Source organism: Idiotropiscis lumnitzeri, chromosome 21 (genome assembly GCF_059441095.1).
Source record: "Idiotropiscis lumnitzeri isolate Australia: NSW breed Sydney's pygmy pipehorse chromosome 21, RoL_Ilum_1.0, whole genome shotgun sequence".
In the NCBI taxonomy this organism is placed as follows: domain Eukaryota; kingdom Metazoa; phylum Chordata; class Actinopteri; order Syngnathiformes; family Syngnathidae; genus Idiotropiscis; species Idiotropiscis lumnitzeri.
In genome coordinates this window covers 11,228,689-11,299,816 of record NC_142411.1, presented here as the reverse complement: position 1 = coordinate 11,299,816, position 71,128 = coordinate 11,228,689, and the positions used below count along the sequence as shown (strand labels likewise).

The following is a 71,128-nucleotide window of genomic DNA, read 5'->3' as shown; positions in this document are numbered from 1 at the left end:
TTATTTCATAAAGCTGTAAGCGTATAGGCTTTGGTTGTCACTGCTTATTTATCAAATTATATTTATTGCTGATCTTAAGCATTTTTACATTGTATTTATCTGTTAATGAAATAATAGTATATATATTTTTTCTTTTGTTAAATTATGATCTTCCATAATCGCAAGATTGGGAAAACGATTTTTTTTTACAGTAAAATACTATACTGCAATTACATTTCTGTTAACACGTTTTTTTCCCCCTTTGTTTTGAAACGTAATCTCAATTTAAAGCAAAGTGCACAAAGGTGTAGCATTTTATTTATCTCTTGCTCCTCCCACATCTTGGACTGCAGCTGTGGGAGGGTGTGTTGCAGTCTGAGGCCACAAACACATTGCCAGCTTGGCGTAGTCGTGCACACAGGGTGCAGGTGGTGTTCATGCTCATTTATTGCAGTTGGAGTTTTGCACTAAATATTTGGGAAACATAATTATCGTACCTCTTCACATAGACATAAGAGAACAATATTCTATACATTTGCTAACAAAGGTTGTATAGATGAAGTGACCAATGCTCGTAGTTTTTTTTTTTTTTTTTTTTGGTAACACACATGAGCCCAGTTTACTTAACCACCAGCACCATGCATTGACAAATGCTGCTTACAGTGTGTTTTAGGCCTCTAGAATGTAGACTGGTTCTAGAACAGTCCTGTCCTCAGATCAGTAACTTTGAAGTGGGATTCATGTCATATGATGCATCACGGAGTCAGTCAGGTGATTAGAGAACGATCGCTCAGCTAAATTTTAGAGTAAAACAAGATTGCCTTTTTTTCCTCTATCACGCACACACGTACTAGCACTTTTTGTCATGATGATGATGATGTAAAGGTTATTTTTGACCACTCTTTCCCATGAAGTGCCTAAAAAAAAAAAGAACATTCCAGGTTTCCCAATGGTCGTGCCTTCTTATTTTTTTATGGTATGAGTGCTAAAAGCCTAAAATGTATTCCCGTTAGGTAAGGGGTTAACAGCATTGGAATGTTGTTGTTCACTACAGTAGTGTCTTTGTTAATGGTTTATTTTGTGATGACAGATTGCAGTTAAAACCAATAAAACATGTTTATATTGGATGTATGAGTTTCTGCTTGTGAACAACATGGCAAAGGATCAACGGTTGTCCTCATATAAACATTGGCGCTCAAGACCATCCTGTTGTTTCCCTTTGAATGAGGTGTCACTTGTCATTCAGGTGGCTCACTAGCCACCTCATTAAGCACATCTATGCAACTAATAATGACAAGTTTTGATTGAAGTAATTGTCTGGATAGAGAGAAAGGTGATTTAATATCTAAAAGACACTTTAAAAAGAAATCAATAAGCCCTGTGTCATTGGGAGACAGGGCAATGAAGCATGTAAAGACTGAAAACTAAAGGGCCTAAAATTGAACCTTGGGCAACCCCACATTTCATGTCATGGATTTTGGAGGCACATGTATCGATTAGTGCTGACAAGTGATTCATTTTTTTTAACTAATCAATCACAAAAAATTCCATGATTAATCACAGTTGTCAACTACTATTTTTTGCGTAGCTTATAACAGATATTTACTTGAATAATATCTTGGAATTGATGCAAAATCACCAAATATGAAGTATATTTAATTCAAAGATTGTTCTAGTAGCTTTCTTGGATTCTTGAATACGATCTAAATGGAGACATCTTTGCAGACATTTATTTTCGAAACATTTCTCAAAACTGCCCACAAGCGCCACACTCCAGCAGTGTTGGTTTGCAAGGCCCAGCGGTAACTTAAACACAGTGTTTTGTTCTGAGACGTGCTAAAGACCGCTAATATGGCACAATATTTGCAAAGTATGCAAATTATTTTTTAAGTAAATCAAACAGAGTTAACTGAGTTAAAATATTTAACTGGGTTAAAATGTTTTGGATTAATCACCTGAGTTAATGCTTTAATTTTGGCAGCCCTAGTATCTATACTTAAAAAGAAATGGTCTGTGTGTTGGGACTAAAACCAGTTAAATGCAGTACCAGAGATGCCCACCAGGTTTCTAAGTATTTAAAAAATGTGATTTACTGTATCGAAACCAACGCTTAGATCTAATAGCTCTAAGACTGAGTTTCTTTACAAGTCTGCTCTACACCTGATTTTATCATTTTAAAACTTCAAAAGGCTTTTTCTCTGTACTATGGTTAATACGAATGCCAGATAGAAATTTCTCTATGATATTATTTTGTATTTTGAAAAAATTGGCGAAAAAACTTTTTCTAATTCTTACTTGAAAACACTAAGTTAAAAACAGGTGTTTAGTTATTAAAAATGCTGGGGTCCAAACTGATCTTTCTTCAGAAGGTGCTTCACATAACAGATCACATGATTACCCGGCCACGCCGTCTGCAACGTTCAGGAACATCAACATCAGCTGATAAGACTCAGCTGACATCTTTTGAAGAAGGCAGCACTGAACGTCAAAACTAATAAAGCTAAATCCATATCTTATTGTCTTTAAAAAGAGGGGAAAAAACGAATCGGTCTGTAATTATGTTTTGTCAAAAGACGGCTGTATTCATTGGAAATTACGGTTTATAGGAATTGGGTCCATTTAGAAATAAATGAAAAATCGCTGGACAATGTTGGACTGAAATTGGCCAGCCATTTTGGACTCGTCCTCAATTTCCAAATTGCCACCATTCCTGTGAAATTGTCAAAAAACGAGCCTTTGACTGATCCAAAAACCAGGATCCACCACTCTTTACGGCACTGCTATTAACCAACAAATGTTTAAATGGAGCCGAGAGCTTCTCAAAGCAAAGTACACAAATACTCAAATGTCAGTATTATTTTCGCCACAAGGTTCATCTTTCCACCATCTTTTTTTTATCCATGCACACTTTGCCCAAGTCTTCTTTGGAGGTGTAAACTATTACTGCCTTTAAACATCTTTTATAGAGAAGCGGAATATATGGAACATATCTTGTAATTTGATGTCGGAGTCATGTCCACTTTTATTCTATGTCTTCCGGTTCAAATCATATCGTTTTATTTATTTTTTTGGTGTGTGTTTCTGATGAACAGGCCGAAAAAGGAATGCTACTACTCTCATAACCACCAAAGGCTGATTACAAATTGATAAGATAATACTGTACATAGCCATGTGGAACCAGTATATCGGTAAATCATAAACTGTTACCTACATTTACTATCTACATTTGCTGTAATCTTTCCATAACACCGGTCAACAATATATATATTTTAAAAAAATATATTTTTTTTAATTAGAGAAGCAAGGGTTTTTTGGGGGGGTGGGAGGGCGCCGATTCAAATCTGCCCTCGTTCTTTCTAAAGCACATTAGGGTTTCATAATAATCATAATATAACAATAATATTATATGTAAAATAGTTGATCCATCATTATCCTAGTCACGTCTCCGCACAAGGGTAGCAGGCGTAATATAGTCATATTTAGTCATGTTTTTTGATTATTTATTATTGTTTATTATTTATAGTATTTCTGAATTAAGGGTTAAATTCCGCTACCGGTGGACTTTTCCCTGAAATTTCATGCGCAAGCTTTCCTAAATCAAACTTAAAAACTAAAAGTGAAAATATCTCATGAACCGGATGTGATAGAAAAAAAGACTTATTAAAATCTGTCAGAAAATACCTTTTGGGACACATAAAGAAATAAATTTTGCTATTGACTAGTTTAAGTATTGGCAAGCATCACAAACAACAACAACCGCGACCTTTTATTAAAATCGGAAGTGACTTTAAAGACATTAAATATTGCATAATTTAAAGCTATATCGTGAATAACGAGTACAACAAAACAAACTTGAGTGAAAATTGCCTGTTTGTGTGCCCACGAGTCAGACAAACAAGAAGGAAGTGCCACAAATGACACCATTGTTACCGAATTGAAAAACCCTGAAGGCTCCCCCCACCATGGGAACTGAAGTCATGGGAATGGTTGCTATGATTACAGCCCGTTAGAGCCTGTTAATGATCTGAGCGCGCTGAGTTATTGTTTTGTCCGGACCATTAGCAGCTGATCACCTTCATTTGTTCACAGCTCCCTTCCACGGAGTAAACACGATCATGTTTTATATTTTAGTCCCGTCTCCTTTATATCCCGATAGGGAACGAAACGGAAGTATTTACATGCTGAAATCCAAGATTTAATATTATACTATACAATACTATATAATGCAATTTCATTTTTATAATGCATTTCACAACAGATGGAGCAGTAACAAAGTGCTTTCCTTATGGTACTTTTACCCTTTCCACTTTGTACCGGACACATTTTCACTTTCTTTCAGGAGATATCAATAAATAGAAAGATTGATTGATTAGGGTCAAACTCTAAATATTTCTTTTTTCGGATTCTCATTTTATTCTTATTTTTTTTTCTGCCCATCGTTTTTAAAAGGTATCTACCACATTTAATTGATAAATCAAACATTTGATTAATTAATGACAATTTTAATTAAACATTTCATGGAGTATTTTTTTTTTAATTTAATTTTGGCACTTTCAGTCCTCCATACTAAGTACCCACTGAAGGCCCAGGTCCCAAACTCACGGCCCGCCACTTGCGTTTAGTGAATTTGCTGACAGTTGAATTTAAGTGTTAGAATTTAAACGGGGTCAAGGGTTGCCAATTTTTCTGAATAAGGGCAGAGAGTTGAGGCCGGATCAGCCCCGAGATAACGACCGGAGGAATAAAGGGACAAATGCCCAGCTCTGATATTTATAAATAAAATACGATGATCTACCACAGATGTCCGCAGAGCTCTGCCTGCGCCTCATTTAAACCCACCAAAATCACATTAGACCACTGCGCCACACCTTAGACATTGTTTTTGGAAGTCTAAAATTTAGCCTCTTTTGGCCACCAAATTGTCAGATGCGTCTGTCTACCAAATTCACAAAGCTGGACTAGCACGAAAATGAAGATGCGCCCATTTTTATGCCGATTGCACTCGACTTGTCAGGTGCGCCCAGGGCGCGTCAGCTACATCTGCCAGAACACCTAACGAGACAAGACGCAGTCCCAACCAAACATGGTAAACTAGACTCAAAAATGAACATGCGTCAATTTTTACGTTGAGTGCATGGATGCCTGTCTACGAAAATAGTCTGTAAATGTAAATTAATTTAACCTTTTTCATTCTTATTTTATTTTATTATTATTATTTTATTTTATTATATAATTATATCTTGCAATCATAACTAATAAAAAGGAAAAAATATAGAAAATAGGGCTAAACAAAGAGACAAACAATGAATGCACATTTTTTGCAACTAGCGAGTAGGCCTATGTACTTGTTATTGGATTTAAAGCATTTGTAACTGATTAAAACTGAAAAGTCTACACAGTGGTGTTTGTACAATACAACTTTATTTATATAGCGCATTTCACAACAGTTGTTCCCTTCCAGTTTCTACCGCGGGGAAAGATGGTAATTGGTGCCATCTGAGAAATTGGGGTGGGGGGGCTATTTACGTGGCATGTGGTCCATGTTCCTAAGAACATTCCTAAAAGGAGCCTGTTAAAGAGGTGGTACTGAGGGAGGGAGGGATTTGCAGCGATTTTCCCGGCTCGTTTCCTTAACCTAGATTCATACAGGTTACTAATTGACAGCTGCTGTTGTCCAGTTAGTCTCTCAGCTGTCCGCAAACCTCACGGTAATAGATTATAAGAGAAGACTTTTCACAGTGGCTCTGTAGAACCTGTATCAAATTGAGTTTCCACTTCAGAAAGAACATCCTACGGTGTGCTTTTTTGATGATTGAGGAATGTTTGGCTCCCATTTTCAGTCGCTTGTTATGAAAGTGCCGAGAAACTTGACCAACTCCAACTCTTTAACAAAGGTCTCTTTGATTGTGTAAGGTTGAGGGGAGGGACCGAGGGTAAAAAGTCTATGACCATTTCCACTGTCTTGTGCAAGTTGAGCTCCTATTTGTTTCCAGAGTACCATGCAGCTAAAAGTGACACTTCCTCTCCCTAAGCAGAGTCATCATTGTCCCTGATGTGAGCGACCAAGATTATGTCATCCGTAAACGTAATCGATTTAATGGTGGTGGTGTTGGAAAATCTCTGGAAAGTCAATGGTGCCAATTTGTAGCACCGTCTTTTTCTTGTTTTTGCTAATGTAGTGGCTAGTGATATTTGGCATTTTGCCGATTATCGATATTGACCTTTTTTTAACTTTCAAGGCCGATAAATTTATTTGGGCTTGCTGCAGCACACTTCTCTCTATCTCTTTCTGCTGTGCTAGCGGCCAATTTGTACCACCATCTTTTTCTTGTTTTTGCTAATGTAGTGGCTAGTGATATTTGGCATTTTGTCGATTATCGATATTGACCTTTTTTTAACTTTCAAGGACGATAAATTTATTTGGGCTTGCTGCAGCTCACTTCTCTCTCTTTTTTTCTGCTGTGCTAGTGGCTCTGCCTGCAGAAGCAGATTGGCACACCCACAGCACCATCTAATTGGTTCCTTGTGCAGTGGGTAGCAGCAAATCAGCAGTAAGCTGCTTGTTTGCTTTTTCACCTCGAGTCACATGCACCATGGGAGAGGAAGGTAACGCAACAGACTTTGCCGAAATTGTAATAAATCTCGGTCTACTACAACTCACAACTAATAGAAAACTATTTGTCACAGTAAACTTTAAAGAGATGTTTGTTTTCATTGAACTATAAGACTGAGCTGGGTGCACTTTTTATTAGACTTTTAAAACCAAGTCTACTTTCTAAGATGTAAAAAAGCTTTAACATGTAAATCACTAAAGCTGTTGAATAGAAATATGCTTAAAGGCACTTAAATTAAGTAAAGTTTTGGAGTTTTTATTTTTCCAAATTTTGACACCATTTTAACCCTTTTTTCAACAAATGAATATCAGCTTCAAATATTGGTTTTCGGCCTCGGTGACTACTAATAATCGGTATCTGCCCTGAAAAAAAAACATATCTGTCTCTCACAAGTAGTAGCGTTATTCAAATTTTGTTTGGCATTTGTCAATATTCATCGTTTTTGCCCCTTTTCTGTGGGCCTGATTCTTGACCATTCTTGTAGGCTGAGTAACTTTTGTGAACCAGTACTTGCTATTTTCTTTCTTCACCACGGTTTTGGTAGGAATCCAGGTTCGCACACACCGTTGATAGAGCCACAAGGCGCATGCAGGGATTTCCAGTCAGTGTTGGTGAGACTATCTCTATTTCTCTCTGTCGTCCATCGCTTAGAGACTGCCTTGGCTGTTTTCATTTTTTCTTTGTAGATGGGGTCCATCAGAATTAGACAACGGTCTGAATTTTCGAGGGTGGGACTAGAAAAAGAACAATATGATGCTTTATGGAGCGAATAAAAAACAATCTAATATACTGTGTTCCTTCCCGAGTGGGACACCTGACTAGTAGTTGATATTTAGGCAAATCATGCTTCAAATGGCACGAGTTGAAGTTTGCCCAGAGCGTAAAGCAATGAAAAGCATTGGTGCTTATTCTCAACGTTTGTCATCAGTTCTGTCAAGGCACGTTGCTCATCCCGTGTGGTTTGGACGACACTTCTTGTGCAGAATAGTTTCAACGCTGCCATATTGGAGGGTTTTCTAGCATGAACTGCCCGTTGAAAATCACACCACAGCATCTCAGTTGGATTTAAATCTGGATTTTAAAACATTAATTTCTTCTTTTGAGCCCTTCTGGGGTGGACTTGGTTGGCTGTTTTGGATCATTGTCCTGCTGCATAGTCCAAGAGTGCTTAAGTTCGGAAACACAAATTGATGGCAGGACGTTCTGCTTCAGGATCTTCTGGTAAACAGCTAAATTATTTTTTCCAACAATCACAGCAAGTTTTCAAGGTCCTGAGGAAGCAAAGCAGCCCCAGACCATCACACTGCCACCATCATGCTTTACTGTTTTTTTAAAATCAGATCCGGTGCCATTTTTATGCCAGATGCACGCCCTTCAAAAAGTTAATTTTTCGACTCAACAGTCCACAGAATATTTCTCCAAAAGGCTTGAAGCTTTATCGCAAATGTGAAAACCCTCCCAATGATGCGATTTTTGACCATTGTCTTTTTTGAAGTAGAGTCGTGAAAGCTGACCTTAACCGAGGCCAGTGAGGCCTGCAGTTCTTTGGATGGTTTTCCAGGTTGTTTTGTGACCTCCTGGATGAGTCGTCGTACCACTCTTCAGGTAATCTCCAGGGAAAATTTGCCACTGTTCCCAGTTTTCTCCATTTGCAACAGCTTTGGAAATGGCTTTGTAACCTTGATTTCAATCACTTTTTTTTCTTTTTTTTGGTTTCGTGGATGATGCATTAGTTGTTGAGATTTTGTATCCTACTTGTCTAACATATTCTATTCAAGTGATTTCTTCATTAAACAAAGGTGGTGGTTAGGTGTTGCCTGTGAAATTGAACTCAGCTTTCCCAAAACTGTGGCGAGTCACAGTTGCTTGGTGATTTAACAAAGGGGAGCAATTACTTTTCCACATAGGGCCAGATAGGTTTGTATCGCTATCCTGCCCCATGGTAAATAAAATCACCGTCTAGAAACTGCATTTTCTATATCCTTGTGTTGTTTCAGTGTGATATCAAAATTGGTTTGATAGATGAAACCTTTATGAGTGATAAATATGAAAAACACAGAAGAAGTTGCAATGTGTCTTTGTAGATCTGGAGAAAGCTTATGACGGAGTGCCCAGAGAGGAACTGTGGTTCTGTATGAGGAAGTCTGGAGTAGCAAAAAAGTATGTTCAAGTTGGTGCAGGACATGTATGAGGACTGTAAGACAGTGGTGAGGTGTGCTGTAGGTGTAGTTCAAGGTGGAGGTGGGACTACATCAGGGATCAGGTCTGAGTCCCTTCTTGTTCGCTATGGTAATGGACAGGATGACAGACGAGGTTAGACAGGAATCTTCATGGACCATGATGTTTGCAGATGACATTGTGATATGTAGTGAGAGCAGGGAACAGGTGGAGGGGAAGCTGGAGGCATTTAGGTTTGCCCTGGAAAGGAGGGGAATGAAGATTAGCTGTAGCAAGATGGAGTATCTATGTGTAAATGCGAGTGACCCAATTGGAAGAGTGAGCTTACCACTCACCAAGAAGGTGGAGGAGTTTAAATAGCTAGGGTCTACAGTCCAGAGCAATGGAGAGTGTGGAAAAGATGTGAAGAAGCGTGTGCCGGCTGGCTGGAACGGGTGGAGAAAAGTATCAGGTGTGATGTGCGATAGAAGAGTTCCAGCTAAAATGAAAGGAAAAATTATAGAACTGTGGTGAGACCAGAGATGTTGTTTGGTCTGGAGACAGTGCCACTGAAGAAAAGACAGTAGGCAGAGCTGGACATGACAGAGATGAAGATGCTGAGGTTCTCTTTGGGAGTGACCAAGATAGATAGGATCAGGAATGAGTACTTCAGAGGGACGGCACATGTGAGGTAAAGTCAGAGAGGCCAGACTGAGATGGTTTGAACATGTCGAGAGTAGAGATAATGGGTATATTGGCTGAAGAGTGCTGAGTTTCCAAGTGCCAGGCAAGAGGTCTAGAGGAAGACCAAAGAGGAGGTTTATGGATGTACTTAAAAAGGACATGAAAGTCATTGGGGTGGGAGCAGAGGATACAGAGGACAGGGTTAGATGGAGGCAACTGATTCGCTGTGGCGACCCCTGAAGGGAAAAGCCGAAAGGAAAAGAAGAAAATGTGCAAAAAACACCAAAATCAGAAAAGGGGCAAATATGTTTTCACAGCACTGTACATATAAATATAACACACTTCATAAAAATATTCCTGCCTACAACCACATTAGACTGTACTTGTGTATAATTAACATTTATACCACTAAATCACGAGGACAATGACACACTCAATCAATAATATGTTTAGAAGACGGTAAACCTCACTCCTAAAGGATTTTATACATTTGACTATTAAGGATTTTAAATGATTGACGACAAGTTACATGTATGCAGTTTAATGCAATAAAGATATTGACTGATTGTGATTTAATTCAATGTACAATAAAAGGTACGTCTGAGAACTGGGTGGGCTGACGCAGATAGTTCCAGACATCAAGGTGCTGTTGTGTGAGATGGTCAGACGGTCGACCGTGAAAACGGAATAACAGATCCAGTGGTTCATGGGCAGTGGAGCGCACAAACAACTGCCTTGGCGCGCGTCCATGGGAAGAGCCGACACGCTATCCTGCGGGGTGAAGATATCCAATAAGAGCAAGCTAAAGTTAGTTGCAGATGACACATAGCAAATAGGAGAGTAGTAGGATGTCTTTGCTTTGTTTTGTTGAAATGTATAAATCCTGGGCAACTCGGGGGGGGGGGGGGGTACAGAGGCGCGCAGAGCTGTAATCGGGCCCCAGGCTTTGTACTAGATCTCCTGTTAGGAATAAATCCGCTGCCGTGTGTAATCGCCGGCTTCCTGGTCATTTCTCTCTCAGAACGAGCGCGCATAATTGTTGGATGAATGTGAGTCGTGTTTGGTGAATGGAGTCAGAAAATAGATATAATTCCAACACTCCTCACTATCGTTCAATATAAGCTAGCTGGCAGTGTAACACAATCGGACGTTTATCATGTCCTGTCCTGCTTATCATCGTCTGAAGATGACCCCGTCGGCATTTCTGGCTTATAAAAATATTGGGTTTTCGGCATCTTTTTCATTGCATTGTTTTTTACCAAATTGGAATCTTAGTACATGTACTTGTACTACTCCTTAAAAAAACCTTTATGGTATTTTTTCACCATGTCCCTTACACTTTAAACTCAAACAGAAGAACGCATTTTTTGGGGGGGGGGTAACCAAATTATTGTTCATCCACACCACCAAACATAGCCACAAGATTACACTCCGGCAGTAATTAACGTCATTTGAATTCATAAGGTGTATCAGTTCTGTAAGTCAATCACAGTTGTACAAAGAGAAACACCTGCAATGTTTTAAACCTGTTTTTCAAAGTGGTTATTGATTGCATGTAAAGGGGCAGAACATTTTATTCAGCATGTACTTTGATTGTTCAAACCAGATTGGTGAGAAATGCATTGAAGTGGCACATTGTATACTCGCAGCGACTCTTGACCTTTGCTTAGATGTCGAGTTATTGTCGGGAAACTAAAGAGGAAATTTAACACGAGCTGGAAAGACAGAATGACGAGAAGGATGAAGAATTTCAACGTTTTCTGTGTGGCAACTGAACTGTGAGTTGGCACGGTCTTGCTGAAATCAGCAGGGACATCCTTGAAAGAGACGTTGCTCTGATTTATTTTATTTTTTTCTTTTGCCAAGATGGCGGCGCGCATAGACGCAGCGGCTAACGGCTCTCCCTCCCAGTGCTCTTTATTACTTATTATTTACGTTTGCTCGGTCTTATTCACACCAACTGCGGCACAGTATCGATATACTCATCAGGACATCGTGGACGTTGGATATCGATACAAAATGACCATCTCAGAGGAATTTTGCTATGATCGCAAAATTCCCGACGAACTAGTGAGGCCGCCCGGCTCACTGTGAATTGTCATCGGGACCGGGAGGCGACGCAGACGACGGAGATAGAGGAAGCAGAAGCGGGGCTGCAGGTCCGGTGTCCTACTAAAGCTACAACAGCAGCCCCACAAGCAACCACTGCCAAGTCTCTATCTCACCAACGCCAGATCCGTCGTCCATAAAACCGACGATCTGGAATTACAAATTCCCTGGGAAACCGCTATGTGCGAGACAGCTGTGTGATCATCATCACGGAATCCTGGCTGCACGCCAACGTTACCGACGGTAGCATCCAGCTAGCTGGGCGCTCGCTACATCGCGCAGATTGAACGAGAGACACCGGTAAGAGCAGGGGTGGGGGGCTCTGTGTTTACGTGCATGAGAACCGGTGCAATAATAGCGTGATCGTTGAGAAGCACTCTTCCCCCGACATCGAGTACATGTCCGTTAAATGCCGGCCTTAATTCCTCCTGAGGGAGCTAACAGTAGTGCTCCTCACCGCTGTTTACATCCCTCCTGATGCTAACACTAGCACGGCGCTCTCGCTACTCGCGTGCGTCATCAATAAACAACAGCGGGCCCACCCTGATGGCGTTCACTTAGTAGTGGGTGACTTTAAGAAGGCCAATTTAAAGACTGTACTCCCAAAGTTCCACCAGCATGTCAAGTGTCCAACGAGGGGAGACAACACTCTTGACCTTGTGTACTCAAACATCAAGCACGGATACAGAGCCTTCCCACTCGCCCCCCTCGGCCAGTCACACCACCTGTCCTTGCTGCTTACACCTGCGTACACCCCTCTCAGACGCAGATTCAGGCCCACCACAAAGACTGTGGAAACCTGGCGGGAGACCACCATTAGTGAATGACAGGACTGCTTTCAAGACACCAACTGGGACCTCTTTGATCATCAGGACCTTGATGTTTACACACAATGTGTACTGGAATACATCAAGTTCTGCATGGAAACTGTGTCCCTGAACAAGACCATACGGACCTTCCCAAACCCGAAACCCAGGATGTCAAGCCAGGTTCGCTCTTTCCTCAAGGCCCGCGACACTGACTTCAGGTCAAGTGACAGAGCCCTGTACCGTGTGGCTCGTGCTGACCTGAAAAAAGGCATTAAACTAGCCAAGACGGACTACAAGAGGAGGCTGGAGTCCCACCTTGCCAGCAGCAGACCACGGGAGGTGTGGAAGGGTCGACAGAGCATCACCAACTACCGAGGCGGCAGCATGACATCTGTAGACCCAAGTGCGGCGCTAGCAGAGGAGCTAAACTGCTTCTTTGCTCGCTTTGACTCACCACAACCGTCACACCCCCGCACTCCATGCCTCAACTCCCCCTCACTCACCATAGAGGAACACGTTGTGAGGCACGTGCTCCTGGCTATTAATCCCAGGAAAGCTACTGGACCTGACGGAATGCCAGGCAAGGTCCTCAGAGCATGTACCCACCAACTATCACATGTTTTTTGCAGGATCTTCAACCGCTCCCTGGCTCAAGCAGTCATCCCCTCCTGCTTGAAGACTTCCACCATTATTCCTATCCCCAAAAAGTCACCCGCAGTCCTCCTAAATGACTACCGTCCTGTTGCTCTCACGACAGTCATCATGAAGTGCTTCGAGAGACTGGTTCTCCAGCACATCAAGGACTGCCTTCTTCCCATACTGGACCCCTACCAGTTTGCATACAGAGCAAACAGATCCACAGAGGACGCCATCGACACTGCTCTGCATGTTGTGCTGGGCCATCTGAAACAACAGCAGAGCTATGCCAGGATGTTCTTTGTGGACTACAGCTCGGCATTTAACACAATCATACCAGACATCCTTATCTCCAAACTGGACATTCTCGGCCTCCCTGCCCTCACACGCATCTGGATTAAGGACTTTCTGACCAAGAGATCCCTGACTGTGTTGGTCGGCCCCTACACGTCCTCCACCCGAACGCTGAGCACCGGCCCCCCTCAAGGATGCGTGCTGAGCCCTCTCCTATACGCCCTCTACACCTATGACTGCAACCCGGCCCACGGTAACAACACCGTCGTCAAATTTGCCGACAACACGACAGCGGTCGGTCTGATCTCGAAAGGTGACGAGGCAGCCTACAGGGAGGAGGTCCAGAGACTAACGGCTTGGTGTGAGGACAACAGACTGCAACTCAACATTGCAAAAACAAAGGAGATTGTCATCGACTTTAGGAGGAATAAGACTGTGCCACCCCCCTCTACATCAGAGGTGAATATGTGGAGAGGGTCCACACATTGAAGTTCCTGGGAGTACAGATCTCCGATGACCTCTCCTGGACACACAACACCACAGCAGTGGCAAAGAAGGTCCACCAGCGTCTGCACTTCCTGAGGGTCCTCAGGAAATTCAATCTGGACAAGAAGCTGCTGCTGGCCTTCTACCACTCGTCCATCGAGAGCCTGCTGACCTACTGTGTCTCCACCTGGTACAGCAGCTGCACTGAGGCAGACCGAGTGAGGCTCCAGAAGACAGTCAAAACGGCGCAGAGGATTATAGGCTGCCCTCACCCCTCCCTGTTAGACATCTACACCACCCGGTGCCTCAGCAGAGCTCTCAATATCGTCAAAGACAATACTCACCCGAACTCACACCTGTTGCCCTCTGGCAGGCGCTACAGGTGCATCAAATCAAAGACTAATAGACTGAAAAAGAGTTTCTTTCCCAGAGCCATCCCCATTCTGAACTCTCACACCCACACACACGACCACCCTTACCTTGCAGAACAGCGACGTAATGTGTTTTTTTATCCGATTTCATATTATTTTCCATCACATTATTTATTCTCTTATTTATCTAATTTATATATTTGATTAAATTATTGTTGTATTGCACTGGAGAGGGTCGCTCTCTAATCTCGTTGCACACTGTACAATGACAATAAAGGTATTTCCGATTCTGATGACAGCATCTTGCTCAAAAACCTATATGCCTATGTACCTTATAAAATACAATACAACTTGATTTATATAGCGCACTTCACACCTTTACAATATGTGCAAGTTACCCAAACCATGGTGCTAACAAACCGGCATATCTTCACATATCAGAATCAGAATCAGAAATCCCTTTATTGTCATTGTACAGTGTGCAACGAGATTAGAGAGCTCCCCTCTCCAGTGCAGTACAACAATATTTAATCAAATATATAAATTAGATCAATAAAAGAATAGATAATGAGATGGAAAATAATACGATATTGGATAAATAAAAACACATTACGTTGCTGTTCTGCAAGGTAAGGGTGGTTGTGTGCGTGTGTGAGAGTTCAGAATGGAGATAGCTCTCGGAAAGAAACTGCTTTTCAGTCTATTAGTCTTTGATTTGATGCACCTGTAGCGCCTGCCAGAGGGCAACAGGTTAAACAGGTGTGAGTTCGGGTGAGTATTGTCTTTGACGATATTGAATGCTCTGCTGAGGCACCGGGTGGTGTAGATGTCTAACAGGGAGGGGAGAGGGCAGCCTATAATCCTCTGCGCCGTTTTGACTCACTCGGTCTGCCTCAGTGCAGCTGCTGTCCCAGGTGGAGACACAGTAGGTCAGCAGGCTCTCGATGGACGAGTGGTAGAAGGCCAGCAGCAGCTTCTTGTCCAGATAGAATTTCCTGAGGACCCTCAGGAAATGCAGACGCTGGTGGACCTTCTTTACCACTGCTGTGGTGTTGTGAGTCCAGGAGAGGTTATCGGAGATCTGTACTCCCAGGAACTTGAATGTGTGGCTTTGAAAGTTTGCGCTGATAACAATCTGGATGGTCCTTTTCCCCATTGGCCCGGAGGGAATGACGTCCACAATTTCCCCAAGAATTTGGAATGTGGACTTGTCAGACCACAGCACACTTTTCTACAAATACATCTCTGATGAAGTCTTTCTCAGCCCTTGTGGCAATATCCTTCACATAATAATACCTTTTTTTAATGCAGTGCTATCTGATGGTGCTATTTAAATAAAATTGAATCAATGCAATTGGTGTGACGGAAATGTGGATATACTGGAGATGCAGCACCTTTTATTTGAGGATTTATTCAAATAAATGACTACAAGTGTTCAAAGTTGATCAGGAAGCTATATAATGCTGACAACAAGCTACAACTAGTATGTTGGACTCTGGTGTCACTTTACCGCAGTCTCTCTCAGTGTGTTTTCACACATACACAGGTTTTAGAGTAAATTTGGTCAGTAAAGTAGAGAACCCTTGGAAATGAAATGATTCGGCTATGAAACATCTTGGAATATGACCCAAAATTTAAAACAAAAATAGGTCGAAAAATAAAACAGCAATATTGAAAACAAACAAAAATGGGATTAGAAGATAAGAAGCTGGCCTCCAGTGTGTATTTTTCTGGCTTTTTTCCATTTTACAAGAGTAGCTGTGATGATGATGATGATGAGGTTCGTTGGTAATGACTTTCACTGCACTTTTGGAGCCTCCATTCAGGTTGTCTCAAGGTTGATTGCAGTTCTCACCCTGATAGCCTGGAGGCTGGGATCAGTGCCCTCATAAAATGTATCCTCGTCGTCGTTTCCTACAACCCAGAGAGAACAAATAGCAGCAATCAGAAACACTGTCAAGAATTATGCAATGAAAATAAATCAGCGTTTGGGTGAATTCGCGGCTGGTGAACCGTCAATGTGCGAAGGTTGAATATAGTATAGCCGGGTGAACGAAAAGGGAATTGACCAAATTCATCACAATAGCTGTTGATTGATTTTTTGTAACAGTGACGTTTGTAAAACACCCTTTTTGTGTCCTTGGTTTCCTTGGAGAAAATAAAGACAAAGTAAATAAAGCCTAAATATTATTAACAAAGACTTTCACACATCAAGGGTAGCCATAATGTTTTTGTTTTGTTCCATATCGAGGAGGTCGTGGATTCGATTCCGGCTCCGGCCTTCCTGTGTGGCGTTTGCATGTTCTCCCCGTGCCTGCGTGGGTTTCCTCCCACATTCCAAAAACATGCATGGCAGGTCGATTGAACACTCTAATTTGCCCCTTAGGTATGAGTGTGAGGGCGGATGGTTGTTTGTCTGTGTGTGCCCTGCGATTGGCTGGAAACCAATTCAGGGTGTATCCCGCCTACTGCGCGAAGACACCAGGGATTGACTCCAGCACCCCCTCGCGACCCTAGTGAGGAGAACTGGTACAGATAATGGATGGATGGATGGACAACTTCAAAAAAATTAATTCTCCTGACTATTTTATACCAGATAAAAATATTGTTATTGATAAAAAACAGATATAGTTAATGAATTCAATTATTATTGTATTCAAGTTTGCAGTGAACTAGCAAAAGAAATTCCTGATCCAATAAATAAATATGAACTCAATAAATTCAGAATAATTCCCAAACTATGTTCCTTAGTGCTGTAAATTATATCGAAATATTAAAAAACAATTATTGTAAAAACAAACAAATCCACTGAATGTTTTAACATTGATATGATTTTGATAAAAATTATTAAAGAACACATAGTGCAACCATTCACATACATTTGTAACCTGTCTTTCAAAACTGGTATCTTCCCATTGAAAATGAAAAGAGCAAAAATTATTCCGATATGTAAAAGTGGAGCTAAACATCTACTCAAACTACAGACCAATAACACTGCTGCCAGTTCTCAAAAATTCTAGAATAACTATTTTCTAGCAGGCTCAACAGTTTTATCGAAAAGTACAATCGTTTAAGTGAGAATCAATATAGTTTCAGAAAAAAAGATTCACTTTTATGGCAGTAATGGAATTTGTGGAAGATATTGCTACAAGTGAAGTTAAAAAAGGATTTACTCATGGGATTTTCAATGATTTAAAAATAACTTCTGACATCATAGATCACAAGATATTAAAACACAGGTGCTAAACTCGAGGCCTGGGGGCCAGATCTGGCCTGCGACCTCATCTTCTGTGGCCTGCGAAGGACAAATCATGTGCAGCAACTTCCTGTTTCCAGCATATTTTCTTCACTTTTGACAACATTGAAATATGAGATATTATCATTTATTTGTTACCAATCCTCCCCTTTTAAAATAATTTGAAGAATTGGTGAACAAACAATTACTGACTGGTTTCTGATTCAAAACTGACTTTCCATCAATCAACGTAAGGTGATGAGACATTTATATGGGTTCCCAGTCATAACGGCCTTCTGAGGGAAACCATAACTACGATGTGGCCCGCCCACAAAAATGAGTTTGACACCCCTGGTTTATATGTTCAATAAATTAATAAATCAAATCCAATCAAAATCAAGTGGCTTGAAGTTCTAAAAAAATAAAATAAATGGACACCGTGTAAAGGTAATACTGTAGTTGTTAAAAGGTTACAAGTTTTTAAAGAAAATACTGTACTCACTCTTATCGACATTGCGCTAGATACATTTCTTGCAACAGTGAGTTTGATGCGTTTAGACACTCAATCTGGTTTACTCCCACATTTGGAAAAATATCAAATATGTTCATTAGAAGTTTTAAAGACTCGCTCAGACTGAACAGGATGGGGAGAGTCAAAAATTAATGGCTGTATGGAAAACCTGGTCTCTTTGGGATGTGGGACAGGTAGTAGTATAGTTCTATGGGACTGCATATCCCACAATGCTTGGTACCAAAGGTTGTTATGCATTGTCTGGGTGATGACTAAAATGGAGTGTTAACAAGAGCCCGCTGTGTCCTGTATTATTATACATGAAGGATTCATGTGTATGTTTTGGTTAAAGCCTTAAGTTTTCACCTCATCGCAGCCTGTTGGCATTTTCCCATGTCGCATTAGCTTAATCCTCAACGCACCAACCCACCACCCCCAAAACCCACAAGGTTGATGTGGTTTGGCTGCCCCAATTACCAAATCCTGGCCACATTATTAGAACATGGCACAAGCTTGCCAAGAGGACACCACCTGCAGATGTATAATAACAAAATGCACAAGTGGACTACATGGGAAATAATCATCTTTGGACCACAAACACGGATGCAAACCTACTTCACTCCCTCAAGATGCAGGAATACTGAATTGAGCAGCAGGACGTAGAAAAGGGCGAGAAATAGCCACGCCAAGTTTTGGACGTGAAATTCTTTGACGCCACAGTAACATGATAAACATAATGCAAGAGGGCACACAAACAGAAATTATTTCTGACCGAAAGGTGGAGATGGTAGTAGTCACTTTAACAACTGTATTCCACAATCATAAGGATTCAAAATGTTCATTTAATGTACTCACGACTCTTACTTACATCTTTAGCACACTTGTGTGTCATATTCATTTTTCCAGAGACTTCTACCCACCACCTAACACTCCTTAAGCCATTATTCTTGTTCCGTCAATAAGCCACCAAGGAAATTAAGCTTTCACTGCGATGCATTGTGTGAGCTTCCATGAATAACAGGATGCCAAGATGGACATGACATGAGGAGGAAAAACAAAATAAAATAATCTGAACACACATGTCTCAATCCCACGATTGACCTATTGCTCTTTCTCAGGTATCGGACCATAGGACTTCCTAATTAAATCATGTTTAATCCAAACGTGAAAAGTTTTGACAGGTAGAGAACATGAAGTGCAAAAAGAAGCGAATGATTCATTGAAGTGGAAATAGAAAGAGGGTAGCATTTCTTTACAAGAACGGTTGAACAGAGAGGGCTTTGTGTGCAATACCGAGATAGTGGATTGAAGCCAGGGTTTACCGAGTGTTTAACAAAGTGCTCCGACCGCATTCCAATGTACTGGTTACGTGCCACTTTTAATTTATTCTTCTCCACACTTAACTATTTACTGCTCCTCCTCCTGTTCTCCGTAGTGGATTTATCCCACTTCTGTTTGACTCGCCATGTCTCCCCATCTGAATCTATTGTTATATAGAGCGTCAAATTGCAGTTTATCATACGAAGAAATGTTTCTATTATTTGTCTCCATAAAATTCATTCATTCTTGTTCTTAGTACTATTATTGTTATTATTATCATCATCACTATAAACATGTTACATATATATTCCCAACAGTCTGTTCGCTTCATTTAGCAGCGTTGCACTTGGCTGTACTGCGTCCAATCAGATTTCAGCCTCTGTGCTGCCATGTCAATTTAATCCGCCCTGGGCCTTCACAATCAATAGTTTTGGCTGATGTAACTTAAACTATTCACAAAAGAACTGTTTGTTTATTCATGCCGAAGGGCGAGCCACCTTGTTGACCTGACTGTTTAAAAATGTAATCTAGTATATCCAGGAAATTGGACACAAACAAACAAGAGGAAATTACATCATCATTCAGGTATTTAATACGCATTGAATCATTAGCCATCACCTCCACAAAATGAAAAATATATAGCATCTGTAAATGTCCAAAAACTATGACAAATTGCCACCAAAATTCAGATGCATCTTCCGAATCTTTTCCACTTCAACTTGTAAAAGAAAAAAAAATGATTATCACAATAGTTTGGATTTTGTGGAGGTGATGGTTTTTCTCATCGAAGTTTACATTTGATGTCAACAAACCCAACATATTTTGCAGATTCCTTTCATATTTTCACAGGTTGAAGAGGACATGAGTAGCACACAATAAGTTTCACAATGCGTGCCTCCCCTCTATGAAAAATGATTGTTCATAACATCTTGAGAGTTTAACGTCTTTTGCACGCTCCATGTGCAAGCTCGCGCAAACACGCCTGGTAACTTTTCAATAATAACATAAATTAAGTCACAACGACCTCTGAGGCATCATAATTTGGCTGGGTAACTGCTGTTCTGTGATGGGAAATGAAAATATTACCCCAAAGCTTAACGTTCCAGACAATTTACAGTTCTAAAAAGAAATTTAGTAAATGATGATTTTGTTTGTTTGAACTTTAGAAAGTCTTTGTCAAAAAAAGAATGTGAGCTTGTACTTTAAGTGAACTTATTACACAATTATCATACAAAGAGTTAGATTAACTTATTTGTCTTTCTCTCGTATTTGCATTATTGGGAATGTCATGGAAAAGTCATAAATCATTAGTTATCAAAAATAGGAGGTGGTCCGACAACCAGGACAATAAGAGGACAATGGTGAGTTGTCAACTACAGTGGATTGTGAGAAAGATCAAGTGAAGCATTTCAAATGACTTTACAATTTTACAAAAAAGACAAGTGTTTGGATTTGTCGGACTGTGATGTTTAGTTTCTTTCCCAGTAATTAAATGTATATCACATTTGAATGAAATTAAATGACAATATCAAACAATTAGCAAATCTTCATAAAATTTTTAATTATCTATCAGTGAAATTCCATGCTTTTATTCAAATCAGCCCGGCAGTTACTCACCACTCATACAGATTCCTTCCTTCTTGATCGTGTAGTTCAGCGCTGCAAAGGGAGCCACAGGTGACTTGGCAACCAATAGCTAGACAGATATACGGTAATAGACGTTAGGCATAGTTGGATAAAAAGTAGAAAAGATTATTAATACATACATTTATATCAATAAAGGAATGATGAATGTACAGAAATTTTACAATACTGTGTATAATACAAACACTGTATTTATATCAATGTACATACACATGCAGTGCATACATACATACTCTACATAATTTCTATCTAAATTATATTTTGCGGTTCTATACATACAGTATATACATGTTATCGCTAAACTTTTGGTTGATGATCGAAATAGTGGTCACTACAGGGTTCTGGACATAACCAAAGAAACAAAGTCAAGTTCAAGTCAGCCCCACTTCCTCCTCTCCGGGTACTGTTATACTTGGATGAAAGTTGAGTAGAATGGAGAAGATTATGATGTCCTTGAAAACAAGTCCATGTGCGCAGCCAAGAAGTCATATACAATTGAGAAGTGTTGCATAATCTATTATATAAATCTTTGTCCCCGCTCATAATATCTCACCCAACCTGTCCCTGACCCCTTCACACATTATTCAAAGAAGTTTCGATCCAATTTTCGTTCACATTATCAATGCTCTTTGTGCGCTCTTTATTACACTGACTACTTCAAAATGCATGTTCATTGACAAGCAATATATCCTAACAGGCACCCTCGAGTTGTCACGTTAATGTACTGTATATGTATAGAAACTACTTCACAAATCGGAAACATGCAGAGGCGGACAACTGTGAATTGTAAAGGATCTGCTAGGGTTCTCGAGTTACAATTATATACTTGGAATGGATTTTTGCCAATTCATGAACAATTGTGAACATCCTGTTTCAGTCACCAGTGAACACAGGATCCGTGATACTTGGCAATGAAGAACATCCTGGTACAGCTAAGAAATACAGCATATTTCTATGATCAGTTGTAAAAGCCAGCGATATTGTGCATATTCCTTACCAGCTTACTTACAATGAACACAAGCGGGACTAAGAGAAACAAACATCTCCAAAAGGTGCGTCGCCACATGAAAAACAAACTTGAAACTTGAAGCTAACAAGTTAAAGATGTTGCTCTTTTCTTCTGAGTAGTTAAAAATATACGGAGTGCTACTGCACAGCAGATTGGAGTACATGTGGTCAGTGATTAGATATTTTAGATGAACCCCATGAACAAGGCCTGTGTGAATATTGCGGCGTTAGTTGAGTTTAAAGACCGTTGCAACCTAAATAATGTGCATTTACTATAAGGACGAATATTTGAAAAATCACTTTCATCCTTAATAAAATTTGACATGATTGAAATGTGCAATGGCGGCACGGTGGCTAACTGGTTAGCACGATGGCCTTACAGTGCAGAGGTCGTGGGTTCTATTCCGGCTCCGGCCTTCCTGTGTGGAGTTTGCATGTTCCCCCCGTGCCTGGGTGTGTTTCTTCCGGGTATTCCGGTTTCCTCCCACATTCCCATTTTCTCTAAATTTGCCATTCACCAAGTCATTTCCAGCTGCATTCATGGGGTCCTCAACCACAAGGCGATGAAGTCATTGAAAAGGCCAAAAAATTAGACCATATCAGGTAAAATTGTCTGTCCTGCATACGGAATGGTTTTATTTCCAGTTGAACTGCACAAACCAGAATCTACAAGAAAGTGAATGGGCAGTCTGCTTCACACTATTACCTCATCCACATACTGATGGCGAGCCATCAGGAGCAACTAGGGGCTCAGTATCTTGCTCAAGGATACGTCAACATGGTCACAATGGACGGGGATCGAATCCACAACCTCTAGGTTGGGAAACAACCACTTTACCACTGAGCCACGCATCAAATGTTTTTAATTGTTTCAAGGGCAGTCCATCAAAAAAAAAAATCTTAACGTGAAACCAGTCCAGGTCACTTAAAAGGCTGGGGCCAGCTGACCAACATTTTCTCTTTTTCGAAGATCTAGTAAACTGATTTACATAATGTCTGTTTTGCTAGCCTGTTTCAGATTCCACAGTAGTCCCACAAACTTATTTTATCTATGTCATGGAAAAATGTGGACCCCCGTCATCATTGTACAGAGAATATACAGTCTTATCCGCAAAACAAAACTTGAAAAATTATGACGAAGCTGCGTTATGGAGACTTTCATTTTATTGGGACAACAACCAAAGACCATCTCATAATAATAATAATAATAATAATAATAATAATGATGATAATATTCCCTTTATTAGTCCCACAATGGGGAAATTCGAGATTGGAACCCAGGCCTCCTGGGGAGACTGGGTCCTGAACGCGGCGCCTTAGACCACATGTAATGAAAAATGTATTAGCAAAGGTATAGTAATATAGTGTGGAATGTTTCTCCCACCTGTCTCTTAAGTCCATCCACATATTGGACGATAAGACGTGTGTTGACACTGTGAGTCCATGTGTTTCCCAAAGCTGCTGTTACAATGCCTGAATCCCCCTCAGTTGCTGCACCCGAACCTGTAAAAGACAAATGAACGCATATTGTTTAGTTTCAATTACAGTTATGGCATTACAGTTAAGGCTGCTCAAACCATCAATGACAACAAATGAACTTGTGTAAGTCCACAATTTTCTTCCTGATATCCTGGCTTATTTCTTTTGAAGTTCACGTTACACAAAGAAGCAGTGTATTTCATGTGTGTCTTCGAAATACAATAAAATGCAAAACAACTTTATTTATACAGCGCATTTCACAACAGCTGGAGCTGTTACAAAGCACTTTCCATTTGGTGCACATTCATCGGTGTGTCTCTAATCAACACAAATTCATGTCATTAATACACCTCCCAAGCTCCCAAAGACATCAACATCATCAGCAGCGTTTCGCGGTGTGACGGCTGACTTGACTCATTTTCCAGACTATGTTTGGAGGGTTGTTTATGGCCATAACAAAGTAATGCTAACGACAACAACAATACAGTGTTGTCCTGAAATCATGTTTAATCTCTAATTAAGGGCACAAAAAAAACAACTTAATTAGGCTGACACTGCACTGTACAGTGCTAGCTGCGCTAGTCGCATTAGAAGTGTTAGCAGGGCTTCACGCTGCTCTAGCAGCATGAAGCTGACAGCTTGACACAGTTGATGTTCCTACTTTTTAATAAACCAGACTTACTCAAGTGTGGTGTTTTCGTCACAAAATCACTACCCTGCTTCTGAAGTCACTTCGTCTAATAGACCAAAATTCATGTGGTGAGATTCATCTAAATTTTCACTTATGTTTTTAGAGAGAAAAAATAGTGTACTGCCTTGCACAGTTTATGTATAGAATGTTGATTGTCTAAAGAACACAGTTTACAATTTTTTTTGGCTTGTCTATCTTTAACTAAGCCATAAAATATTATTTATTTTTATCCAAATATTGATTGATCATTTGGAATTTTCAGAAGGACATCTGAATATCAAACTATTCGACAGCTGATACCCTAGAGTCCCGTCGACCACATTTGGAGCTGTGTTGTGCTGCTCTGGGCGTTCCGGTGCATGGAGTTGACTCGACCTGACACATCCGACAATTTGGTAACAGGAAGTAGTCTACACTTGGCGTAAGAATGGGCGCATTGTCATTTTTATGCAGGGGAAATTGTCTAGTTCAGCGTGCTTTTGAATTTGGTAGCCTCACTGGGAATTTCTTCCGTGCCCCCCAACACATCTGCAAATTGTGAGTAAGAGCTAAATTATTAAAAAAAAAAAAAAAAGACTTTGCCTTGTTTTGCTTGTTTTATAAATACAGATGTTTAACCTTTTCCAGAAGAGCTTCTCCAGAGCAAAGTTTAGTACCTCACCAAAAGTTTTACAACTCTGACTGTCCATCTATCCAGTTCTTCGATGTTTAAATACACTACCGGTCAATCCTACGAACCAGAGTAACAGGAACTATTGAGGTAGTAGGCGAGAACCACGATTCCAGGTCATGCTGAATCTCTCATTGACTTGCTGAACGAGTGTTTCCATGTGATTAGAATGCTAAGGACATGCTGTGCTGCTCACAACCCCGGTGAAAAATGTTTTTAATTACAGCATTGACAGAAAAGCTGCTGATATCATCATAGTGTTTCATCATATTTTATTGTACAAATAAAAAGACTGACTGAGACAAAAATAGCTTCGTGGGAGTTCATCTTTAACAGCCCTGTACAAGAAATTATTGAAAATATACCTGCACGTCACTGAATAATGTAAAGTTTAAGATTGTGTGAAAGGAAGGACATTCCGAGGCACATGATGGTGGCATATGTGTCATAATGTAGCAGTAAATATGTATTCATCTGGAAACAATCCAGAATCATTATAAACCCCAAAGATTAACTGAAGGCATCAAACGTCTCCTTATTGTGTGTGTAAATGCGCATTGAAAGTTACCTCAACATTTGTTTTTTTCAAATGGGCCATAATAAGAATAAATCAATTCTTGGAGCGGATGTTGCATGTAATCAGGGGAATCGGTGTAGACAAAGAAAGACTGTCTTAAGGATAGAATGCTCAAAAATCAGTGGCACTAGTAGATTAATCTCACTAATCAAGAGCAATGTCAATAGTGAGTCGGCCTAATCTGTTATCGCTTAGTTTGGCAACCTAAAGGTGGCTGCTTAATGCTACATTTGAGACAGTTCAGCGGTCGGAAATGTTTACAATATTTGAGGTTAAAAATGAAAATTGTAAATGAACAACAAAAAGGTTAAAAATAACTTTGATAGTTAAGAGAAGGGGCGGGGGGCTCTGTGTTTATGTGCAATGAGAACTGGTGTGGTGATAGCACGATCGTCGAGAAGCACTCTTCCCCCGACATCGAGTTCATGTCTGTTAAATGCCGGCCTTATTTTCTCCCAAGGGAGCTAACGGTAGTGATCGTCACAGCTGTTTACATCCCTCCCGACGCTAGCACTAGCACGGCGCTCTCGCTACTCGCGTGCGTCATCAATAAACATCAGCGGGCCCACCCTGATGGCGTTCACATAGTAGCGGGAGACTTTAATAAGGCCAATTTAAAGACTGTACTCCCAGAGTTCCACCAGCATGTCAAGTGCCCAACGAGGGGAGACAACACTCTCGACCATGTGTACTCGAACATCAAGCACGCATACTGGGCCCTCCCACTCGCCCCCCTCGGCCAGTCAGACCACCTGTCCTTGCAGCTCGCACCTGCGTACACCCCTCTCAGGCGCAGATTCAGGCCCACCACAAAGACTGTGAAAACCTGGCGGGATGACGCCATGAGTGAATTACAGGACTGCTTTCAAGACACCAACTAGGACCTCTTTGATCATCAGGACCTTGATGTCTACACGCATTGTGTACTGGACTACATCAAGTTCTGCATGGAAACTGTGTCCCTACACAGGACCATACGGACCTTCCCAAATGCGAAGCCCTGGATGTCCAGCCAGGTCCGCTCTCTCCTCAAGGCCCGTGACGCTGCCTTCAGGTCAGGCGACAAAGCCCAGTACAGGGTGGCTTGTGCTGACCTGAGAAAAGGCATCAAGCTAGCCAAGGCAAACTACAAGAGGAGGCTGGAGGCCCACCTTGCCAGCAACAGACCACGGGAGGTGTGGCAGGGTCTACGGAGCATCACCAACTTCCGAGGCAGCAGCACGACCTCTGTAGACCCGAGTGCATCGCTGGCAGAGGAGCTTAACTGCTTTTTCGCTCGCTTTGACTCGCCCCAACCGTCACACCCCCGCACTCCATGCCTCAACTCCCCCTCACTCACCATAGAGGAACACGTTGTGAGGCACGTGCTCCTGGCTATTAATCCCAGGAAAGCTACTGGACCTGACGGAATGCCAGGCAAGGTCCTCAGAGCATGTACCCACCAACTATCACATGTTTTTTGCAGGATCTTCAACCGCTCCCTGGCTCAAGCAGTCATCCCCTCCTGCTTGAAGACTTCCACCATTATTCCTATCCCCAAAAAGTCACCCGCAGTCCTCCTAAATGACTACCGTCCTGTTGCTCTCACGACAGTCATCATGAAGTGCTTCGAGAGACTGGTTCTCCAGCACATCAAGGACTGCCTTCTTCCCATACTGGACCCCTACCAGTTTGCATACAGAGCAAACAGATCCACAGAGGACGCCATCGACACTGCTCTGCATGTTGTGCTGGGCCACCTGGAACAACAGCAGAGCTATGCAAGGATGTTCTTTGTGGACTACAGCTCGGCATTCAACACGATCATGCCGGACATCCTCGTCGCCAAACTGGACATTCTCGGCCTCCCTGCCCTCACACGCATCTGGATTAAGGACTTTCTGACCAACAAACCCCAGACTGTGTTGCTCGGCCCCTACACGTCCTCCACCCGAACGCTGAGCACCGGTCCCCCTCAAGGATGCGTGCTGAGCCCTCTCCTATACGCCCTCTACACCTATGACTGCAGCCCGGCCCACGGTAACAACACCGTCGTCAAATTTGCCGACGACACGACAGCGGTCGGTCTGATCTCGAAAGGTGACGAGGCAGCCTACAGGGAGGAGGTCCACAGACTAACGGCTTGGTGTGAGGACAACAGACTGCAACTCAACATTGCAAAAACAAAGGAGATCGTCATCGACTTTAGGAGGAATAAGACTGTGCCACCCCCCTCTACATCAGAGGTGAATATGTGGAGAGGGTCCACACATTGAAGTTCCTGAGAGTACAGTTCTCCGATGACCTCTCCTGGACACACAACACCACAGCAGTGGCAAAGAAGGTCCACCAGCGTCTGCACTTCCTGAGAGTCCTCAGGAAATTCAACCTGGACAGGAAGCTGCTGCTGGCCTTCTACCACTCGTCCATTGAGAGCCTGCTGACGTACTGTGTCTCCACCTGATACAGCGGCTGCACTGAGGCGGACAGAGTGAGGCTCCAGAGGACAGTCAAAACAGCGCAAAGGATTATTGGCTGCCCTCTCCCCTCACTGTCGGACATCTACACCGCCCGGTGCCTCAGAAGGGCTCTCAACAAATACACTACCCACCCAAACTCACACCTGTTCGACCTGATGCCCTCTGGCAGGCGCTACAGGTGCATCAAATCAAGGACCAATAGACTGAGAAACAGTTTCTTTCCAAGAGCCATCTCCATTCTAAACTCTCACACACACACACACACAACCACCCTTACCTTGCAGAACAGCAACGTGATGTGTTTTTATATACCCTATTCAGTATTATTTTCCATTGCACTAACTATTCTCTTATTTATCTAATTTATATATTTTATTATTGTTGTATTGCACTGGAGAGGGGAGCCCTCTAATCTCGTTGCACACTTGAGTACAATGACAATAAAGGGATTTCTAATCTCTTGAGAAGTATTACACTCCAAAAGCATTTTTAATTGAAGACTTTTGCACAATGTGAGAATGCTTGTCAATACTGAACGTGTATGCAGCCTCACAGCCAAAAACACAGTTTGGGTAGACTTCAGTCAGTAAAAAAAAAAAAAAAAAGTGCATATTAAGACTCACTGTACAGCAGTCAAAAATGCACGTTTTCTTTAAATAAACACTGATTCACCCCAAAAGAAGTTCAGCTGATGATTTTTCAGAAAGTTGGATCTACACTTCACAACAATCAAAGGATTCTAATTAATGAAGTAGAATTTCATTTCTGCAAAGTAGAGGTTGTGTACAACAAGTGAAAACAATGTTTAGCTTTGGGATTAGCTTGCAAAACAGAATTATTTCATAAAAAAGAAAAAACATGTCTTACGTCTGTCATTATCATGGGGTAAAATTTGTTATAGTGTGGCAAGACACCCAGGTGGAACTGTGTGAGCATAATTCCAAATTATGTGTACAGTAAAAAACACTTGACCAAAAGAACAACGTCGTACTAAAGTTTGGTCAAAGAATCATGCTGTGCTGTGTGTGAGGTTCTTTAGGTCAGGCTGGGGCTTGAGCAAAGGTATAGGAGTTGTTCTGGTAATAAATAAAGGGTGGCCCCTTTAGAATCATCCGAGTCGAGTTTATTTGTTCAGTCTCTTTATTGAGTGTCACAGGTGGGATTCACAGGAGCTTGGCGCATGAATCCTACTGCCGTAAAGCGTACTGCTACCGAAGGTGTGTCCTAACACGCTTTCATTAATAGCATATGTGACATCTCCCCTTTTCCCAGTTTATCTAATTAACAATACATCCAGAAATAATCTGGAACAGCGATTGTCACAAAATATCCATTTACTACTCTGAACCGCAATACACACAAACATTCCTTGAATCTTTCAAACTTAAATCAGTGATCTTTCCCCCCCCATTAAATACATTACATGAAGTGCTGTCAAGTGATTATTTTTTCTTAACGAATTAATCACAAAAAAATTACATGATTAATCATGATTAATCACATTTTTCAACAAAGTTTTTTTGCAAAGCTTGTAACAGATATTTACTTGAATAATATTGATGCAAAATCACCAAATATGAAGTATATTTAATTCAAAGACTGTTCTAATAGGTTTCTTTGATTCTTGAATATGATCTAAATGGAGTCATCTTTACAGGCATTTTTCTTCGAGACATTTCTCAAAAGTGCCCACAAGCGCCTGTTGGTTTGCAAGGCCCAGTGGCCTGACTTGCAAAAGATGTACAGCTAATATGGCGCAATATTTGCAAAGTATGCAACTTATTTTTTAAGTAAATTAAACTGAGTTAACTGCGTTAACATTTTTTGGATTAATCACCTGAGTTAATGCTTTAATTTTAAAGTTTGCTTTTAATTTTGACAGCCCTAATATATATATATATATATATATATATATATATATATATATATATATATATATATATATATATATATATAGCGTTATTAATGGGATTAATCCAACCCCTTTTTAACGCCGTAAATTTTTTTAACGGGCAATTAAGACTCATCTTGGCCTAATAAACAATGTAGTCCTATGACGAAGCGCTGACGCTGGAAAAACTCCAACACTTTACCAGATCTTGCGAGACCGGGAAAAAACATCAAGCACGCATAATTTAGGACACGCCTGCATGTGCTTGCTGGGCAGAGTTTTCGCCGTTTAATAGAACTAAAAACATCATGGCGAGTGGTAAAAATGGTGCAAATTCAATTCTGAAGGTTAATTTTTACAGACAGCGGTCTGCTTAATTTACGGATTATGGCGTTTTCGTGAGATATGTGAATTCCATGTGGAAAACTTACCACAATTTAAATGTGAAATTAACTTGCGTAATTGATCCGAAGGTTAGACTGATACGCGTTTTATCTACCCGCAACATCGAAGGGGCATGTGATATGCGTTTTGATTGTAATTAATTCAATACAAGTAATTTAATCTAACGTGCTCATGACTGAAGCATGTTTGAAGCAAAGCGAGTCAGTTGATCAGATTGCGAAGCAACGCATTGCACGCAATCGGGCCAGACGCTATTACAATGACTGCTGTTTGTGATCGGCGCTTCCGAACTCACAGACCCTATTGGTATGCAGAAGGCAGGCGAAAAGAAATTGACCCCTTTTTCACCAATTATTAATTGGCAATGAATCTAATGTGATGTTGAAATTCGGCTGTTGGCGTAACATAGGAAAGGAAGCATTACGGCTTTAGGGCTGTCAGTGAGCGTATATGTGACAATTTTATGCGACAAGTCATTCAGTAATGATTACTTGCAAGGTTAACTTTATTACTAACATATTTGCCCATCTGCGCTTTGACATGACATGAGCACTATTTATAAAAAAAATAACTTCATAAACCGAATTGTTTGTGAACCAATGTTCCATTTTGCAAAGTATTTCCTCTTGATAAATTAGAGAAAAAGGTCTATAGAGAGCACCAAAACCTTACTGCAGCCAACATCAACAAACACTGTTGTTCCGGATCAGCACTCACCTTGGTGCCCTATGTGAGTCGTGATCTGGTTGGTTAGGACCACCTGAGGAGAGAAAACATACAAATTCCAGTTTTTAGAGTATGGAAAGCTGTGCTTTCTATATGGCTGAAAAATAAATTAAGTTATCTCAAGTCATTTACTTGAGCATTACCCTGCCAAGCAACTATAGACACAAAAGAACTGGGACACACTGCCATAAGAGGGACTGAAAACGGGAAAGTGCGCAGTTGGTTTCACTTTGCAGCAACAACCCCTGGTAAAAAAAAATATATGGAATCATCATCTTAGAAGATGCTCATTCTAATTTAATTTTTACTGGGAAAAAACAGATCACAAAAATGACACAATATCTAAACTAGTCAATTCAATTGGAAACTTTTTGGCTTTAAGAAACACAAAAACAAAACAAGGAAAAAAATAGGTAGTCAGTAACAGTAACTTAGACTAAATAGATGGGAGAAAATGACAAAGTAAATTCAGATGGAAAAATGGTGGTAGTCAGTCCCAACTTTTTTTAAATATATCATGTGGAGGGGAAACATGAATTGCATTTCTGAGGGAAAAAAAATATGAAATGATAAAAACGGAACAAAAAAAAAACACTAGATGACTAGTATTTTGTCCCATTACGTCTGGTCTTTAAACCAACTAGCCATCTCTGAAGGATGGACTTAACCAGTGACAAATAATTTTCTTAATCAATCCGTCTCCAGTTTCCTCTGTTTGCAGGCTGGAGCCTTGTCATTGACTTTTCGTTTCTTAGATATTTGACCGGCTTATTTACAGGCCATGGCATTTATATTTTAAGTTTTGTTTTGTTTGTTTTTTTTGCTCTTGAAGAATGATGTCTTTGCCAAACGTGCTCAGAAGTGTCCAAAATCTCTATGTGATCTTTTGTATTTATAACATGCATCCCCATATCATCTATGACTTCGGAAATGTGCATGTTTTCTTCAGGCAGGCATCTTCACAAATCTACTTGGAAAAAAACGTTTCAGCCTCATCACCTTGTCCAATGCAGATTTGCAATTCATCACTGAATACCACTTTCATCCAGTCCATGATTGTTATTCCTTAGCCCACTGTGTCCTTGTTTTTCCTGCTCCCGTGTGAAGGACAGTTTACTTAGTTTTTCTGTTCTGCCCCAGGCGTTGACCACAGTTTCCACCTGTTAGTACCTCATTTATTTTCTTGTGCATTTAATATAGTCAAGATTATGGGTTGATGTTTTCTATCTTGACGCTTTGAGGCCTTACTTTACCAACCAGGATGCTTCCCCTTTTACAACCTTCCCTTTTTATTTGTAATTGTCCAAGGTTTTAGACACTGCAGGCTTGGAACCATCACCATTTTTTTGCAAGATAATGTGATGTTGTACTGAAGAAGTTTTAGAATTCTCTCCTTTGTTTCAACTGAGATTTATTTTTTATTTTGTTTGGAGATAGGGATTATGTAATATTTTCCAGAGAATTTAATTTAGAATCAACACTTCTGCACAACACCACTCACATCTAGTGTTGATTACGTGACACTACAGTGTTAACCACTACATGTATGGTACATACAAATAAGACACGCACACGCCCGCGCACACACACACACGCCCACCCCCCCCACCTCCACACACACGCACACACACACAAACACGCACGCACGCCCCCCCACACCCACACACACACAAAAATTATGAATCAACTTAAATACAAGTATATTCCACTTTGTAATAACTAATAAAACTACTCTGAGTCGGAGAGATGCCCCAGTTTTCCCAAAAGCACACAGACATCTAAAAATCCTGAAATATCCGTTTATTCACCAATCAGGATGTACCGAATGAAGGGAAGCACATTAATTTTGGTCATGCTTGCTTGCTTTCAAATTAGAGGACTTTCACTCACCAGTTTAGCAACAAAAATTGCTTGTGTGGACTGTGGAAGCAACCTCATTTCAGACATCAAGTTTATGAAATATATTTATCCATCTACTGCTTACAGGTGACCTATGAACTTTTCTCACACTGATTATCTGTCTATACTGATAAATTGTCAATCTATTTTTTTTATAAAGAGAACATACTGCAGAAAATGTACTTTATTTTGCCATAAAACGTGGCAACTAAGCAGAAATGGATCATATGTTTCTCACAATGAGTCTGATGAAAAGCTGATGGATCACTGTTTGGAAAGAAAATACAATCACCCTGCTTCCACTGCAGACCATTGTGTGTACTACTTACAGGGATGTTGAATTGATGGGCCAAATATTTGAGGGTCGTAGCTTCTTGTCCCAGCAAGTTGCTGCGGCAAATCAGGTTGCCAGGCAACGTTGTGTCAAATTCTTTTCTAACCACTGAAGCAACTGAGTCGAGAATAATCAGGCCTGCTTTGTTTAGGATGATGAGCTCCTCCAATCTCTCCAGTCTGGCAATTAAAATAGAGATGCATTGAGGAATTCCCGGTGGTGCAAAAGAACAAAAGAAACTGCAACACTCTCTCTCTCTCTCTCTCTATATATATATACATATATATATATATATACACATACATATATACACATACATATATACATACATATATATAAATATATACACATACATATATATATACATATATATATATATATACACATACATATATATATACATATATATATATATATATATATACATGCATATATATACATACATATATACACACACACATGCGCACCCCCCCCATATATATATATATATATATATATATATATATATATATATATATATATATATATATATATATTGATAAAGTCAGCATCCCCAGCACCTGGTGCAACACTGTTTGCGCCTGTACTCGTATTTCTTCTTGAGGTGTGCAACAAGGATACACAGCAGTGGAAATTGAATTTCCCTTTTGGGGATGATAATGAGTATAATAAATTGCAAGATTAGAAACCAGTTGTGATTTTCTCATTCTACTGACACAAATCGCATTAGTAATGGTTTCACTGATCAAAATCAAAATCATTCGGACATGATGTACCTGCAGAGGACGTCCTGGCATGTCATATCTCTGAAGATATGGACCCGACCTGCCATTTGCAGGACTTTCTCCTGAGAGCTGAAGTAGTCTGGAAACCTGTTCTGTGCAATCTCCACCAATCTAGCACCACACACAGTAATACTTTCATCACCAAATCCAAGGTGACTTGTCAGATTTTATTTTACTTAAAATGACATGCTAACTCCTATCTGATTCTAACCAATATGCAAAACTCTGAGATATAAACAAACATTAACAATTTGTATTTGTTTGTTTGCTGCAGACTCTAACCTCTCAGCAGAGAACGCTGACTCTGTGTCAATATAGATCACACTGCGGTCCAAGCCGCCCAGCTCCTTAGGCAGAGTGGTCACAACACTCAGCATCAAACAAAACTGAGTCTTCCCACACCCAGATGGTCCTGTCACCTGCAAAGAGCATCATGATCAATATCAACAGTAGATATGAAAAGTCTAGACAAACTTGTTCAAATGCCATGTTTTTGTGGTTAAAAAAAATTAGACCATAATAACTCATTTTCAAAAACATTTCCACCAGTAATGTGATGTGTAATATGTATTGTATATAACTCAACTGAAAGAAGAAGAACAATTTTAGGGAGAGGAAGTACAAATAAATAAACTCAAACTTGTTAAATTAAAGTTATGACAATTGCAATGTTTAAAATGCATTTCATTAATCCCAAATAGAGTTTGGCTGTTCCAGCAGTTTCTACCTGACATTTTCTTATATACACTTTCTAGCACATAAGTGACAAACTTAATGCCCAGATGCCAGATCTGGCCTGCCACATCACTTTCAAAAAAATATGATGCGCATTAACTTCAGGTTTCTTGTCTTGTCTTTTAAAATATAAGAAAATCTAAACAAAAAACCTTTCACTGGCCTCTGACTTTAAAACTGTTTATTCATCAAATTGTTGTGTATATGTAATATGAGGCAATTACATATTTATTTGGTTTCACATGGATAGTCATAATGGCCCCACCAGAAAGTGCATTATTTTTCCCTGGGCTGGCAGTGAAGGAAATAATAAATATGACACTTCTGGTGGCCATTTTTAACAAACTGCATTTACTTCGTTTTCATTAAGAAAATAAGTAATCAGTGTGTATTGAACGCTTAGCGTTACACTATACTGCACAACCGGCGCACACACCTTTGTCCTTACACCCAATCGAAGCTGGACAATTATTTTTCCACCAATGTCATGAATCCATGAGTCATGACATGGAAACTCTTGGACATCAAAGCAGTGGACTGCTGCATTTGTGCCAATAAATATCCCAGGAAATAATCCAGAAGAAATTATCCAGAATGGTTCATTTCATTGGTGTACCTCTGTGATGGTTCCACAGGGAAGACCTCCTCGCAACACTTTGTCCAGAGCAGGTAATGTTGTCGGGAAGCAAGAATCTGAGTGACGCTTCCACAATTCTAAGGCCTGTCAGAAATACTAAAGTAAGTATTGCAGCGTTATTCATTCTGTTTTTCTTTCATTATTAACATGATTGGATCTTATAACCACAAATTTGACAACGGATTATGAATTGCGTGTTTCGAACTATGAGTAATTGCAGTATACATCATTTCCAATGTAATTCCAATTCCACTAAAATTCTCATTCGTTGCATACTTTTTTCAAATTACTGACGATCTGATCCAAGATAGCTGATCACGTAGTCTATTTTCTGTAAACTGAGACTAATAAAGAAACTCCTTCATATTTGGAGAAAGTCTGTTGATGTCAAAGTGCAATTGTGTCAAAACTTTAAAAATAATTCCCAAAAGTGTGGATGCCAAAACACTGGCTTGTTGGTGACTAATACAAACCAGATATTGAGGTTTCTGGGGAAGCTTTGACACACACCGTGGTGAGTGGGGGAGCAATGACCTTGCTCACAGTCTCCAACATCCCTAAAGTTTTCTGGTAACTCAACCCTGCAGCATGCATCACTTCAAAAGCGGTGTGCGTCAACAAATCCTGTGAAGAAATGACATGCTGAATGTTTCTTATCATTTATGCATTTTATAGCCACAACTACATTAGTAAAGTTGTATTTTTGGTCAATTGGGACAGACGTGAGTTGGAAAATTGCATAACAAAACTGTCTGAATCACATTCACAAAAGATAACACGACCACTGCTACAATAATGTGATTCCAAAGAAAGATTATACGATGGATCTACTGCATGACTGTATACTCGATCTTTGTTTGGGTCAAAAGAAACTTACCTTACAGCTTTCTATTTTATGTCGTTTGAGTTGTTCACATAACGTAGGAGAAATGCCGGCTCGCTTCAATACTCTTGACGCCATTGCCGCCTTTTTAGAATCATTATTTATTTACTTTTTTTTTAACCACATTTTAAACTTCGAAAGTTAAAGCTAATAACACTACGAATCGTGCCTCGCTGTTCTTCTTCGTTTGTTATTACAGTAGTTCCTAGTCGTCTTTTTTACAATGCAAGGGCGCCCTCTCCTGTTCTGTAGAGCATCACCAGCCAAGCAAAAACTTCAGGGCGTTTAAAATTTGTACATTCTCTTTATATACAGTTAATAATAATAATAATAATAATAATAATAATAATAAATAATATACATATTATTATTGCATGCATTTATATAAGTAAATTGCACTTAATATACCGTTAACAGTGTACTGTACTGCGTACCATGTATTCATGAAGAAATTTAATGGATAATAGGAGACAAAAGAAAGAGGGGAATTTTAAAATAAAAATAACAGCGCTTCACATCGATTGAGCATAGGAACAATTACAATGCAATGCAAAATATAAATCATAATTATGAAAGAAAACAAATAAAAGAGAACAAACACAAATCATATTTGTAAGGGCGCTTTGTACAGTAAATCAAATATTTCCAATAAAGAAAATTATCTACGGGCTTTTCTTTCCCTAATCAGCTTCAGAGATTTACACAAAAAAGTAAGAAGTCATTTTCCCAGTAGAATAGACACGGTTTTGTTCTCAAAAAGCAATAAAACGCCCAAAACAAATTTGATTTTTTTTTCCCGTAACACAATCAAAATAGCCTCTTCTGTAAAGGGGAAATTGACATTTTTGGATTACGACCAACTCCCGAAATCACTCCAGAAGGAATACACAGCTTCGCAATGAAAAAACGAGTGGTAAAAAGGGGGTGGGGGGTATTTTAGCACAGAATACGCCCCTTTTGCTCTGACAACATGTTGGTCTCAACCAATCCGCGAGTTACGTGTAATCACGCTGAAGGTTCAGAGGTCAGGGGTTGTCAGGGAGAGCGCAAGATGGCGGCAGGCGGGTGACATCGACAAAGATTTGTCAGGCAATTAGTACTTAGACATAATAGGCGTCTACAGCACTTATAATATCCCTAGCAATTTTAGAATTAGTGAAGGACATTTATGGCGCTGCTGCACATCTTATTATGGCGGCTCTTGCTGTTCCTGCTTCACAGCAACAGAGCACTCGTTTCCTGGCTCCGTGTCCGACTTCGGAACTGGAAGGGGCGGTTGTTGGAGCGGGCGATGGCCACATTGCTCCTACCAATGGCCATGGCTGGCTTCCCGGACCACCGGAGGAAGTTAAACCCTAACCCCGATGCTCGCGGCACCGCCGGCAATGGAAACTGCGCTCCAAATCGTCGACACCGGTGGCTGACTGACGGCAGGTCTCTGGAGAAGTTGCCGAGCCATATCGGCCTCTTAGTGGCGGAAGAAGAGCCCAGCTACACGGACATTGCCAACCTGGTTGTGTGGTGTATGGCTGTCGGTATATCCTATGTCAGCATCTATGATAATCACGGTAAACATACACGTCTCCTAATTTAATGGAACTACTATGTATATTTAAAAAAAAAAAAGAACATGCCCTAAAGATCTACTGATGTGCTCTGTGGCAAATTTTCGGCTGACTGAAATTTTAGACTTACCACCGTAGGAGTTTCTTACAACCAAACTTTAGTAAATTTACCTCAGTCATTTTAAATTTATTTGACATTACATTATGATGACTAGACTCCGTCTGAACTCCACATTTAATATTATCTTGTAAAATCTTGGTTTCTCCTCCTTGGGCATTGGTGATGTCCAGTAAGTGTTGCTTTTTAAGCCATGTGCACTCCCACTCCTCATAAAATAATAAAATATCAAAATTCTGTCTCCGATACAAGGATTGTAGCTTCATAAAGTGAGGATAGATGGTGAAAAGAATGGAAGCATGGGTACCAGTACTGAAAAGTTACCATGGCAAAAACATAAAACTTCTGTAAAAAGGAACTTTAATTTGGTATGCATTGTTTAGGTGGTTTAGTATCTTAAATGTAGCACAGTTTGCCTCTTCTTTGGAATTTTTACTCGACTTGCTGATATTGCTCAGCCAGAACACATCTAGACTGACTTCTCGAAATCTAATTTTTGATCTTTATGATGCAGTTCGGTAAGATTACAGATCATTCTACAGAGGTGCATACCATAATGTGAATATTTATGATCACAATATGTTGTCATACATTAATCGGAATTATACAATCACTAGTATGTTTATCTATTGGTGTCATTGTCTCATGCTGTCACACATTTTTTTCCCTATTTTTTTTTTTTGCCAGGTATTTTCAGGAAGAACAACTCCCGTCTGCTTGAGGTGATTTTGACACAACAACAACACCTGCTAGGTAAAGAGGGATCCAAATATAATGTGGAGTTCCTGAGTGATTGCGCCGACAAACACCGTAACAATGGTGAGGACTCTGCACATCTGTCGAGCTCCTCCAGTGGCCCGATGGTGACACACTGCGTTATGTAATGGTGTACACTAGTCTTTTATTAGGCCACATATGCTCGGGGAAAGTTAAATCAATGAAATAAATCCAACCTATGAGATTTTTTTTTTTTCATGGCTGTTTAAATTACCTTATGTATTATACACGGGTCTACTGGGGTTCATATAAGCTGAAACATTTTAGCCAGCAGCACTCAACTTAGTTCAGTTGAGGTTGCCTAGGATGGTTTGGAGCTGTAACCTCTTATCCTGCTTGCATTTTATTTTCTCAGGCGGGATAGCAATTGTGTCAATGGCACAAATATTGTGAAATGCCAAGAGAAGTGGTGGGAAGTTAGAAATTTGACATTCACGTCTTGCAAACTGTTCCCTCTCAGATGCCGTATTACTCTGTGAATGCCTCATGTACAAAAGTTACCGGCATATTCTTTGATGCTGCTAAAATGCATAAAAGAGGCTACAGAATTGATTGAGGGGGGTCTAATGAGTCTTGCCACCCTAGATTGAAGAAGTTACCTCATTAATTTTCCAGCGTATTCCACAATCACAAAAAGTTACTACTTTTAACCAGGTTGAGCCGGCTTATGAGAATTGATGCTTTCAGTCATAAATAGTGACAGTAAGTCACACTGAAGTATTCAGATGGATTTCCTTGATTGAGATTCTGCGCGGAAGAGGCTGCAGAGCAGGTGCAGCAAGTCTTCTCACTGCTGCGTGATACAATTTGCGGAGTTTGCTTTCTGCTGGGCAAAGTCCGTGTATTCCCATTTAGTTTACTGTTAGGGATCAGGGCTGCAAGTTCATTCAGCCCCTCACGGCCCCCCCACGCCCCTGTTGTGATTCTTCACAGCCTGCTGATAGGTAGCACAACTATTAAATTAAAATTAGACAAATACTGGCAGGTGTCCTGGGCTTCAAGTGCTGGATTGATATTTGGAAAAGAGGAAGGTTCTTGGTTGACATTATCTGTGTGTTTTCTCATATTAGATGCCACTATTTGAAAACCTAAAGAATAAATGGTATACAAATTACATAATTGTATCGATGTAAATTATTAAGTACCTAAGCAGATCCATAAAATGACATTGTTTGGAAAAAACATAATCTCCGATGTAAGTCAAAATGCTAATTATGTGCACAGCATTCATCTGCACACCTGCACACACCTGTACTCTTGTTACATGCTTATCTGGGCAATATTTACGTGTGCAATCTGTAAAATGGTAATGGCACTTTGTGTTTATTTTATTATATTTAATTTCAAAGGACAAACTAAATGAGGTAGAACTAGAATATATTCACTTGGCTATTGTAATGCCCCTGAAGAGCTTCAAGATATCCTGTTAGATGTATTGCATTCAAGTGAAATATGTTTTTACGTGTGTTTCAGTGCTGTCATGCAGGCACACGGTGAAGGTGTTGTCCCCAGAAGATGGGAAGCAGAGTATTGTTCAGGCTGCACAGCAACTCTGTCGCTCTGTGGAAAACAAAGAGAGGAGCTCCAAAGACATCACCATCTCTATGCTAGACACATTGCTCAGAGGTAACACTTTATAATTTGCATGTGTCATGACGTGTCTAAAACATGCATTTGCTATGTCCTCTTACATGTTACAATGCCATAGCCTACACTGAAAATGCTTCTAATGCAGCACAGGGATGGAGAGCTATTTCTTGGCTATATCACTCAGACCCGGGGCGTATATTTCATTCTCAATTCATTGAAGTTGAGTTGCATGCTGTTCACAGTTCATGTTGCTAAATCACTGCCTTTTGCAACACTATTCTTTTAACAGAGCTTTTTTGTTGTCATATGTAAAACGACGTGACAATTATTCCACTGTCTGTTTCTTAGCACCCACAGCAACATTTTTACTGTCTCAGTTTCCGTGCTACTCCCTTTGTTTGCAACAGTCATCGAGCAAATTACTTTACAGCAGACAGTTTTTTATTTTTTGCTCTGTCTGCTGCCAAAGCTGCAAACCAATTTTAAATCGCTAATGAAACAGTGCCTCTGTGAACTAGCTCTGATGCGTTTTCTGGCATCTCGTCAGTGTAACAATGTTGTGGTGCCCTTTGAACTGCCAAAGCCGCTAATAAAATCTGATTTGGGGGATGGGGTGGGGCGAGTTATGAAGTGTATATATAAAGTTATTAATCGATTGCCATGTTACAAATCATACCATCTACATTCATCTTCAAATAAACAATTTCAATGCATTTGGTGCCACCGCTTTGAAGCTTGGAAGGTGTAAATAATTCATTGTGCTGTAAGTACTTACGGGACTGAAAACAAGCTATAAAGAAAAGCAACAAAAATAGCAGTAACTTTTGAAGAAATACCTACATTATTATATTTAACACAGTTGTTGCTCCAGTTTAGACTCAATATCAGTTGAATAATTGTCGTGCACGTCAGGAGTAATTTACATTCAGAAGCTTATTGTGTAGATATTGTTATATATTCGGGGTCTCCTACTTCAGAATCAGAAAGCCCTTTATTGTCATAGTACTCAGTGTGCAACAGTAGTTAGTCGAATTGGCATGTTCTGTACATGGTTCTGTGGGTTTTCTCCTGGTGCTCTGGTTTTAAAAAAGGCCTATAAATGTTCACTAAAAATTCTCTATCCATTGGTGAATGGACAAGCAGTATTGAAAATCAAACATCAAATTCCAGTGATGTTAAAGTGTTGAGTAAAGCATAAATAAAAACAAATGAGTTGCAATTCCTTTTCAACCTATAATATGAATTGAATACACTGCAAAAACAAGATATTTAATGTTCACACAGGTCAACTTTTTGTTTCTTGCAAATATTCACATAGAAAAATGCTGAGACAGCTGGCATGTTTCGTACACCACTCATTTTCCATGGGAGACTGGTCTGGACTGCCACCATGCCAGTCTAGTACTCGCACTCTTTTAGTGTAGCATCTACCATGGATTAAGGAGGCATTAGTGAACTCACACAGGAGTGAAAATCCACTCCCGTCACACCCTCAACTTCACACAATCATGCCGGTTTTTAATGTGAGTGTCTGTGTTGGTTTTCAGCCGTGCCGCTTACTTTTAAAGATCACTCCGGATTCTCTGAATCTTTTGATATTATTTACCGTAGATGATGAAGTCCCTAAATTCCTTGTGATTCTATGTTGGGAAATGTTGTTCTTAAACTGGTGGACTATTTCCTCGCGCAGTTGCTCACGAAATGGAGAACTTTCCCCCATCTTTGCTTGTGAATAACTGAGATTTTTGGGAATGCTCCTTTTATACCAAATCATGACATTCACTGGTTTTCACTTAAGATGTTGGAATATTCCAAACAGGTGTCTTAGCTTTCCAAGTCTTTTGTTGCTGATTGTCCCAGCATTTTGGAACATGTTTAAAATCCAAAATGAGAGATTTGCAAAAAAACAAAAAAAACTGAAGCATTAATTTTTTTAGCTTTAGTTGTTTTTTAAATTTTACACAACCTGACAGCTTCACTGGAATTGAAGTTTGTACGTTCTTAATTGATGATTTAGATTTCTTCAGAATAACATAACCCAGGGGCTAGTATAACAAGCGCCCTGTGTTGTTTTTCCAGAGTCAAACAATATTCCAGATCCAGAGCTGGTGGTTAAATTTGGTCTTGTCGACAGCACTCTGGGCTTCCTCCCCTGGCACATCAGACTCACTGAATTCATGTAAGATGTTTTATTTATTTATATATATATATATATATATATCAAACACTAAAGGCACTAATTGCAATTTGAACTGTACATGCTTTTTTGCTTTGTCATTTTCGACTTTATATGACTGTAATAAATCACACCAACAGAAATTAGTTTTGATTTTATTGGGAGTAACCAAAAGCATTTAAATCACATCCCTTAACTACAGATTGATGGTGCTTTGATGGTTTTTCCATCTGCTGTTCGGTCCAAAAGCTTTTGGGCAATGTGAATTGTAATAAGTGGGCATTTGTAAACAAAGAGGTTTTTTCAGGCCTGATTCAGGGCTGTTTTTTGCTGCAAATTGAACCCAATTTTATAAAATGTGCTTATGGTACTTAGTCTTCAGTCCAAATAATTAAATTGTAGACCTGCTGTAATCTGTTAATGGTAAATGCCATGTTTCTGAAACCCCTTCGACTGTAGCTGAAAGTCTAAATGTCAATTTCGCTTTGACTATTTTATTTAAATTCCATTTTGAGGTATGTCAAGCCAAGTGATGTCCATATTTATAGCATTGATGTAAAATCTACTATGATTGCATATTGCTTAAATACTTGTGAAGTGTTTCTGCATGTTTTTCCTGTATTCTAAGTATTGGTCTTTATCAGCTGCCTGCCGTCGCACAGAAACATTTCTTATGAGGACTTATGGGGTGCCCTGCAGCGTTATGGTGAATGTCAGCAGCGCCTGGGCCAGTGACGTGCAGGCTGGTCTCAAGTTCATCACAAAAGACAAGTTCAGGGGTTCACACTGTCAAGACGAGGAAGCTTGAGTAAGACTGTTACCATTCATGCCACCGTCATGACTTGAACCCCCCTCTGTCCCTCACTCGGAGCTTCTCCTGGATCGCTGAGACAATGAACAAAGCCAGGAGTCAGAGCCGATCGCTCACTTCCTGCCACCAGCTCTTGTACTACAATAAGCTGAAACTTTAGGCCCTCTGCAGCATGTTCTTTGAGCCAAAAAAAGCCCTCCATGACACATACCATTATGATGTGAGGACAGTCTGTCCTCAGTGTCTCTCACTTGCTGGCATTCAATTTCCAGCTGCTGTTTGTCACTGAGGACTTCACTCAGCAGCAGAATATGAAACCGGGCTTTGTGCCACACTGCTGAAATCTAGCTTAATTTTAGAGAGAAGTTCTGTAATAAGATTCAAAACATGAGAGGAAGTGTCACCAAGGGACAGTGATTCATTGTGTAAATTCAAGAAGTTAATGTGGCTCTGTGTGTTCCAGCTCTAAGTCATTGTGTCAAAGTATGGTTCTCCAAAAAAAATTTACTTAAGGCTCCACCTTGACTGACCAGATCTCTGAAATAAAGAATTGCTCTTGTTTGTTTGTTTTAAATATTGCTTGTGTTGTCTTTTTTTTTTTTTTTTTTTTTTTTTTTTTTTTTGCTTGTCCCTTCAACAACATGTTGCCTTTATGACAATTAAAATGCACTTTTAGAAGGTTTACAGTTGTGGTCAAAATTAGTTAACCTTTACCTTATATACATCTCAGTATTTAAAATGTACATTTTAAGATTAAAATAAAATTCAACGTTCAAAATTGGAACTGTAGAATTCTATTTTAGTGACGACCAAAAAAAACAGTGTTACATGAACACTTCTTCAAAAGTGACTTGTTGCTTCAAAATGGCAATGACGTGATTTGTTGAACTGAACTCAGAAGGTCGTAGATGCTCAACTTAACTCTGTAGAGCACTTTTAAAAATAACAATCCGAAACAGACACATGAAACATAATATTTATGTTTCTGTTTATACACGGATAACATTCCTATTGCTACTTCTGTTGTGCTCCTGTTTTTGCTGCACTTGTATCCCATGTGTGTTTGGGAGAGGAGGGGAGGGCCAGGGGAATCTTTCAATTACTTGCATGTTGGGTTAGAGCAGGGGTTTCTCAATACTGTTCCTCGAGGGCTGGTGTCCTGCCTGATTTCCATCTCTCCCTGCTGCAATAATACCTGATTCAAATGGCAGGACACCGACCCTCGAGGAACAGGATTGAAGACCCCTGGGTTAAAGCGTTTGCCTTTGTCCTATAGTCACTGGTATTCACCCATCCATCCATTATCCTCACGGAGCCTATCCCAGCCGTCTTCGGCCAATAGGCAGGGTACACCCTGAACTGGTTGCAGATAGCAGTGCACAAAGACAAACAACCATCCGCACACAGAAACACAACTAAGGGCAATTCAGGGTGTCCAATCCACCTAGCATGCATGTTTTTGGAAATCGGAGAACCCGCAGAAAACCCACACAACATGCAAACTCCACACAGGAGTGTCTAAACTCGAATTCTGCACCTTTGTATTGTGAGACAGATGTGTAACCAGTCAAACACCATGCCACCCCTCACTGGCATTTTATTTTGTTGAATATTATTTTCCAAATTCTGTGAAAACTCTTTTTAAAATGAACATGCTCGTGCTGTGTATAATGTTTTCACTAAAAAAGAGAGAGAATAGAGAATCACTTTAGAAAGTCAGTGAAGTGATGAAAATAAATCTCAGCCCTCCCATCATATTAAGACCCAAGAGAGGAAGAATTCCTGACGTCATGCTTGTGCTGAACTGGACAAGATGTTTCACCTAAGACTAGAGAAGTCAAACAGGGATACCCAAACTCATATGAGTTGACATCAAGTTGACATTCGCTAGGTAACCACATAGCCGACATTATATCATGTGACATGCTCCACTATAAACACGAAAACTGAAAATATTTTTGTCCTTTTTTTTTAAGTTGCAGAATCCAGCGTGACGTCTTCCCCCTTATATACAACACAACTTTATTCAGAAGCGCATATAACAGCTGGAGCAGGAGTCAGTTTATCCGATGGTGAGACTTCATCGCGTTTTACACTCTATTGGATTGTTTTTAACTCTGGACTGACGCAAAAATGAACATGATCTACATGCAAAGTATGGGAATTAAAAAAAGTGATTTCAAAGCCCGTTCCCCCCTACTGTATATCCTTATATAAAAACATATAACACTAAATGCACAGTAGGTAATACGGTTTGTATGCTGTGCAAAGAATATAAATATTGGAGTATGAACAAGGGCGGTTACAGTCATTTTCCTCAAGCGCCACCGGGTAAAAGGGCACCCCTAGTGGTAAAAAAATCCTGTCCACACGGATCCAAGCTCTTGTTTTGCGGCTTCGAAACATGCACTTGGAATCCTAGAAGCCGGTGTGGTCCACCTGGACATCATCTGAGCTCTTCAACGTGCAACACGGAGCTCAGGAGGCTCCTCTTTCTCCCTCTTCCTCCTTGAGGCCACTGCCTGTCTTCTTCCGCCCTCCGCGGAGCGGAATGTGCTGATCGCTCCTCTCGTTCGAGCAATGATGATTTCCGTCGTGTCCACTGTGGAGAGCCTACCCAGGGGCACGGGGACCCCGGCACCGAGCGTGTGTCAGCGGATCAGGAAGGTCTTGAGCAGGTAAGACGAGATCGCACTGGCATCCTTTCACATCCACTCCACTCTGAGCGGGGAGCGACAGCAGCCGCTCGTCACTGCGGACGCTCCTTTTGTTTCAACCTGTAACATCACCTGTCACACGTCTTTTTATTACAAAGGTTCGGCTCGTGCAACAGACGTTAACAGAGACGCGTGGCGTACACGCACGCGCGTGCGGTTCAAATGTGTTTGCACACGCAGTCTCGCCTTGTTTGGATCGTCAACCTGCACCTTTTGATTTTGAACAAAAAACCGGCCATAGTGTTTACTCGTTCATTTAATGACATGCAAACTTGGTTCGGAACACTTGCACGAGCTCAGCCTCTTGGTGAGCCCACGCGTGCACGACTACACGCAGCACAACTCCTCTCCACTTTCTTACCATCTGCTCTTTTATTCCTGACTGCTCTTGTCTGTCCTCAGGCTGTTGGACAGGCAACAAGCTGAGTTTGAGATCAGCATTTCAGGCCCGTGGCTGTGTGTGTGAGTGTGGCGCGTGGGCTCGTGCGTGCGTGTCAAGTAATTTTGGTAGACAAAAGCAAGTCTTCCTGACAAATTATTACATGCAAGCAAAGGTGAAGAGTCCTTTTAAAATAAGATGCATATAATTTTTTTAGTTATTTGGAGAAATGGGCAGTAGTTGTATGCAGAAAAGGTCGGGATATTAATAGAAATAAAGAATTTTGTTGAAGAATAATACTGCTCTTAGCATTGACATAATGAATGAAATTATGTACAACAGGCTGTGCAACCAGCCCACTACTTTATTAGTAAGACGTCACCCCTGGCAGACAATATAAATCACAAGCATTTATTTTAGAGTTCAAGTTGTTTGTACACCCCCCCCCCCTTCCCAAAAAAAGAGAGAAAAAAAAGCAATTAACCACGGGGTATGAGTGTACATGTCTTGTGTCCCCTGCAGGGACCTGCTGGTGACATTGGCCTTAGGTCAGGTCCTGTCCTTATTAATCTGTGCCATTGGCCTGACGAGCAAGTACCTGGCTGATGACTTCCACGCTAACACGCCAGTGTTCCAGAGTTTTCTCAACTACATCCTACTCTTTCTGGTCTATACCACTACGCTGGCAGTCCGGCAAGGTACACACAGAATATTCATTATACAGTAAACAGAACAGGACAATGGCTGGATGGCTGTCCCGTGTACTGTACTGTATTATTTAGCGTAATACTGCAGTGTGTGTGTGTGTGTGTGTGTGTGTGTCTCACCAGGTGAAGGAAACTTGCTGGCTATTTTGAAGCAGCGCTGGTGGAAGTACATGATTTTAGGTTTAATAGACATCGAGGCCAACTACCTGATACTAAAAGCTTACCAATACACCACACTCTCAAGTGTACAGGTATTTGTATTTGTATTGGTTGAACGTAACAATCATATTGATGTGGCATTTGCTGACCTTACTGACACAGTTTTCCAAGTAGAGAAATTCAATAATGTTCCCATTGTGTCCGGAGGAGCATCCATTTGGTGATAAGGTGATTTATAACCATGTGATAAAAGGTGCAGTATTTTTTAAAGAGGTTTTTAAGCACACTGGGTATTAAGGGGAAAGAAACATGCCGAACAAGTGTACGATTCAGCTGTATTATGTGGTCCTACTGAAGGTTAATATACTGCAACCTCAACCTCATTCAGATCACGATACGATATAGAGCAAAAGTCTTGGTCGCCATTAGATTTATTGTTTTAGCAATGCTTTATTGACTGAATGCCATGCATACATTAAAAAAAAAAAAAAGGAACCGACTTGTCAGAATCAGAATCAGAATGCCCTTTATTGTCATTGTAATCAGTGTGCAACGAGATTAGAGAGCTCCCCGCTCCAGTGCAATACAACAACAATTTATATTGTGAGTGGTAGAAGGCCAGCAGCAGCTTCTTGTCCAGATTGAATATCCTGAAGACCCTCAGGAAGTGCAGACGCTGATGGACCTTCTTTATCACTGCTGTGATGTTGTGTGTCCAGGAGTGGTCATCAGAGATCTCTACTCCCAGGAACTTGAATGTCTGAACTCTCTCCTCCCCCCACACACCTCCTCCCACCCACACACGCACACACACGGTTATAAACGGGCTTTGGTTGGTGGCGCCAAAGTTTATAAATGTATTCCAATTTTATATGAGCACCACTAATCAAATGAAAGACGTTGAGATTTCACTACGTCGCAGGCAAAGGCGGTGACTTAATTTGAGCCAATGTACAATGCTGTGAAAATGTATATATATTTTTAAGTAGTTTTCCCACTTTAAAGCTTAATCGTCAAACTGATGTGAATATCAGGCAAGGATAACAGGTAGACGTAAAATGCTGTTTTGTTTTTTTTAAATTGGCTTTAGCCTGAATTTAACAACAATGCGGGCTTTCGAGCATCAATATTTGTTTTAGGTCATGCCACAGCATTTCAAATGCATTCAAGCTTGGATTTTGACTAAGACAAACCAAACTTTCATTTTCCTTTTTTTTTCAAGCTGTTCAAAAGTAGACTTCTAAATGGGCTTTGGATCGTCATTCTGCTGTGTACTCTACCGAATTTAAGCTCGAGGTCACAAATTGATGTTTGAATATTCTACCTCAGGATTTCTAGTAAAAAAACTGAATTTATGGTACCATCAATCACAGCAAGGCCTTAAAGTCCAGAAGGACCAACGTTTTGTTTGCTAGTTTTTTCCAAAAGTAAGAGGAGCCTTACATCCTTAAATCACAAGCCCGGATAGCTTTGAATAGTTGATTTTCTTTTTCTAAATAAAATCACCATTTAAAAACTACATTTTAAGTTTACTTGGGTTATCTTTGTCTGATTATTTGGTGATCTTAAACATTAAAGTGAGGAAATAAATACTTTTTTTTATGACAGTGTATATGAGCAATACCACACATGGATTGTGCTGGCTGACACACTTGCTGTGTTTCTTCATTTTAAAGGATGCCATTTTATGTCTGACAAGCAATCATACCAATGACAATGATGCTTACATCACCAGTACTTTTACTATTTATTTAACTCTTTTTCTTTTGTTGTTGTTCTCTTTTGTGTGTCTCCTCCGCTTAGCTGTTAGACTGCTTTGTTATCCCAGTGGTCCTACTGCTGTCCTGGTTCTTTCTATTGGTGAGATACAAGTCCGTCCACATTGTGGGCACCTTACTGTGTCTTCTGGGCATTGGGTGCATGGTGGGGGCTGACATCCTACTTGGCCGGCAGAAGGGCCTCGGTGAGTACACTCACAAACACTGCCACAATTTACTCTCTTTTTTTTCCCTTTGTCAGTCATGTTTTATTTTTTTTTTCGCAGAGCTGCTGACAATATCTTGTTATTGCGCAACAGTTGGAACATTACACACTGCTGTAATTTTCTAAAACATATACACATATTGTTACTTTCAATGGTGCTAGGCTGGGCCAGCCACACCGTGTCTAGTGGCTTCCAAGAGTTTGTAGTCACTCAATATTTTCAGTCCCTACAATTTTGTTGTTGGATAATAGCAGTTTTGCACAACCACATTCGGTAAAACAGCATAAAAAGTACTTTCATTATATTGTTTGATGGCTAAGGAGGAACCTTCTGGCCTTTCAGAATTTTTTTTTCTTTTGTCAATTCTTGCATTGTTTTATGTAATGTATGTATTTCAGTAGAAAATAGTTGCTGCACATTATGCAGTTCTCCACTGTGGGACGAATAAAGGACTCACTTTGAACCTTGATATGGCCTAATTAAATTTCATCCTGGGAAAATTGACTAAAAATGAACTACCAGCCCAGGTAAAGTGAATATATATATATATATATATATATATATATATATATATATATATATATATATATATGAAGAGATATCCGAGTTAAAAAAAGGATCAATGGTAACAGAAAAAATAAAAGAATTAATTTATATGTCAATAATTTCTGCCCCTCGTTCTCCTCTGCCTAGGGGAACAAAAGCTGTTTGGTGATCTGTTAGTTCTGGGAGGATCAACTTTGTATGGGATCTCCAACGTCTGTGAGGAGTACATAGTGAAGAACCTGAGTCGCGTGGAGTTCCTGGGCATGATGGGTCTCTTTGGATCGTTTTTCAGTGGCATCCAACTGTGAGTGAATAAGAAAATCTTCTGAAACGCACTGTATTATACATTTCAGACATGCTTTAATATTTGATAAGTGACATTAGGGATCTTGTCTAAACCTAAGGTTTGAGACCAGGTGTGTCAAACTCAAATACACAGTGGGCCAAAACGTAAAACTTGAACAAAGCCGCGGGCCAATATTAAATTTTTTAAAAACAATATAAATGCTGACTTTTTATTGAAAATGCTAATTATAAGCGGTTTTATTAATGCAATACAATTTTCAGTTTATTTTCTAAAATTACTATTATCATTTTGAATGTAACTATTATTGTATTGAATGCTAGTTTTATCATTTTGAATGTGATTATTTTCATTTTGAATGATACTATTATCATTTTGAATGTTACTATTATCATATAGAATGTAAAATGGTACAGTCGTCATTTGGTATAGCCTCGCGGGCCAAATATAATTACACTGCGGGCCAAATTTGGCCCGCGGACCAGAGTTTGACACCTTGTTTTAGACTAAAACTATTTTGCTGTTAAACAAAAATACTTGATTGAATATCATTCTCTTCATTTATGTCATTTTGGAGGACACCAATCTAGTTTCAGTTGTCAGGGGCCTGACCGGGGTCCGGCCTCGACCCTCCCACCTTATTCATATAAATTGTCAGCCCGACTGACCGGCAAAAAATGGTCAGGGGTCCAGCTCTGGTATTTACATCATCTGATGCCAGGAGTCTGTCTGTTGGGTTGCAGGGCCATAATGGAACACAAGGAGCTGCTGAAGGTTCCCTGGGATTGGCAGATAGGCAGGTTTTTTCCATTTGCCTCCGCTGGAATTTCAAAATGCTCCATGTAAATGACATTTGCAAAAAATCATCTGTCACAGGTCTTCTCTATGTGGGCTTCAGTGCCTCCATGTTCAGCCTGTACAGCTTCATGCCACTGGTAATGAAGAGGACGAGTGCCGCCTCAATCAATCTCTCTCTCCTCACAGCTGACCTGTACAGTCTCTTGTGTGGCCTTTTCCTCTTTCATTACAAGGTAACAGGGTTTATGTTTACTTGCATTAATATTCATATTAATTACAGTGAGACAAGTATGTAAATTATATTTAATATGATTATAATTTCTTTTTATGTATTTTTATGTGTGCAAACCTTTTTTTTTAAGACTTTCATCTATGGAAATGTGAGCCTTCACCGAAAAATGGAAACATTATTTGTGGAGGTGATAGTGAAGGGATAGGATAATTTAGTGTTTGGTGTTGCATTTGAATTTATTCATGGGAGACATTTCTTTCGCATTATTGGTGTATTTTGAGTTGCCTGATGCAGGTGAGGTGCAAGTCTATATCAAGCCATCCCAAATGACAGTAAATTAAGGAGTGGGCTACAAATCGTTTGTCTTTTGTGTGTACATGGTTGAAGCAAATTTGCATTGAAAGCACTGAGATTCTTGCATCACCAAGAGCATGTTTTGTTATTTATTTATTTAGCATAATTGGTACAAAATGACGTTGTCATTAATTAAGATTTTAGTGACAATCGTAAAGATTTCTCATCACCCTACTTAATGAATATGGTCCCCCTGGCAATGACTGGTCCTTTAATCGTCATATCTTGGAGTTAACAACAACAAAAATTCAAGGAATCATAATATGTGGTGGTGATTTTCACATAATATTGAATGACACAATTGATTCGTCGAATGGCAAAGTTGGACGTAAAATGACCAGGGAAAAGCTTGCGCAATTTATGGAGAAGATAAGGGTGGTAGATGTATGGAGATAACATAATCCAACAAAAAGGGAATATACCGACTACTCTCACCCACATAATGTCTAATCCCGATTAGACTATATTTTTATGTTTAAAAACAACCTAGAGTTGGTGAAGAGTTGTGATATTGGACCTTGTACAATTTCAAAGGTAAATTAATGGATTGAATGAATGAATTTCTCATGTTTCAAGATAATGACGAGGTTTCCCCTGGAATCCTGTGGGACACTCTCAAAGCAGTTGTGAGGGGTAAAATTGTAAGATTATCAGATCACCTTAAGAAAGACAACCAGCACAAACTCACATGCCTTGAAGAAAAACTGTTAAAACTTCAAAAAGAACATTCTAAGAATCTGAAAAGTGAAGTAAAGTCTGAAATGAAAAAAATTAAAAAAGAAATAGACAATATTAACACCTTGGATGTACAGAAGAAATGCACCTTTATGAAACAATATTATGAGGTAGAAAGAAGATCTTTGAAGTTGCTTTCCTATAAACTAAAGAAACAACAATCGGAAAGAACAATATTAAAAATTATAAATCCCTTGAATAATAAACTGGAACTGGATCAAGAGGAAATTAAACAATGTTTCCGAAGCTACTACAGTAACCTGTACTCCCAGAATTGCATAGATAATGATGAACACAATGACTCTTTCTTAGCACAGCTAGATTTACCAACTTTGATGGATGAACATAATGATAAACTTCTTGCAGCGATAACAAAAGAGGAAATTTATTGGGCTATCAAGAGGCTAAAATGTGGCAAAATGGCAGGAGCTGATGGATTTGGTCCCGAATGGTATAAAGCAATGGAGATCCAATTGATTCCAATTTAGCTTAAAACATTTAATAGGGTCCTCAAAAAGAAGGAGACCCCAAAATCAAGGACTGAAGCAATAATATCCATAATTCCAAAGGAAGGCAAATACAAAGCCATATGTAGCAATTACCGTCCAATTAGTGTCCTAAATATTGATTATAAGTTATTTACATCTTGATTAGCTAAGCGATTCGAAGTGATTTTGCCATTATTGATACACAAATATCAGACAGGGTTTATAAAGCATAGACAGACACAAGATAGTGTCAGGAGAGTCGTAAATATTATGCAACATTCTGTTTAACAGAAACTAGAAACCTTGATTGTTGGTGTGGATGCAGAGGAAGCTTTTGACTCTGTGCGGTGGACCTAGTTATATAAAGTACTCGGCAAATGTAGATTTCATAAATCGGTAATTGAGATAATTTCGGGATTATATAATAAACCGTCTGATAGAATAAAAATTAACGGGGACCTCACAGAACCAATAGAAATGCAAATTGGAAATAGGCAGGGCTGTAATCTCTCCCCACTTTTATTTGCTTTATATATTGAACCTTTAGGTCAGTGGATAAGGCAAAGAAAATATATTAAAGGGGTTATAATTGCTGGTGAAGAGCAAAAACTTGCCTTGTTTGCAGATGATTTGTTATTGACCTTGAACCAACCCACACAAACATTACCCATAATAATAAAGACGCTCGAAGAATATGGTACTTTTCAGGTTATAAAATTAATGTAAACAAGACGCAAGTACTAACTTTAAATGATGACCCACCCCAACACATTACCCAAGGATACAAATGGAAGTGGGATGCTAAATGGTTAAGTATTTGGGTATTGAATTACATAAAGATTTCTCAAAGATGTACAATGTCAAATACAAACCCCTAAACACCAAACTACAATTGGATTTACAGCGATGGTAAACATTGCAGTTTTTAGATCTTAATTCTAGAATTGATTATATAAGAATGACCATTCTCCCTCAGATGCTGTATCTATTTCAATGTTTACCATTTTCAATACCACAAAAGCATTTTTTTAGAGTGGGACAGAATGATATAAAGATTTATATGGATGGGTAAAAAACCTAGGATTAAATATAAGACGCTACAACTGAAGAAAAACAAGGGTGGTGGAAACCTTCCAAATTTACGAGAATATTTTTATGCCGCCCAGTTGAGACCACTTGTGTGCATGTGTTCCCCGGCATACACAGCAGGATGGAAAGATCTAGAGGAGGAAACGATTATGAAAATTCCATTGAAAGCATTAATATTTGACACTAAACTGCAACAGGAGATTCATTTTAAAGAAAAATTGTCCCGTATGATGATTGAAGCCATGAATGAAACCATCAAAGTGTCCAAATTAGAGGAAGAGGCAAAAATGTATCGATGGTGTGCTTACGACTCTGCGTTTACCCCCAACAAGTATGATAATCGAAAAAGGACTAACAGACTACGACTCACTTGTCCACAAGGGGACACTTCAATCATTTGAAACGTTAAAACAAAAGCATCGGTTGATTTCTTCAGATATTTCCAGATCAGACACTATTTTAATAAGAACATTAAAAAACAAGCTGACGGGGGATTCTTACAAACATTTATGTCATTAATAAAATCTAGCTAGCCCCTAGCTAAGATAATTTCGAAATTATATGATAGCATCCTGGTGGGTAAAGATGGGAACACACTCTATGTGAAGGAGAAATGGGAAAGAAAAGGGATGATTAATATTATAGTAGAGGAGTGGGAATATATATGTCAAATACAATGGACTAGGACGGGTCAAGCACTTGGTGTGAATTTTTCTGGAAGAACACAATGAGATTTTTTGTAACACCTGCACAAAAGAAATACCAGGTAACATGCAATACATGCCGCGATGTGGTGAGGGTGGAGCCCACCATTTCCACATATTTTGGGAATGTGTTGTAATACAAGAATATTGGTTGGGCATTCATTAGCATTTGCAAAATGTATTTCACATTGTTCTTCCCTTGTCCTTTAAAGCGCTGTATCGAAGTAAAATAGATCTGCAACACATGAACAATAAGGAAAAGAAAGTGGCTTAAACCTAAGAGACCGACAATGGATGACTGGATTGATTTTGTTAAGCAGATTTTCACTATGGAGAAGATTTCCTTTGCTCTTAAACTACAACTGGACGTATTCTACATAACATGGTCCAAGTGGACCGAATATGTCAAGCCTATACGAAGTGACTTTGTTGAATTTAAACACATCCATTTTTTCTTTGTAGAACTATAGCGATGTGAAAGGTTCCTCTGCTCTTCCGATAGTTCGCCTGTTTGTTTTTTCTTTTTTGCACAAAATGGAAACGCAATAAGAAATTGTAACTCTTTTTCTTTTTACAAGTGAATATGTAATGGGCTTTTCATTAATAATAAAAAAAAAAATAAGATTTTAGAAGTTTTTATATTTTCATGTCATTGTGTTTACGATGCCTAGCCTATAATGTATGTAATGTTACAGTATTAACAATGTATCTAAAATGTGTTTTGCATGTGTGTTGCAGTTTTCTTGCCTCTATTTGCTGTCATTCTTCATCATTATCTTGGGCCTGGTGGTTTATTCCTCTGCATCCACCTATGTGGTTCAGGACCCCCGAGTCTACAAGCAGTTCAGGAACACAGGCAACCAGCGCCCCACTGATCGCCTCCAGCCCAGTCAGCGAGTTTTAGAGCCATCTGTAGCATACACCAACTTGGGACCCGAGTCAGGAGAGGAACCTACTTTACGTGTAATTTAGGATGGAATATTAGATTGTTGACTGTGGTGGATATGTGAGATGCAAACTAATGTTTGGTCCTCAGTTATGTACAAAGAGCTGTCTCCAGTCTGTTGAACAGACTAAAACTGGGTGATCTCTTTGATTTTATGATTTATTTGGGATAAGAACAAGAGGAATAAGCTTCAGCATGCCATGACAAATCCTACACAAACGTGTACCTGAAAGAGACTGAAAATGATTAATTCCGGACTAGTCTCTACAGTGGTCAACGTAAATTATGAATGATGTACATAGTTGCTGCAGTCTTATATTCTCTTTCATTTTAGCTCTTTGAATACCGTACTGTTTGTGCTTCATAAGCGTCCATGAATTGTGTTCTCGTTTGTGTATTTTATTTTTTTTTTACACTTTGCAGTAAAGCCATCTCTTCAAAAAAAACTACACGGTATTGATCAATGATTTGAGCACTTAACTACTTATAGCTACAAATGGAAATAAAACTTGGTACCGTACAGTAAATTCCTTTTATTCATTTACAACTGAAGTTTTGGTTCACACAAATGCCCGTGATTTGTAAAGTATAGTAAACATTACTACTAAAAAAAATAATCCTGAAATAAAACAGAATTTGTTGTGTTGTCACTTTACATCTGTACCAAAATATGATATGCAATTTTGTACATCATCTTGTGACCAATCAGATTTATAGTGGATTTTTTTATGCCAAATAATTAGAAATATGTCATTTCACTGAAAGAGAACTTGTTTTTATGCATATTTTAATATCTCTACAGCAAAGAAGTCAGATCAATGTAGAGTTGCAAGAACTCTGCAGCTGATAGGAAAAAAAACTTCAAACGAGAGTTTTTAAATCCTTCTCGTGGCGTATTACCTTTCAATTAGCTGCATCCAATGAAAAAGCAGTACTTCAACGTTAGTTTATTAAGTTTTGGTTGTTTTTTTTTGTACGTGGAACAAAGGACCAACAGAAATGTTTTTCTCTAAAAAGAAGTTCTAATGTGTGGCTTTTTGTGACATCTACACTACTGTACTTTCTAAATAGTTTTATATTTTTGTATCGCTGAGTAGTTTGGATAAGTTTAAGGTTTTGGATCATTTGTTGATATTACACCGACTGGTGTCTACAGTGACCTAATCTGCACTTTGATCTTTTGTATGTATATCTGACTTGTTAATGTTTTTCCTTATTTTAACTTTAATTGAATGTTACAAAATATTATTATTAGTATGATTATTATTATTACTATTACTACTGCACTACATTACATTACAATACATTCTAATATATTATATTATATTATATTATATTATATTATATTATATTATATTATATTATATTATATTATATTATATTATATTATATTATATTATATTATATTATATTATATTATATTAATTATATATTTATACATTTATATATATACACACACACATATATATATATATATATATATATATATATTATAATAATGATTATTATTATTATTACGCAAAGACAAATATAAAAGTAAAAGTAAAAAACAATTGTTAAATTGTGATTTTATTTATTAAGGGGAAAAAATTTTAAATCTGCCTGGTCCTGTGTGGAAAAAACTACTTACTAACTACAATAACTGGTTGGCCACCCACAGCAACAATAACCGAAATTAAGCAAATTTTCTATACCATAAATTATATTGGAGCCAGAAGTAGACATGGCACGAAAGTTGAAAAGTATAAAAGTCTTTCTGTAGAAATATTCAAAGTAAAAACAAAACCAAAACAAAAAAAAATACGTAAGAAAGCTGACATCCTCACTCAGAAAAAGCTTGACATAAGCTTGTCTCACGAAGAAAGCTTGACATACTGACAATGCGTTATTGAGTAACTGGAGCGTGAATACTCTAATTTCAAACCTATATGTCGTAATAAAGGACCATAGCAACTGCATAGCAACTGAGACATCAAGATACATCAAGGAACAACAAGTCACAACAATTTTGGCCCACTCTTACTTGCAGAATTGCTTCAATTCAGTAAAGGATTTTTTTTTACATGAATGGCATTTTTAAAGTTATGGCCCATCATTTCAATCAGATTCAAGTCTAGACTTTGACTAGGCCTTCATTCTTCTTTTTTTTTCAAGCCATTCGGAAGTTGACTTGCTGCTGTGTTTTCATTGTGATGCAGAACCCAAATAAGTTTAAGCTATTAGTCACAAACTGATGGAAAAACATTCTCCGTCAGGATTTCCTGGTAAAGTGCCTATTTCATGGTTATATCATTCAAAACAAGCCATCCAGGCCCTGAATTAGCAAAGCAGCCCCCAGAAAATCACACAACCACACGACCACATTTGACTGTTGGTATTTTTCAGAAATTCCAAAAAGCTAAACTTTTGTAATGCCAGTCCACAAAATACTCCCCCTTAAGTCTTGTGAATTATTCAAATGTGTTTTGTAAAAGTAAGATGAGTATTTGTTCTTTTTGGTGAGCAGTGGGTTTTGCCTTGGAACTCTTCTAACTTCCTGGATGAATCATCACTGCACTCTTGGGTTGATTTTTGTAGGCTGCCACTCCTGGGAAGGTTCACCGCTGATCCATGCTTTCTCCATCCCCATCCCGACTGATAGATGTCAGTTGCTTTTTTCTCATCTTGGATTTCTTGGGATCATGGCATTTTAATGGAGCTTTCTGAGACCTTTTGGCTGACTTCATTTTGTCGGATTCTTCGATGATTTCTTGATGAATAGGTCCGGAGGTAATTGGTCTTGAGTGCTGTCTGAAAATTAACCGAAATATGTTTTAGCCGTAATATATTCATGGGTTGCAAGTGCTTTTTCACACAGGACCAGGTAATTGAGAAAAAGAAAATCCATAGTAAATCAAATCTTTTAAACTTTGTATTTTATGTTTGTCCTACTTATGTTATCTTTGTCTGATCTTGTTTGATAGTCTTAAACAATAAAGTGGGGAAATTATGCAAAAAGTGGAAAACTTTTTCAAGACACTGTTGGCCTACATGCCTGGCAGACAAACTATGACTCCTCCTTGCCTTGTGGCGGCCCCTTTAGTCTTATCAACATTCATGGCATCATGGTCAAGTGTAGATTATAAAATTAAAAAAATGTAACTGCAGGGCGGCACCACCCCGTCTGGTTAGCACGATGGCCTCACAGTGAGAGACAGCAGTGGTCGTGCGTTCGATCCCGGCTCTGCCCTTCCTGTGTAGTTTCCATGTTCTCCCCGTGCTTACGTGGGTTTCTTCCGGGTACTCCGGTTTCCTCCCACATTCCAAAAAAAAAACATGCATGGCAGGACGATTGAACACTCTAAATTGCCTCTAGTTATGAGTGTGAGTGTGAATGGTTCTTCGTCTCTGTGTGCCCTGCAATTGGCTGGCAACGGGTTCAGGGTGTCCCCCGCCTACTGCCCGAATATAGCTGGGATAGGCTCCATCACCCCCCGCGAAACCTAGTGAGGAGAAGCGGTACAGATGATGGATGGATGGATGGAACTGCTGGGTCCCTACAGTATTTTTTTCCACTTAGAAAATACATACCAAAGGCTGGACTGAATCCCATAGAAGTTTGATACTTGCCCAGTGGGCATCTGATGTCAATTCAACACCAATATGACATCAGTTGAATGATTTTGATGTTATAATGATGTTGATCTGACATCAGATGCCCACGGGTCATAGGTGAAAGAATCACTGAAATAAATTTACAAACATAATGCGCATAATGTTACAGTGGCTTAACATATACACATTTTAGTTAACTTTTATCCAATACACGTTAGTTCAGTAAATATTTAGTAACATTTATCTTTAAGTGCTGGATTATTGTTAAAACTGAGTATGTTAGAATGGGTTAATATTGGATATGCTTTTAAGGTATAAATTCGGCCTACATTTTTTTTTAATGAACATGAGCGATTATGATCATAGGCTCATCTAGCCTATTTTTGTGAGAACGGAAGTATCCCTAAAAGGAATCCAAGGATCCCCTAAACTGAGATATTATTTGAGTTTTTCTGTTTTTTTTTGTTTTTTTTGTTTTTTTTAAAGTTGCTATATGTATAAACGTGTTGAAACCATGAAGCACTTGCTTGAAAGGTAATATTATAACAACATAAACAAAGTCTCCCCCAACTCCCCCCACCCTCCATCAAACAATGGTTTCTTCCACCCCTCTTATGAGCTAAGTTCTGTGCTTTTCAGTCAAATGGGATGGTGGTGTGATCTAAATTGACCAAAGTGGCTTGGATCCGGATGTCTTTCAAAATCCTGAACTTCTAACTCACGTTAACAACGTGTTATTATCATTGCGTCCTTTTTTCACTCCTTCAAATCCAAGATCATTGTGTTGGTAAATTAGCAAAATTGGCTGACGTAATTTCTAATTAGGAATCGTTACATCACTGCAGCAATACTGTCCTTTTTTTAACCTATCCATCGATTATCTGATCCGTTTATCCTCACAGACGCCAGAGCCTATCACAGCTGTTTACAACTGGTTGCCAGCCAATCGCAGGGCACACAGACGAACTACCACAGACACTCATGAGAAAAGCTTTTGCCTTGTGAATGAGACCAAGGTGCTACTGAGCAGCTAACTGACTTGATGACCATAGTCATTGAAACTCCTTTTTCGTGTGCGCGTGTGCATACGTGTAGATGCGCGTGTTTGTCCGCGCGCGTGTACGTGTGTGTACAGACAGCCTCATCATTGTTTTTGAGAAACAAAAAAAGGTTCTGGTAATAGTATTACACCAAATGGGGTAACTATTGAGAACAGGGATGGGATAGAATATATACATATAGGACCATACAAGCGGTGTTTTAAGTGGAAAAAAAGAAGTGCCGGTACTCCCATTAGTCGAGGTAAATTATTAATAAATATATATATATATATATATATATATATATATATATATATATATATATATATATGCGTGTATATACATATATATATACATATATATATATATATATATACATACACAAATATTGTTGATATTGTGTTTTGTTATAAACCCAAAATATATAAAAACGTTGATAAACGTTCAATATAGATTTTCCACAAAAAATGGGGTTCCCCCAAAAAACCCTCCTTAAACAATTATATATATAGCAGAAATCCCTTTATTGTCATTGTACTCAAGTGTGCAACGAGATTAGAGCTCCCCTCTCCAGTGCAATACAACAATAATTCAGATAGATATATAATATATATATATGGCGGCAAGTTGGCCGACTGGTTAGCACGATGGCCTCACAGTGAGAGACAGCATCTGGTGTGGGTTCTATCCCGGCTCCGGCCATCATGTGTGGAGTTTGCATGTTCTCCCCGTGCTTGCGTGGGTTTCCTCCGGGTACTCCGGTTTCCTCCCACATTCCAAAAATTATGCATGGTAGGCCGATTGAACACTCTTAATTGCCCCTAGATATGAGTGTGAGCGCGGATGGTTGTTCGTCTCTGTGTGCCCTGCATGGCTGCCAACCAGTTCAGAGTGTCCACCGCCTACTGCCCAAAGATAGCTGGGATACGCTCCAGCACCCCCCGCGACCCTAGTGAGGAGAAGCGGTACCGAAGATGGATGGATGGATGGATATATATATATATATATATATATATATATATATTTATATATATATATATATATATATATATATATATATATATATATATATATACACATTTTAATATTGAAAACAATTTTGGAAATAAATCCGCAAATGATGCTTAACTGAAGTCGAGGAAACTTTAATTCTGACGCAAGCCAAATAAGGAAAATGGTATAGAAAATAAATAAATAAATGAAGTAGTTTTTAGGGTGCTATATTGTATTCGTATTCAATGGGCATTTTGTAGCACTACTTGCTTTGGATTTCAATGCATTTTTAAATCAGTTTTTATGTCCTTTATTTATTTATTTTTTTATTTTTCAAATTGGTTTCCTAAAAAGTGCACTGTACCAATAACACACTTAATTGTCCCCCCTTCCTTTTAAAAAAGAAACAGAAAACTAACATTAAAAAAACAACTGAAAACGCACGCACACACAATACGACTTTTACATACATTTGCACTTAACCTTGATCTACATATGTACAAATTAACAAATATTATACATGTATATAATGACAAAACAATTCGAGAATTTAAATCTATTTTTCTTTCAAAACGCGTCCACGTAGGAAAAACACGCCAGACCCTGAAGAAAGTAACGCTAAAAAAGATAACCTGGAGTGCGAATTTGCTCCTCTAGAAGGCAGCAACATAACTTGTGTACAATTGTGAAACGGCACGAAGGATAGAAGAAGAGTAATCAAACTACTGTTCAGTAAAATCATCCATTTTCTGTTTAGGTACTCGCGGCCATCTCCGTATCCGAGTGGGAAAGAGTAAAGACCATCATGGGAGCAGTTCTGGGGTTGTGCTCCATGGCGAGCTGGGTACGTAACACGTTTATTACCAATGATAACGTTACAGAGTTAATCGCTTTTGTTGTTTTTCTCCTTCTCATTTGGTGGCATGACTGCGCAATACCAAAAACGAAGGCCGTGTGATTGTTACAGTGACGTAGATCCACACTTCTTACAATGTAGTACATTTTATGTAATAGGATGTAAACGTTAAATATATTTTAAGACTTATGTTTTTAGTCGCATCTTCGCTATCTTGTGTCGTATGTTCATGAAATACAAAGCCAAATAAAGTCTCGTCGATTTATATTAACGTATAAAGTCAGTTTAAACGAGCCTAGAACCTTGAGTAGTGTCCATGTTAGTACAGAACAAACCGCTTTATTTTTTCATGTTATTTTTGTTCTGCGCCGTGAACGGTAAACATGCAGCGGTGGTGGTGTCAACAAAACAGGCTGCGATGAGGTTAGCCATTGCGACACAGCAACCATGTAAACACGAGTCCAATTTTACCACGGTAGTCTGCAACATTTGAGCCCCAGCCCGATATGCAATTACATTGCGACCTTATCACCACCCTGTCATCTGAGTTATGGCTGTATCGTGCTGGAATATCATCTTTAGTGACCTATTTTCTCCTTGGTCTGTACAGATCCCGTGTCTGTGCGGCAGCGCCCCCTGTCTGCTTTGTCGCTGCTGCCCCAGTGGAAATAACTCGACGGTGACTCGGCTCATATACGCCTTCTTCCTTCTAATGGGAGTGGGGATCGCCTGCATCATGCTGATGCCCGGCATGGAGGGGCATTTGAAGAAGGTAATGTGTGTGTGAGTGTGTGGAGTTTGCATGTTCTCCCTGTGCCTGCGTGGGTTTCCTCCGGGTGCTCTAGTTTCCCCTCACATTCCAAAAACATGCATGGTAAGTTGATTGGACACCCTGAATTGCTCCGAGGTGTGTTTGAGTGCGGATGGTTGTTCGTCTTTGTGTGCCCTGCGATTGGCTGGTAACCGGTCCACGGTGTATCCCGCCTACCGCAGGTAGATAGCTGAGTTAGGCTCGCGACCCTCGTGAGGGGAAGAGGCTCAGATAATAGATGGATTTATTATTTATATTTTGCTGTTCTTGGCGATGCAACACTTTAAAATTTTCAGATACCTGAAATAGGACTGGGCAATATGACCTAAAATCAATATTGCGATAAATTAGGCAGTTTTACCTCGATAACGATAAATGCGCGATAAATTCCCCCTGAGAACCAAAATAAATGCAGGAAATGCATATTAACTGCTTTTTTTATTGACCAACTGGTACACATTGCTTTCAATGAAAAATAGAAGTACAAAAATCATTTGAATAAACATTCAAACTAGCTTGCTTTGCGTGACTTGAACAATGTCACAAAGAACAGGAGAAAAAGGGTACCTCTCACAAAATCTTTTTATGTAAATATATTGTGCCGAGATGCTGTACTTCCATTTGCAAAGGCCTAGATTTGTGTAAAGGTATCGTGTAAACAATCTAAATAATGCCATGTGCAAAGGCGCTAGTCGCCTGTAAACAAAATGCTAAATAAAATGGAAAAAAATGTCAATGGAATGCCAGTGCCAAATAAACAAGTGTGCTTCATCAGGAAAATGTGCCGTCTCGAGTACTCCGGTGCGCAGTCGCCACTTGTCGTCTATGTAATGCACAGTCAGGCTCAAACAGGGATCCATGTTGCGACTCGACCACAAGTCGGATGTGGATGCAAAATGCTTGACATGTCTCCGCTCCCGTCCCGATGTTGTCCATATCGGAAGTGCTGTTTGCGGCAAATATTTTTGTACCTCTTGTCGGCTACTTTCATGAGGCGTTTAAATCCTGTCCGCTCCATTGTAACAAGAGGAGCTCTATCTTTAGCTATGTGCTCGGCTATCGCGTCCACCTCTGAGACGTTCTCTCGTATGGTGTCGCCTCCATTATGGGCTGTTGTCACTTGTCCAAACTTGCTCCTCACTTTGAACTTTTAGCACAAGCTCCAAGTCAACAGCATGGTTGTGTTGTGGGTGGTGAAAAAGAAAAGGTTGGACGCGCTGTTTCAGGTGCTTACGATGCACTTTGTAGTTCATGTTTTTTTGCTTAAACATCGTCTTTATGGAACCCAAAACATTTCCAAACGACAGATGTCCACTTTATTTTCGGGACAAGCGCGACAGGAACAATTTCAACTAACGTTACTTCGTCCGCAGCCGTGTCAGCCGCTTCAGGATTTGAATCGCCAGCTACGAACGCGTCTTGTTTACATTCTTGTTCAGAAGGGAGGAGTCACGTGACTACACGCGCTGGAGCCGTCTTAAAGGGGCATGAGCATCGCCGCAGACAGAAAAGACTTCTTTTTCTTTTTTTTTTTTTAGACACCGAATTTACCGACATGGGCAAAATGATGTCGGTCATTCTAATAAATTTCGGTAACGGTAAATTTTCGGTTTATCGCCCAGCCCTAACCTGAAAAATGTATTCCAAATAGGGCTGCACCACTTTTTTCAGATTACCGCAATTTATAACCACTCATGGATGATCGTTATTAGGAAGCTTAAAAATCTGATTGAAATTTCAGTCCCTGAAAGGTAAATTTTATTAGATTTCTGTAGTCCTCCATAAAAAGCAGACTTACTATCTTTGTCCGGAATAAAAATAAAACATTTATCCATTTCTTGACATGTTACGGACGGATAGTAACTGAATCTCAATTCGTATGTTTGCACTTTTTTTGCTCTGTCAATTTAAAATACTGTCCTGTTTTTGGATTATGGAAATCAAAACTTTGATTTTGTGTGATTTTTTTATTGATCAAACGACAAAATAAACGGCAGATTGATTATTAAAATAATAGTTAGTTTTAGCCCTAAAAATGTGTTTTATTTGTTCAAGTATTGTTAAAAAACAAACTGTTCTGATGGAGGCATAACCTTTTACAGTAATAACTCATCATTACAACATGACAAGACTGACAGACTAAAGAACCTTGATGCAAACCGCTGCCGCTGAGCACCTTTACAACAATTTACATACTTGTATATGTGTGTAATTACAGTGCTGTGAAAAAAGTATTTACCTCGATTAAATTTTTTTTTTTGCATATCACATGTTATTGCTCAGTTGGCAAACCAATTTTACTCTCTCTCTCAAGTAATACAAAATGCCGTTTTCAAATTATAATTTTATCCATGACAATATGAAGGGGAAAAATCAAATTGTGCTATAAGTCTCAGCAACTACTTTTGAGTAAATCACGCCCATATGTGTCCTGATTATGTATGTGATATGGTTTTGAGTTGCAATTTTTTCTTTTTCTTTCTTACTGCTTGCACTGTATTTTTTTGTGTTGAGTTTGCCTAGTGCACTTCATAAATAAATGAATTGATTACAATCTTAACTCCCTTTGTTCATCTATTCCTTTAGATTCCAGGTTTCTGTGAGGGAGGAACGGGTTCATCCATTCCTGGCGTGGAGGGTCATGTGAACTGTGATGTGCTTGTCGGCTACAAGGCTGTCTACCGCGTTTGCTTCGGCATGGCCATGTTTTTCCTTCTATTTTCTCTGCTAATGATCAAAGTCAAGAGCAGCAGAGACCCCCGAGCTGGACTGCATAATGGGTGAGACCAGACACACAAATAAGGATGTACAAGGTGTGTCCTTAAAGTTCCTGGACTGGTGCCATAAAAGATGTATTTCCACTCCAAAAGTACAACTTTTTCTTTTTCAAGTAATCCCCGGGAGTCTTCTTTACAATGGCTTTATGCATTCCTGGAATTTCTTTTGCGACAATCCTCCACAGCGCTGTCAGCACAGAAACCAAATGAAATCCCAATTTTAAAAAAGTAATTTTAAAGAATCTGCAATTATGGAGAGCTGCTGGATCCATACGGACGTGTACTTTAGATCTTTTGTGACACGCCTCACCATATATTGCTCACAGATGCATGTATCTCTTTGTCCTGTGGTGGACTGTTATTATGATCATTGTAGATTGCGTTCCACCTTTAGTTACTGGTAATTAGAATAACATTTCTATTGTTTATATATTGTATTGTATTTAGAAGAGTGCAAGAATTCTCAAATTAATTTTCCTTTGCAGGTTTTGGTTCTTCAAGTTTGCAGCAGCTGTTGCCATCACCGTTGGATCTTTTTTCATCGCAGAGGGTCCTTTTACGACTGGTAACTTACCAGTATATCCACTTTCTGCAGCTTTGGGTGTCTTTTACCATGACAGACAGTATAACACATCTTAATTGGTCAATATTATTATTATCGTGAATACTTATCTACATTTTATCAATAGTTATTTTTTTTACCCATCTAATTCTGCTCTACAAACACAAATGTATACATTTACATTTATTGAACATAGAAACATAGTAGTAGTTGGTACTTAGTCAATGCGCAGTTCGTGTTGGTGACTTTAATAATGAAATATGAGAACTAGCAAGTGAATGGCCATAGCCATACCCAAATAGACAAGTATGAATTGTTTATAATAGACATCACATTAATGCAGATTGCATTGAAATATTTGAGGTTTTGTCATAATTAACATTGCACCAATTCCTGGCACAGTAGCGTCTCGTAAATATTGCCCGTCAAAAATGACGCATTTCCAAATATTGGTACTTGGGTGACAAAAAACATGATGCGCATGTTCTAAATACAAAGATAAAGGGTTCAAGTGTCTGTGTCTCTATGGGTTGTGTTGGACCAACGTGGTTGCATACGCTCCCTAGGCCTGTTCAGTACAATCCTATCCAGTTAAATCAATCATCGCACATTCTTTGCGCATCAGTTTCATTTATTCACATGACGAATATCTTCAACACGATAAATAAATAAGTCTGGATGTTCACTTGCGTCCTAAACTAACACCATTTGCTTTTACTCAAGTGCTTGCGCATTTACAAAATTTGTTTTTATTTTATCACAAGTATTATTAATATTCATTTAATTGATATTGAATTGGGGGGGCGGGGTTTGGGCCTTTCTTTCATGGACCCCCCCCCCCCCCTCCCCTTTTTTTTTTTTTAAACCTAACCCCCCACCAATTTGCATTTTAAGCCGTGGATACTCTCATCCTCCACCCCAATGTTTTTTTCATGATTTGTATTTTGAACCGTGTGCCATATTCAACATTTTTCCCTTTCTGCCACAACCCAAGACGAGCAAAATTGTTCCTTATTCAGATCTCCAACACTCGTGTCTCTTATATCGCCCAGTTGGTTCTTGCGTCTACAGTCTTTTTTTTAAAATGTACTTTTTAAGCCTAATGGTGGTGCATAAAACATATTATTGCAAAGATTTTTGACTTGACTTTCGCTTTAATTTATTAAGAAACAGGGATCTCTTCAAAGCATGCATGCTTGAACTTCAATGAAATGTGAGCAATATGAGCTCATAGGTTATGGCAATTGTCAACCCGATAATATTGTCCTCACGGCCCATTTTGTGTTTTGGCGCTCTATTTCGGAAACCCTAATTCCTCTTCTGATCCTATTGTTTGCAGTGTGGTTTTACATCGGTATGGCAGGTGCATTCTGCTTCATCCTCATCCAGTTAGTTTTACTCATTGACTTTGCCCATTCCTGGAACGAGTCCTGGGTCGAGAAGATGGAGGAAGGCAATTCACGCTGCTGGTATGCAGGTATGGCCCTCGATCTAATAGAAAGGCTTTTAAACAACATTTCATAGCTGGGAGACAAAAGCCACAAAAAGGTCTAACTTAGCCGTTATGTGGGGATGTACGTGATGACTTTCTGGTATGTTCGCAGCCTTGCTGTCAGTCACTGCGCTCAACTACGTGTTGTCTCTGGTGGCTGTGGTCTTGTTCTACGTCTATTACACCCATTCTGATGGATGCACTGAGAACAAGGTCTTCATCAGCATCAACATGTTGCTCTGCCTCGGTGCATCTGTAATTTCCGTCCTGCCTCAGATCCAGGTAACAATCTCCAAGTTTCCTTCCAAACACTTAGATTTCGTGGCGATTTAAATCTTCACCCTGACAGGATACAGATATTGAATGAGTTTTTCTTACTGATGCCTGTTTTGTGTGTGTGAATGAAGGAGTCCCAGCCCAGGTCCGGCCTACTGCAGTCCTCCCTGGTCACCCTGTACACGATGTACTTGACCTGGTCAGCGATGACAAACGAGCCTGGTAAGAGTTGCAGCACAATTTACATAATACTATAATATTGTTATTTTAGATGTAATGTAGTCTTTAATATATGCGAAACAGCCTGACCCCCGCTTGTGCTGTATAGTGTTAGTGTTACCCCGTGTGCACCTGGCAGCCCCCACAATGGGTACTTGCAGAGCTGTTGTAAAATGTGACATTATAATTTTCTAGGAACATTGTCGAAGTGGACATTTAGAATATGTGAACAATGGGAGAGATTTTTTAAGATAAGGCTGCCCGTTAATAAGTACCACATTGTAATTAGGGAGAAATAATTTTGGGGTTCTGTTTTTCAAATATTGCAAATGGATCGCTCACGCTATGGTATTGACAAAATAAACCGCATGAAAATCATCTGTGAAGGTTATGAATTATTTTCAATGTTTGTCCTTTGACGGGAAAGTTGCCCCTTCCAATATGGCCGCCACGTAGGCATGAAGGTTTGCATACTGTTTTGTGATTATTATGCATTACGAACAAACTGCAATGGACCAATCAGAAGCCAGTATTTTTGGGTCATGGCGATTGTTTCTAGAAAATCTTGTGGATTCCTGGCCTAATCTTAGCTCAAAGATGTAGAATTGTTCAAATGACTATGAAATTAGTCAAAAGGAACTGTCAGCTTTGTACTTATACCCGTATGTCAGGAATTCTGTGTGTGCGTATATGCAACAACAGTCTTGAGTGGTCGTTTTGCTATATTTTGAGGTCACAACTGACTCTTTTGTTGAGTTCCTTTGACATTATCCAGTATATGATCACTTCAAGTTTATTTCATGAAAATGAAACTTTTTAATTGATGAAAGGGGGAGAAGTTTGAACTTTTGAACCATTGCCTTGCATTTTGGAATCTATGTGTGCAAGTTCCAACTGATTTTACAAAACGGTTCACAAATGCTCGTTAACTGCTGAAAATAAATAATGACATACACATCATGCTTTATTATTTTTATGATCACCGATTACCATAACAAGCCATTTCCAATTCTTGTTTCACAGATAGGAAGTGCAACCCGAGCCTTCTGAATATTATTGGGCTGAACACCACCACCCCTGCGACTGGGGACCATGTGGTCCAGTGGTGGGACGCTCAAGGCCTTGTGGGATTGATCCTCTTCCTAATGTGTGTCCTTTACTCCAGGTATGGAAACAGTTGAGCTCTTCAAATTTACGCACCCCTCCCCTCTCTGTGCGGACTTTCACCATTTACCTCTCTCTTGTCCCGCAGTATCCGGAACTCATCCAACGCCCAGGTGAACAAATTGACTCTGGCGAGTGATGAGTCCGCTCTGATCGAAGACAGGCCCCAGGCTGAGAGCTTTGAGGAAGGGGGTGGGGCGAACCGCGCTGTGGATAATGAGATGGAAGGCGTCACCTATTCCTATTCCTTCTTCCATTTCATGCTGTTCTTGGCTTCGCTCTACATCATGATGACGCTTACTAATTGGTACAGGTAAGCAGTGCGGAATAGCTAGGATGGAAGAAGGTTATAACTCATAAAAACTAACGAAATAAATTAAAATTGAAAAAGCGACTTTTCGTTTACAAAATAAAATGTGATGCCGTCCAAAAATAGTATAGATAAATTGTCCATTAAAACGAATAAAAAAAATCAACTTCAGATAAATAAAAACTAACAAACCTGTTCTTAAAACATGTAAAAAATTTCGATACAAATGTAATGAGAACTCCCTCAATGTTATAAACTTGATTCAGTCCTATTTGACTTCATTTTGTGTTCACTCCTTTAGCCCCGACTCCAACTACGAAGCCATGACGAGCAAGTGGCCATCTGTGTGGGTCAAGGTTTCCTCCAGCTGGATCTGCATCGCTCTCTACGTGTGGACGCTGGTGGCGCCACTGGTCCTGGTCAACAGGGACTTTGACTGAACCACTCATTGTCCCCACCGCTTGCACATACGTAGTCATTCTCAGCTTCACCTGTGTTTTGTGTCAGCATCAAGATCCGGTTGGTGTGATTCAGCTGTTTGGTAGATGGGATTTTATTTACGCTTTTAAAACTTATTACCAGCCTAGTTCCATTTGCTTGTTACTATGTCTTAGTGTGTTGTTGTAGTTGCCGTTGTAAATACGTTACCTGTATGTTTCCCAGTCCATTCTATTAAAATTCGTGCATGCTTTTTCCTTTAAAATGTTAGGTGACAGCTGCTCACAAATTTGAGTGACGTAATCAGCATACTATACATTATATGGACAAATGTGGCCATTAAACCTGAAAGAGAATTTGTTCCGTCATGCTGGAACTAAAAAAATAACCTTTTCCAAATCGTTCCCTTTAGGGAAATACACTGAAATATTTTGCTGAAGAACGACTTTTAAGAGTCAAGCCAGGGATTATTGAAAGATGTGTCCCAATATATTTGTCCATATACTGTGTTTCATTCAAGCACGTCACACACAGACGAATTGTGTTGTGGAAATAAGCAGGTCTGCAGCGTTGGCGCTGACTGAGTCAATGTAGGAGGTCATTTCTCATCTCAGGGCAGCTGTGAGATTAATCCAATGTATCTAATGCCTCCACACAGAACACATTCCTGATTCTGTTGGGTGTGAATAGTGCTACCTTTTGACTTATAATTTTTGAAGAGGGTTTTGGCAGTCACAATTGTTTCCGCACTCTGCACTTGTATGGTATTATGGCTATAACGTCTGCTTTCATTCAAATATGACTTTTGAAATGTTAAGTGTATTGTAACTTTAATAAAACAAAAAGCTGAACAGAAAAAATGAAGTACTCAAATCAAATTTACTTTCACCAGACTTTTAATTTGACTGCAAAGCTTCGCAACAGCAAATAGCCATGTGATGGAACAGTTGTCTATAAAGGAAATGAAATCAGGATACAGGCACTTTTAGCTCAGTGTTGAGACATGAGGTTTCCTTTTGATCCCATACAGAAAAAGTGGACACCAAAGAGCTTAACAGACAGCTTTTCCACTGAGGGTAAATACAAGCAGTTCACAACTTTTTCTGGATGCCGAAATGCAACCAAGACAAATTTATATTTCAAGTCAATTAAAAACTCCAGAGGTCAATAGGTAATAAAACATTGGACTTAACACAAATGTGAGATCCCATAGTAGAGTTGTGTTGAAATGCTCATTTTTTAAAATTGAAACTGTCCAACACTTAGATGCGGACAACTCTTAAACCGCTGCTGTGCATCTCGATAGTCATATATAGTAGCTTTAACCGAATGCCATTGGGCTCCAAGGCATTAGTTAAAAAATTTTAGATTTAAATTACACCGCTTTTT

At 39.5% G+C, this 71,128-nt stretch overlaps 5 protein-coding genes across 6 annotated transcripts in view; 4 read left to right on the top strand and 1 right to left on the bottom strand.

The window, feature by feature from the left end:
- zfp36l1b (ZFP36 like 1 zinc finger CCCH-type b) overlaps window positions 1-1,106 on the top strand; it is a 6,054-nt gene extending 4,948 nt beyond the window's left edge. The window contains exon 2 of the mRNA XM_088286881.1: window positions 1-1,106. This exon is cut by the window's left edge and continues 1,705 nt beyond it. The gene's annotated coding sequence lies outside the window, so the exon portion shown is untranslated.
- A 14,410-nt stretch (window positions 1,107-15,516) lies between these two features.
- Window positions 15,517-36,259, bottom strand: rad51b (RAD51 paralog B). Its single transcript, XM_088286374.1, has 10 exons — window positions 36,023-36,259; window positions 35,656-35,769; window positions 35,125-35,229; window positions 34,056-34,192; window positions 33,765-33,884; window positions 32,984-33,167; window positions 30,747-30,789; window positions 23,242-23,360; window positions 20,823-20,901; window positions 15,517-16,053 (listed from the first exon to the last, which is right to left on the bottom strand). Exons 1-10 carry the CDS (start codon window positions 36,104-36,106, stop codon window positions 15,962-15,964), a joined length of 1,077 nt encoding a protein of 358 aa, XP_088142500.1. The 5' UTR covers window positions 36,107-36,259; the 3' UTR covers window positions 15,517-15,961.
- Window positions 36,260-37,017: 758 nt separating this feature from the next.
- On the top strand, window positions 37,018-43,639 carry nus1 (NUS1 dehydrodolichyl diphosphate synthase subunit). Of its 2 annotated transcripts, none has more exons than XM_088286606.1 (5): window positions 37,018-37,596; window positions 38,399-38,530; window positions 39,962-40,114; window positions 42,158-42,257; window positions 42,917-43,639. In XM_088286606.1, the coding sequence occupies exons 1-5, from the start codon at window positions 37,197-37,199 to the stop codon at window positions 42,987-42,989; spliced, it is 858 nt and encodes a 285-aa protein (XP_088142732.1). In that variant the 5' UTR covers window positions 37,018-37,196; the 3' UTR covers window positions 42,990-43,639. The 2 variants fall into 2 exon arrangements, with proteins under 2 accessions (XP_088142732.1, XP_088142731.1); XM_088286605.1 differs by having other exon boundaries at window positions 37,019-37,596; window positions 42,899-43,639.
- Window positions 43,640-45,407: 1,768 nt separating this feature from the next.
- On the top strand, window positions 45,408-55,653 carry slc35f1 (solute carrier family 35 member F1). Its single transcript, XM_088286603.1, has 8 exons — window positions 45,408-45,743; window positions 46,684-46,859; window positions 46,992-47,119; window positions 48,831-48,990; window positions 49,705-49,861; window positions 50,605-50,657; window positions 50,738-50,892; window positions 55,000-55,653. The coding sequence occupies exons 1-8, from the start codon at window positions 45,646-45,648 to the stop codon at window positions 55,231-55,233; spliced, it is 1,161 nt and encodes a 386-aa protein (XP_088142729.1). The 5' UTR covers window positions 45,408-45,645; the 3' UTR covers window positions 55,234-55,653.
- Window positions 55,654-61,517: 5,864 nt separating this feature from the next.
- Window positions 61,518-70,617, top strand: serinc1 (serine incorporator 1). The gene is made up of 10 exons (XM_088286355.1): window positions 61,518-61,678; window positions 62,301-62,462; window positions 65,088-65,281; window positions 65,764-65,843; window positions 67,180-67,317; window positions 67,445-67,614; window positions 67,740-67,830; window positions 68,851-68,992; window positions 69,080-69,304; window positions 69,603-70,617. Exons 1-10 carry the CDS (start codon window positions 61,640-61,642, stop codon window positions 69,739-69,741), a joined length of 1,380 nt encoding a protein of 459 aa, XP_088142481.1. The 5' UTR covers window positions 61,518-61,639; the 3' UTR covers window positions 69,742-70,617.
- The last annotated feature ends 511 nt before the right edge of the window (window positions 70,618-71,128 follow it).

Coding starts and splice junctions, on each gene's coding strand:
- serinc1 (XM_088286355.1), top strand. CDS start 61,640: ATGGGAGCAGTTCTGGGGTTGTGCTCCATGGCGAGCTGG. Junction 65,282..65,763: donor CGAGCTGGACTGCATAATGG/GTGAGACCAGAC, acceptor TTTCCTTTGCAG/GTTTTGGTTCTTCAAGTTTG. Junction 69,305..69,602: donor ACGCTTACTAATTGGTACAG/GTAAGCAGTGCG, acceptor TCACTCCTTTAG/CCCCGACTCCAACTACGAAG.
- nus1 (XM_088286605.1), top strand. CDS start 37,197: ATGGCGCTGCTGCACATCTTATTATGGCGGCTCTTGCTGTTCCTGCTT. Junction 40,115..42,157: donor GCTAGACACATTGCTCAGAG/GTAACACTTTAT, acceptor TTGTTTTTCCAG/AGTCAAACAATATTCCAGAT. Junction 42,258..42,898: donor ATCAGACTCACTGAATTCAT/GTAAGATGTTTT, acceptor GGTCTTTATCAG/CTGCCTGCCGTCGCACAGAA.
- slc35f1 (XM_088286603.1), top strand. CDS start 45,646: ATGATGATTTCCGTCGTGTCCACTGTGGAGAGCCTACCCAGGGGCACG. Junction 47,120..48,830: donor CCACACTCTCAAGTGTACAG/GTATTTGTATTT, acceptor TCCTCCGCTTAG/CTGTTAGACTGCTTTGTTAT. Junction 48,991..49,704: donor TGGCCGGCAGAAGGGCCTCG/GTGAGTACACTC, acceptor TCCTCTGCCTAG/GGGAACAAAAGCTGTTTGGT.
- rad51b (XM_088286374.1), bottom strand. CDS start 36,106: ATGGCGTCAAGAGTATTGAAGCGAGCCGGCATTTCTCCTACGTTATGT. Junction 34,193..35,124: donor CCTGTGGAACCATCACAGAG/GTACACCAATGA, acceptor TGCTCTTTGCAG/GTGACAGGACCATCTGGGTG. Junction 33,168..33,764: donor TGCCAGGACGTCCTCTGCAG/GTACATCATGTC, acceptor TTTAATTGCCAG/ACTGGAGAGATTGGAGGAGC.